This window comes from Apium graveolens, chromosome 10, assembly GCF_009905375.1.
Source record: "Apium graveolens cultivar Ventura chromosome 10, ASM990537v1, whole genome shotgun sequence".
In the NCBI taxonomy this organism is placed as follows: Eukaryota; Viridiplantae; Streptophyta; class Magnoliopsida; order Apiales; family Apiaceae; genus Apium; species Apium graveolens.
This window is the reverse complement of record NC_133656.1, coordinates 135,273,662-135,345,750: the sequence shown is the minus strand read 5'-3', so window position 1 is coordinate 135,345,750 and position 72,089 is coordinate 135,273,662. Positions and strand designations below refer to the sequence as shown.

The 72,089-nt window shown below is 34.5% G+C and overlaps 4 protein-coding genes across 11 annotated transcripts; 3 read left to right on the top strand and 1 right to left on the bottom strand.

Annotated features, from left to right (window-relative positions):
* Positions 1-30,588: 30,588 nt before the first annotated feature.
* Positions 30,589-38,632, bottom strand: LOC141689804 (uncharacterized). Of its 8 annotated transcripts, none has more exons than XM_074494198.1 (9): positions 38,172-38,632; positions 37,997-38,098; positions 37,767-37,909; positions 36,956-37,181; positions 36,794-36,868; positions 35,018-36,036; positions 34,778-34,925; positions 33,424-34,446; positions 32,381-33,321 (listed from the first exon to the last, which is right to left on the bottom strand). In XM_074494198.1, exons 6-8 carry the CDS (start codon positions 35,427-35,429, stop codon positions 34,164-34,166), a joined length of 843 nt encoding a protein of 280 aa, XP_074350299.1. In that variant the 5' UTR covers positions 35,430-36,036; positions 36,794-36,868; positions 36,956-37,181; positions 37,767-37,909; positions 37,997-38,098; positions 38,172-38,632; the 3' UTR covers positions 32,381-33,321; positions 33,424-34,163. The 8 variants fall into 8 exon arrangements, with proteins under 8 accessions (XP_074350304.1, XP_074350299.1, XP_074350305.1 ...); XM_074494204.1 differs by having other exon boundaries at positions 33,424-33,859; XM_074494201.1 differs by having other exon boundaries at positions 37,997-38,036.
* Positions 38,633-38,771: 139 nt separating this feature from the next.
* Positions 38,772-43,896, top strand: LOC141689803 (guanine nucleotide-binding protein-like NSN1). Its single transcript, XM_074494197.1, has 9 exons — positions 38,772-38,934; positions 39,066-39,310; positions 39,837-39,942; positions 40,042-40,215; positions 40,689-40,918; positions 41,190-41,454; positions 42,228-42,407; positions 42,516-42,727; positions 43,343-43,896. Exons 1-9 carry the CDS (start codon positions 38,916-38,918, stop codon positions 43,745-43,747), a joined length of 1,836 nt encoding a protein of 611 aa, XP_074350298.1. The 5' UTR covers positions 38,772-38,915; the 3' UTR covers positions 43,748-43,896.
* Positions 43,897-47,228: 3,332 nt separating this feature from the next.
* Positions 47,229-53,019, top strand: LOC141693142 (vesicle-associated membrane protein 722). Its single transcript, XM_074498154.1, has 5 exons — positions 47,229-47,544; positions 49,199-49,340; positions 49,424-49,544; positions 49,643-49,705; positions 52,540-53,019. Exons 1-5 carry the CDS (start codon positions 47,355-47,357, stop codon positions 52,687-52,689), a joined length of 666 nt encoding a protein of 221 aa, XP_074354255.1. The 5' UTR covers positions 47,229-47,354; the 3' UTR covers positions 52,690-53,019.
* Positions 53,020-59,579: 6,560 nt separating this feature from the next.
* Positions 59,580-60,455, top strand: LOC141691033 (uncharacterized). Its single transcript, XM_074495780.1, has 2 exons — positions 59,580-60,014; positions 60,060-60,455. Exons 1-2 carry the CDS (start codon positions 59,580-59,582, stop codon positions 60,453-60,455), a joined length of 831 nt encoding a protein of 276 aa, XP_074351881.1.
* The last annotated feature ends 11,634 nt before the right edge of the window (positions 60,456-72,089 follow it).

Sequence of the window (72,089 nt, the reverse complement as noted above, 5' to 3'; positions counted from 1 at the left end):
CTAAGATTTTGGTAGTCTGGGATTCGCTAACCTAACGCTTGCTACATAGATATTATTGCATAAGTTTTTTGGGACCTCATTCATTGCACGTTCAAATAAGCATCTTTGTTATATTTTCAATAATAGCATGAATCCTTGTATAACTCTAGTAGAAAGGAGGTTTTGTGAGTCATTATGCGTTTAACGTCCATTCTATTTATAAGCTTGTGATTGTTTTGATGAAAGATAAGTTATGGTTATTGATCTAGTGTTGAAAGTATATCTATTAAGCATCCCACAAACGCACGTTTCTAGTTGTGAGTTGGTTTGTGGGATTTATTCGAACTATGTTTTAAGTCGTTGCATTCTTAAAGACATTGGCTTAGTCATTTGGTTATGGTTATTCTGAGGGGATCGTTGTATTGTAGGATCGCTGCATTTTCACGTAGTTGCATTCATGTATTTGTTTTGTTTTTAGTGTTGAGTCTGTTTATGCTTGAGGACAAGCATCGATTTAAGTTTGGGGGTGTGATAAGTGGATTTTATATCTACTTGCAACGCTTCATTATCGGCTTAAGTTGGTGTTTTAGACTCAAGTATGTGGTATTATTTTATGCGTTTTTGTGTAATTACATTGCAGGGTATCAGTCGTATAAGGAAAGGGCTTTACAAGGATTTTATGCTGATAAGAGATCAGATTTTTAAGTCTAGGGCATTCTCAAGTTGTAGAGAATCTCATTATCTTCGCGTGGACTGTTGAATCATCAAATTCTGACGAGCGGAACTCAAATTACAGTCAAAACAAGAAAATACAGAAGTCTAAGTTCAGAGGCACGGCGTGCCCGCGCAGGAAGCGGGGTGGTCACGCCAGTTTGTCAGAATGTGTGCACGCCCGCGCGGGAAGCTGGGTGGCCGTGCAGGGTTCCTGGCCCAGAATCCTGATTTGAGTCTGTTTTGGTGATTTCGCGAGCCCAGGTCGTCCAGAAGCCTATATATATCAATAAAAGGTCATTTTTTAATAACAAAGGTACCAAGGGAGAGCAATATGAAGATCTAGAGAGCACAAGACGGCTACGGAGAAGAAAACGTTTGTATTCTTCAATATAGTTGATACTTTGATGCTTATTTTTTATTTGTCTTTGAAGGCTAGTACTCTTATATTGTTTATAATCATGTTTTCATTGGAACCCATAGTAACGATGAGTTTGATTATGAACTAATCGTTGTCATGAGGTTCTCACGGATTTATTTATGGATTTCAATAGTTAATTATTTTATCATCTTTAGTGTGTGGTGATTTATGATTTCCTATTTTGGTTGTGCTTATTTGTCTTTGATGCGTAGCTAACATCTAAGATTGTTTGTTAATCTCTATTGAAGTGACAGTGAATATAGAAAGGTTTAGAACTTGTCATGCTAGCATAGGTTTATGTATGAGTTGACATGCATAATTCGTGGGTAATTTTAACCATCTTATTCACCCTATGTAATCGTGATAGATAACTTATTCTTAAACCATTATATTTTCAATCTTTATAGACATATAGGGACTAAGCATAATTGGTGTAAATTCAACTTCTATCTTAATTGTGGATGTTTGATAGTAGGGTATACGTATAACGAAAGTTAGCGTATACTAGTTTCGTGTTATATGATTAGTTGTCATCACCATCACATGTCAAGGTTAAAGACATAAACTTTGAATGAAGTATTTAATGAAGTTAGAATCCCATGTTTATTCTCATATCAGTAATTCAATCGTAATTCTCTTAGTTAATGTTATTTAGTATAATCTCCTAGTTAAATCAAAACTCAATTTGTTATTTGTCTTAGCATTGAAAGATAACCATACATTGTTGCATAAGTGCATAATCTGGAATTAACCTAAATCAGTCCCTGTGGGAACGAACTTGACTTATATATTATACTACTTGTGATTGCGTACGCTTGCGTGTATTTTCGCGTTTGAATTACAGCGAATAGTCATTGATATAAATTTCCAATCTTTCATTAAAATTTAGTAATTATTAAAATTAGAATTATAAAAATAAAATAAATGGAGAACAAATTAAAAAGAAACATGAATGTATAAGATGCAATGATTTTTACAAAATGAAAAAATAGAATTAACACATTGAAAAGCAGTATTAAAAAATGTTGTTATAAATATTTATAAAAAGGTACTCATTCATATATCCTAACCCTATTCACACCAAATATTTAATATAAATAGATTTAATTATACCCAATAAAAACTTTAAAGATTTTGTTATAATTCATTTATTTTGTATATGAGCACTAATGGTCTCTTTCTATATTTCAAAAAAAAATAGGCTGAACAAATTCCTATTAGAAGTATTCTAATATGGTAATTGATTGAAAAAGAGAAATAATTTATACATTTATAAAGAATATGTAAGCTTTTTGAAAAGTGGAAAACATTGGTGACAAGGAGGTCCCTCAAAATCATGTTTTGTGAAGTTAAAGATCAGGTTGCAATATTGGGTTGGGATAAATTGCACGTGGCTCGTTCTTATAAAAATTATGTTCTTAACAATATTTTTGAAACAACAACTGAGGTGATCTGGGCTGGAACCCACCCAGCACACCCCACCCCTGAGTCCACCCATGTATACATGTATAACAATTAACACGTATAAAGGTAATATTCTCACCATTTTCATGAGTGTGGAACCTAACCATTACACGCGCCAATTGCAGTTTTTGTGAATTTGTTTTACCCTCTTCATAAAAAAATAAACATTTAGTGAAATATGCAGAGTAGAAGATACTTATCTTCAATGTTTCTAAGAGCAGATAGACAAGACAATATTTTTAAACATAACGATGTTTTGTTATTTTTTTACATTTAATTTTCTAATTGATTGCCCCTGCAAGTACTATTACAGCCATATATCCATTTTATTTTCTTTTACATTCTACAAATGATAACTCTATATATGTTTATACATATGTGGTATGACATTTTCATATAATAAACAATAAAAAGAGAGTAAATTATTATCAGTACCTTTTCTAAAGCATGGATAATCAATAAACTAATTAAGTGGTCATTTCCTCCTAATATTAATCATACAACTTTAGTGGGAGAATAATTACCTTACGTAGAAAAATTATATTTACTTTCAATTATTCAACAACATGGAGTTCTCCAAAATATTAAACTATATTTTGTTGAATATTTTAGGTAACATGTTGTTGAATATTTCTATTATCATTTTCTTATAATATGTTGTTAATTATTAGGTAACATGTTGTTGAATATTTCTATTACCATTTTCTTATACTATGTTGTTAAATATTTTGGAGAAAGAGAAAATGGTAATAGAAAGATATAAAAACCAAAGAGGAAAATGTATAAGAAAATGTGTAAATGCAGAAATCAATGGTGTGTGTTTGTATCTTTTTCTTTCTCGGATGGTTACCTAAAAATATTTCTTTGATTTGGAAGAACTCTAAGTTTATAGAAAGAAGGTTCTAAAGATCTCAAATGGGGTTGTTCATTACATAAATGTAGCACTGTCTCATTCTTACATAATCTTATAAACAGAAAAGATCTTATTTTTGTATGAATTCACAACAAATTAGTAATAGGCATGTATGTTTTGTATTGTATATATTAATGTGAATTTTTTTCAAAAGAAAAATGCTAAGAAATCAGGTAAAAATTTTCATAAATGTTCCCAAATAACTATGTGTCAATTGAATAATTGATAGGTAATCTTTATAGAATAATAGATCTCTCATCCAATAATACACGCCCACACAAAAATATATGCCCGTTTGGGAAATCTTAAAATAAGTAAATTATGACTTAAAATGCATAAGTTACTTATAAGTGATAAGTAGATGAAAACTTATAAGTTATATAAGTGTTTGGATAGTTTATTTATAAGTCAAAATATTTTTTTACTTAAATGAAATATAATAAATAATTTTTAAATACAATTATCTAAATTTGTGAATTTTAAATTCAAATAATATTTAAAAATATATATTTAAAACTAAAATTAATAAAAAAAATCAAAAATCAAAATAAGTTAGGAAAAAGTACGTCGTTACTAACATACAACTTATTAGCTTATAAGTTGTAAATCCAACTTATAAGTTGGGTCGACAAACACTCGTCGATAAGTACTTACGGGCTTATAAGCCAATAAGCTACTTATTTGGGTTACCCAAGCAGGCCCTATATGTCCGGTTCCTCTATCTCCTCATGTGTACCATAAGTTCACTCTTTTTTTGTTTGGTCACTTATTTGATAACAATCTCTCGTGTCAGTTGTTTGATCACGTAAAATATAAAAAAATAATAAAAAAAGGACATATTATAAGACACGGGAACACGAGAAGTGATAGAGGCTCCGGGACTTCAAAAGTTACAACCAAGTGTCATTTAAAAAAAATCGGGAAAAATTTCCGGATACATTACTCTTTTCAAAGTTCTTAGTATTTTTATATAAGCACTCTACTCAAAATTTTATGCAAACTCATTATCTTAATTATCTTTTATTTATAATATCAATAATAGATAAAATTCATGTAACCATTCCAAGCACGCAACTCTACCTCAACTATTTATAAAAAAACTCTTTCCCAATTAAATCCAAATATGAAATTTGGAAAAACAAACTCAAATCATTAATTTTTACAAATTTCATCAAAAATTTATCAAAACTGAAACTCAAATAAAATTTACATTATTAAACAACTGTAACCAAATTTGTCTTCACGAGGTCGGTCATACCTTTGTTATGTTAATTCAAAGAAGGTGGTACCTATTTTCTATTATATTAAAGCTTATAAACCAACAAACATGACATTATTATAGGACTTGACCGATAACCACATGATACAAAGATTAATATCGACAATTAGCCCCTCCAATTTTAAAACGGAAGGTTACAAAATACGAATATTTTCGCGACAACCTTTAACAAGTTCAAATGATTGTCGACCAGGATCAAATTGTATCTGAAGAACAAGGTGATGTAAAAAGTTTTTAAAAATAACTTTTTAAATATATTTGAAAATATCAAGTGACATAAATTTGATTTCCTACAAGGTCACTAATAATGAGGAACCCAATATATTCTCAAAAAATTATCAATTAAGCTTTTCAAATTCATCAAACCATTAATCGTACATCATTTATGAACATAATTAAATACATATGTTCAATTAATAGTATGAAAGTGTATATTATATGTAGTTGTACTTGTATGCAGTCTACATAAAAACATTGTACATATATATAAATGGATAAAAAATTAAAGAAAAGGGCTAGCACAGAAAATAAAGCATCATATTCTCTCTATCACACACACAGTAGAAGCAGCTAGCAGCAGAAGCAGCTAGCAGCTAATATACATATATATAACATATAAAAGGCATGATCCCTACACATGAGTCTCTGAGTCGTGCATACGTATTAATGTTACGTGTTTGTGTTTGAGAGTAAAGTTACATTTTCACTATTTTCTGAGTACAGTTGAGTCTCGATAGAGTGCAATATATATCTATGTATATGATTATTTTGTCAGCCGAGCTATAACTTCTCCCAAAGCATGCAAAAGTCTCTCATTAAAGTGATATTTATGCATACAATTCAACTTATTCACCAAATAGTAAATGCATTTTAAATATTTATGAAAAATAGGTGTGTAGGTTGATGGCAGGTGTTCAACAGTTTTCGTAAGATAATTGTGTTGTTAACTACTCTCTCTTTTTTTATTTGACATTTTGACTTTTGCATCCATTTTAATATACTTTAGCCGTGTAGTTAGAAATAATATTTATAAAATTTTCTTTTTGTAATTAAAAATAGACAATAAATAATTTTATTTACAAAAAAAATTAAAAAATTCTTCGGTGCATAGTACTTATTATGAAATCAGATTTTTATTATTATTTTAGAGAATACTATTAAATTAAATAATGAATTAATTATGATGTTTATTTTAAGCCTGCAACTAATTTGCAAAGATAGAAATAGACATGTAAACTATTCGAATTTGTTCGGACTGAGAACAAATTTGCTTATATCCATATCCATTTAATTTTATTGAATTCGGAATGGATTGGGTCACACCCGGGATATTCTAGAGATCGATTCATATTCGATCCATTTCATATAACAGATAAATGGATCACATTTCTGATATTCAATAATTCACTTGTATTTAAAATAATAATATTTTTCATCATTTTAAAAAACAAATAGTAACACTTGAGATTGCAAAATTAAGTAACAATTCAAAGTCCTACATCCTAAGCTCGAAAAGAATGCTAATTAAAAATTGGAGAAGAATTATACTAATATATTAAAATTAGGAGATAAATGTTTAAAATTTAGCAACGATAACACTAATAATAGCACATTCTACTACTTTACATCAATATTAAGACTTATAGTGAATGAATGAATACAGGAGCTTAAACTGTTTTAAAACCATCTTAGATCATGATTTAATTAGTAAAAGTTCAGAACAGATAATTAACATATTAACTTAATATGACTTTTCGTAACAAAAGTCTCCAAATATAGTGCTCTTAATTATTACATAGAACTTATATTATATATATATATATATTATATTTTAAATATATATAATAGTTACATATAATTAAATGAATCGGATCGAATAGGCCAAAATCCATATCTAATCCATTTTTTAATCAGATTGCTCTTATCGGATCATATTTTGAATCAAATATTTTCCAGCTCAATCGATATCCTTTTAAATCAATCCGGATTAGAATATATAGTTGTTCCATTTCATCGACTGACAGATAAAAATATCATTGCCATATCATATGTCCTGACTAGAGCCGGCCAAACGAGCAGTTTGGATCGGCCCGCTCGCTATTCGGCTCGCCGGAAATTCGTACAGTTCGCCTCGAGACGTGCCGAGTCACTATTCGGATCGAACCGTTACTTAAAACGAACCGACCACGAGTTAATAATCTGAAAACCGGAACCGGACTGTAACCGGACCGGCCCGGCCCGCTTTAACCGCCAACGACTTTGCAAGCACGAACCGGCACGGCTCGAACCGGCACGGCTCGGCCCGCGAGTCCTGGCCACGCTCCGCTGCAACGGTCCTTTGCAACGGTCACCTTGCTGCTCTGCTCTGCTCAACGAAACGGTCACCTTCTAACGGCTAAATTATTAACGGTCCTTAGCTCTATAAATTGTCTCCTCACTCTCAATCTCTCTTCACTCTTAAACTCTCTCTCGATCTCTCACTCTTAAACTCTCTTCACTCTCTCTCTCTTCAGTCTTCACTTAGTTGTTCGGCGATAAACAGTAATTCACAGAATCACAAACTCACAGTCACAGTCACAGACACAGTTTCACACACACTCAGTCACATATTTTCCGGCGAGGTTTCTTAATATCCGGCGAGGTTTCTTAATTTTTCGGCGAGTTTTCAGCCAACATTTAAAGTAAATGGAAGAAGAGAGGGGCACCCTGTCATCCCAAGGCTCGAGTCAAGCACATTCTATGCGACCCCCTCGACCTAATACAGAAGCCGGTAAAATTTATATATTATGTTTTTATTTTCGTAAATTTATAAATTTCTGTTTTTTAAATTATTAAAATCGATTAAATGTGTTATTTTGATCCTGTGTTTTATGATTTTTATGATTAAATATTAAAATCGATTAAAATATTAATTTTAAATTATTTGATTTTTTAAAATCGATTATTTGAACTTAGAATTATATGTTCGAATTTTCAGAATTTTGTATTTTTTTATTTATATTGAAAATTCAAATATGTTGCTAATCTATTTTTGTTAAAAATTTGCAGGGAGTTCTGGTACTACTTCGAGACATTCCTCGCACGTTTGGAATTATTTTTTGAGACAAGTAACACCGGAGGATCCCAACAAATTTAAATGCTTTTGTTTACTTTGTATTCAAAGCGGCCGAAATCAATCCCCGTTTTTTCACTCTAAAGGTGCCGGCACAGGTACACTTGATCGACACTTGAAAACGCATCACGGAATTTCGAAACAAAGTCACGAAAGTGGAGAAGCACGCGGAGAATCACCGCAACAGACACAAATTGGTGGTTTTGTGACATCGTCTCCCGGTGGAGGTATGCCTTTCCACTATAGTCGAGATAAAATGATCGAATATTTTGCTACTTATGTTACATTAGACGAGTTACCTTTTTCTCACGGTGAGAGTCCTAATTTAGAGCACATGATAAAAGAATCAATAAACCCGGCTTTTAAAAGAATTCCTAAGAACACGCTTAAACGTCACACACAAAAATAATATTATAGTCAACGTGCGCAATTGATTGAATTTTTTCGTGATTATGATGGCATGGTTTCTTTAACTAGTGATTGTTGGAGTTCGAGTTGCGGTGAGCCATATATTTGTGTTACCGTGCATTGGATTGATTCTGATTATTTTTTACAAAAACGAATAATTGCCTTTGATGTTATGGACGAGCAACACACGGGTTATAATATAAAGACAAGAATTGTCGAAACTATTAACGAATTTAATTTGCAACACAAGGTGTTTACTATTTCTTTGGATAATGCTTCGGCAAATGATAAAGCTATTTACTATATTGCACAAGATATTCCTACTACTTTAGACGGTATTTTTTTGCATGTTAGATGTTGTGCACACATTGTCAATTTATCGGCTCAAAAGGGTAATCAACAAATAACCGAATTTTTAGCACCTATTAGAAAAATAATTAAGTATTTACGTATCGCGCACACAATAAAGAGACAATATAAAAAATTGTGTAGGGAAAATGGATTAATACCCAAAAAGTGGGGAATTGATTGTCCCACGAGATGGAGTTCGACTTATAAATTACTATACGAGGCAATTAAATATAAGATAGTTATCACCGAGTTATATAATTCCGATCCAAGAAATCAAGTGGAGGATAGACTTATTACCGAAAATGATTGGGACTTGGCAAATAGGGTACGTGATTTGCTTGATTGTTATGCACGTGGTACTAAGATATTTTCTTACGTTTACGAGCCAAATGTACATCTTGTTATTATTGAGTGTATTAATATTATTACTACTTTAAAAGCATATGAAGAAGATAATTGTTTTGGTGCAATTATTGTTGATATGAAAAAAAATGGATAGAATATTTTTACCGAATTTCCTTTTATTTATGGTGTTGCATGTCTTATTGATCCCGGTGTTAGAAAAGAAGGTTTAGAAAATATGTTGGAATATTATTACTCGGTATTAGGAGTTTCATATAATCATGTGCTTTATGTGCAAAATTGTTTAGACTTGTTACACCGTCTTATAGATCTATATACTCCTAGAACTCAAAATATTATACCACCTAAGGTTAAGACTAGTCAGTCTAGTAGGTTTAATCCCACATTGCTTGGTATCCTAACTAAAAAACAAAAGTGTAGAATTTCCGAAAATGCATCTACACCTCAAACTTCATTTAGCATGGTTAGAGAGTTTTTTTCATATAACTATGAGTTCGATGAGGATTTTTCAATACTAACATGGTGGAAGAATCACGAGAACCAATTTCCGGTATTAGCTAAAATTGCAAGGGATATTTTAGTAGTTCCCGCCTCTACCATTGCTTCCGAGTCTGCTTTTAGTGCCGGTAGAAGAGTATTGGACGAGAAAAGATCAAGTCTTTCACCGGATGTGGTCAAGATATGTGTTTGCAAAAAGGATTGGGATCAAGCGGCAAAGAGACAACAAGGGATGAAAAAAGATGATTCGGACGGCGAAGATGATACTTGGATGACGATGGACACTTCATCGGAATTGGGTCTGTCAACGAACGATCCACAAGAAGAAGAAGAATTTGAATAGTTGATAATATTTGTTTGCCTTGTATTTTTAAAATTTGTTATATTGCGTATCTTATTTAAAATGTAAATACGGTTTGTTTCATTTTTTAGAGAGGAGTCCTCTCAAATCAATTGTAATATTTTTTTAATTAATAAAATTTACAGAGGTACCGTCCTCTTTTCCTTATAAACATGTTAGTTTTATAAATTCAAAAAAAAACACAATTTTGAAAAGAAAAATTGAAGTTACAAAAAAAACTGTTTCTTTCTTTTTGCACCACTTATTTGCTTTTTTAATAAAAACAAATTTGTTTTCATCATAATTCGTAGCCATCTAAATATTATCTAAATAAATATAAATATAAATTGATAAATATAAATATATATTTATCAATTTTTCAATTTCTGATTAGTATTCACAGACATGTACATTCGCCTGAATTCCTAATAAAAAATAAAAAAAAACAATTCAATTCGCCTTTCCACTTTCCACTATACACAAATAAAATGATTATATAATATCTGAATTCGCCTGAATTCGCCAAATTCGCCTGAATTCGCCAAACTCGCCTGAATTCGCCTGAACGAACGGCTCGCATTCGCCTAACTCGGCTCGCATTCGCCTAACTCGGCTCGCATTCGTATAACTCGCCTAACTCGCCTAATTCACGAGCCGATCCCGGGTTATCACTTTATCAAACCGGCACGACTCGGCTCGGCTCGTTCACTTCTACGTGTCGTTCACGAGTTACTGCCTAATTGATTCGGCTCGCTTGAAACTCGGCACGGCCCGGACGGCCCGACCGTCTGGCCACCTCTAGTCCTGACTACTTCCATTGCCTGAAGTGAATATAAAGTCAAAGGAGCAAACATATATATCGATATATCGAGAGAGCTTACACGTAATAGACAGATACACATGTTTGACTTGGACTTTATAGTACACTAAGAGAAACCTTACACGAACAATAGCAAACCCTAAACTAAACTTGCAAACTTGGCCATTAATGCATCTAATATTTTAATATTAAGCTTAACTTAGATATCACTAATAGGATAGACCACTTGGAGCATACTATAATCTAGATAGCTAGCTAGATAACATAAATATGTATTGATTACATATACATGCATGTATATATATACCATGCTAATGAATTAATAGAGAAGTGCAATTCATACATCGGTTTTTCTATGCGGGCACAGAATAAGCACAAAATTTTATAAATTTAACTCTCTCATCCTAATAATGGTGGACTCATGCATTGACAACAACTATAACAATTAAAATAAGTCAAATTTAAAGATTTTAGTGATTAATATGTGCTCATAGATACACACTGAACATACTGTAATTATTTTGATGTTTATCATTGTATTCCTAACGTTTTTACCACGAGAACAAGTGCAATCCCCTCAGTAAATACAGCTTATAATTTATATCTCGGGGAAGTACGTAGTATAAATTGGCATGTACGGTAGATTGGTAGTATATATGTATATATAACAATGACAAATTCACCCGGCGAGCAAGAGTGATCTATTGTCAACAAAAAGCTTTATGGTATATAACTTTTTTTTGTATAGATTTAATAAATGCAACGCGGTGGTTAGTTTTAACAATTTGAAACTCTACTTAAATTTTAGGCTTTCAGCCGGTGGATGAGAAGATAACGAAATTCAATAACGTGGACCCCTTGCTGCAATATATCAAATCAAATTTTTGAAAGAAAATACTAGGTTTGCTTTCGGTAGCATATTAAAACTACCTCTGACTTGCATGACCATGTATTAATCATACTTCCAACTTCCCCGTTGAAGATATTGTTTTATTAAAATATGGATATTTGAAAAAAAAATAGATGTTAAAGGAAGACCAGATCTTATATTATATTTTAACATATTCGCTTACTGAATAATTTAATTTTTGGGTCAAAAGTATATCACGACGCTGATATCATTGGAGCAATATTTTGTGTTCGTGAGTCGAATATAAACTTTGACATTATGCTTGACATACATTAAATAAAAAACTCAATTAAGACTTTAAACTGTAATACTTCAGAAGAAGGTTACTTCATCTTATATATCTTATATATATTATAATATATTCTAACAGCCTTTACAAAAAAGATAAGCATTACATAATAATAACATGATGAATGATCATCTTAAAAGAATCATAGTTGAACAATTGTTTAACGGTCTAACTTGTTTTAAATGGATTATATATATATTTAGAGAGAAATTAAGTCAATATTGCATTTGAGCACAGAATAAAAAAAATGTAAAGCTACCTTTTTTATATGGCACAATTTAAAAAAAATGGACACATATTGTTGCACTTACTCCATACATATATAGTCAAACTTTTGATACATGATATTAGTATATAATAATAAATGATTTGCAATGAGACCTAATTTACTACATTATCTGTAGATTGACTACAAGGGCCACATGCCATTCGGTGTAGTGTTATCTATTTAATTAATAGTCTATAAATTCGAGTTCATATACAACGTTATAAATTGCATACTGCAACTTCCAACAAGCATTGTTAAAGGCTAAAAAATCGTTTTTATAGGTGCCAAAAAATCTATTGCAACATTTTTGGGGGTTGCAATTTTAACCATCGGGAAAACATTTTATTACAACTCTGGCACATCCTATTACAATACCTGATTGCTACTGTAACGTCACTCGGGATGCAATAGGTGTTAAACCAGTGTTGCAATAGGTGTTTGACAATTAGTAAAGTATTGTAGGCCCCACTGATGGGTCCCATCGGCAACTGCCCACTGGCGGGTTCCACCGATAAAAATTTTATAATGAAAATTTGATAGGAACCTATTTAATTTATTTCCATATTTTCCAAAAATAAGAAACATGTTTGTTCAATTTCATCAATATCAAACAACCATTACATCAATAAAACATAGAAGAAACATTTATCTAACCAAAAATGCTCGTTACACACCTTGTTACTAGTACAAATGTGAGAACTACTACATTTAAAAATCATAAATATCCGACTACGAAGTGATGCATCAGTCATGTACTTGCAATCTGTTATTTTTTATATAAGAATCTTAACGAAAGTGTTGCATCTGATTCCTACCTCGGCGTGTACAAAAAATTTAGATCAAATTTTATAAAGTTAATATGAATATATTTGCTAGTAAATTCATATAGAATTAATAGTGATCCACTAAATCATTATGTAAGTTATCGTGCGGATCTCATCTCGCCTCCTCTTCTATTTCCTATCCAAGCTATAACACCGAGCATGTATTAAAATTTACTAATCAATCTATTGCACATTCTTATAGCTTGATCCTGTGATAATAAATATTCCCATAAATCAAAGTGTCATGTTAAGTTTTAGAAATTTCAATTTATTAATATATTGTATATCACTACACTAATATTATTAACTTCTAAAAATAAATATAATATATATTTCAATTATTATTTCATTTCTATGTAAATAATTATTAATTGGTTAAATTAAAAAAATTATTTATATATATATGTCATCTTGGTAACACATTATAACTATATAGCAACATAAAAAAAAGGGGTTGCGATTAGAACTGAAAATGTTTTGTGTCGTGTACAAACGTTATGCGTACTTTTGTGTTTTTGTGTACCAAATCTTAAACTCGAACCTGACCCGAATTTGGATTCGCATATCAATTTGGTGACACTAACCCGGAACTAATATATTCGTGTTTACCCATTTTAGTACACTAAAGTACACGAATTATATACGAAAAAAATTAATTTTAAAAAATATAATAAATAATTAAATGGTCTTTAATAGAGAACAACAAAGTTCCTAATAAAAAAGTAAGAAACAAGTGAAAATGTTCTTGTGTACAACAAACTACAAATTGTTCAATATTCAAAAAGAAATTAAAAACATAGAGTCAACAACTTGATATTGCTTATGTTTTTTTGCATCCACAGACCATGAATCTAAAACTAAATTGTATAGATTTAATTTACCATTAAAATGTCTTTAAAAAATTAATAAATTTAGTTTATCGATAATAAATGTCATAAAAATCATGAATGTCCACGTGTAAAAGTGAAATAGTAAAGTGCTCACAAAGTTAAGGAATAATAAAATATAATTTAGTATTTACAATTATATATATATATATTACTTAAAATTGGTAAATTCACATTTGATATGTAGTATATATATGTATATTATATATTTTAAAAAAATTAACTTTTTATTTATTCTGTGTACTTTCCTTCTGTGTCGTGTACCTAGATCGAAAACCCAAACCCGACACTAATTATATTCGTGTTTTTTCGTGTTCGTGTACTTTCGTGTTCGTGTACCAATTTGTCGAACCTAAACACTAATTATTCGTGTCGTTTCGTACCGTGTTCACGTGTCGTATACCAGTATTGTCAGGTCTAGTTGTGATAGACATTTGTTTAGAATGCTACTATTACACTTTTCTTTGCAACCCCAATATGAAGGGTTGCAGCATGCAATCTATGGCATAGTGATATGAATTCACAAGAAATGTTCATTTATTGTTAACATAAATGAGCATTTATTTTTTAACATCTTTGGTTCTTGATCCAATGGTACCTCTTTTATACTTATTATTAGGGGTAAACATCACATGTTCGAACCATAAACATCTGAACCAACCCGACTCTTTTTTGGGCCGAACAAGCCGAATTATTTAAAATTAAAATAGAAATGGGTGATTTTTTATAAACCCGATCAAGTTTGGTTGGGTCAGGATTTGACATATTATAACCCTTATCAACCTAACTGAGCCTGACTTTAAATATAATTATATATCTAATACATTCCATAAATTTAAAGTCCATACATTTCACATCACTTATAAAAATATAATTTAAAGAAATTGTATACATAAATGATGTTGAATCTGCTTGTATGGTACTTCACCTAATTTAATATACTTCAGCTCAGGCTTTTGCTTAATGTGAGTTATGTGCATAGTTATTTTTGAACTGTTTCTCGCCTACATGGACTTCTTTGATAATCATGGGATGGTCTTGTTAAAATCATCAATTTATAGTAGTTTAAATGCTTATTCCTCTACTGAGCTAAGACCCGGAGTTCTTGTTACCGTGATATTGGCTTCGTACACTAAATATGTTCTCCGAATTGACATCTTAATCTTAATAGTTCTCGTGACCGATATTTAATATTTTATATTTAAGATAATGAAACCGACCCAAACCGATATGATCTCCAACCCGCTATTTAATTTGCAAGGTTCTGTTGCATATATATATTTCTAATTAACAGGTTAAATTTTAACAACTTGAATTAATTGGACTGGATCGATTTATTACCTCTAAACCTACCGACCCCACCCGTGTTTACCCCTACTTATTATTAAATATTGAGCGTTTACTTATATAAAGACAAGACGAATGTAAGTGTTTGGATACGATCAATAATCAAAAGTATGTGATCATGATTATATTATCAAGAGTAAAATGTCATTTCAGCACAGTTAGTAAACTGACTAATATGTCCATAAATTACATACAGATTTCTTGAATTATACATAATTTATAATTGTACAATGATTAATTGACAATAGCCTGTTATACTTATGTACACACGTATATTTATCCATTAACACTACATTTAATTAGCGTGAGGCAGTTTCGGCCCTGGACCAGTGCTACCAGTGTTATAATTTTTTTCATAAAATTACATATTGGAAACTATGTAATTAATCCATCCCCAAAGTTGTCTTACAATTTATAATTTCACTTTTCAGAGAATCAAAAGTAATTTAATCCCTTTGTTTAGTTATTTTGTTTGTTATCTTGTGAAAAAAATGTGGTCTTGTGGTAATTTCTTGTTAGTTGTTTCTATATTCTTTAACCCCAATTATGGCTTGATTAGTAATTAAGCATACTAGCATATATTTATTTCCAATGTATACTGCTGCCGTTCATTTTTTTTAAAATTTGGACTGTAAGACTGTACATGTAAGTCTGTAACTGATGTCATTCCATTTTTTGTGTATTATCTCAAAATTACAGTCTTGTGGTAATTTCTTGCTTTCATTTCTATGGTTATTTGAAACCAAAGCTGGGAAACATGATTTTGACATGTTGAATTTTATAGTTTTTAATTTATCCTTGCCACTTTTTGTGTTTAAAAAATATACTATTTTACTTTATTATAATGGTGAATTTTTGTTTTGTATTTATATTACAAATTATCAATAAAAGAGCCCGGAAAAAAAAATTGCACTAGGCCAACAATTACTCAGGGTCGGCCCTGGTGGTAGGGATACCTTTATGTTTACAGATGTTCTTGATTCTTGAAATTGGAGTTGTAATAATTATTTGAAATATATAAATGAGAATCATTTATATATGCGTATGTCCTTGATCATTTATCATTGGCCCTTATCTTTTTAATAAATTTGCCCTTTTCACATGGAATCCCATTTTTTCATGTTTCAATTTTAACGTTTCTTTTCTTTCAATATATGTGACATGATATTTAGACAAATATATATCAAAGTGAGCGACTCACAAATGTATGGTCTAAAATAATGCATATTTATTTTTTTTAGAAAATATACAGAACCATTAATAAATAAATTAGGGAAAAAATGATACATTCTTGTTGTGCAAGACATGTATGTATATAACAAGAATAAGTCATATTGACAACCTGAGGTTAAGTTGTATGATAATCAAATTGTATTTTGTAATTGTACTTCTTGAGTCTGTAAAAGTGTTAAGTAGATAAGACTGGAGGATTTTTCTATGAACAACTATTAAGCTAAGGAATAAACTCTAGAAGACGATCAAATTCTGATTATGCCTCAGAGAAAAGTGTAACAGCTTGGATTTGAATAATGTTATTCAAGGAAAAATGATCTAAGTTAAATATCGACAAGTCACATATCAAGGATCATCGAGAAGTATATCGAGAAGTCCAAAATGACTTATTGAAAAGTCCCAACAGATATCGAAAAGTCAATATAGAGAACTGGAGATATCGACAAGTCAAAAAGTCTATATAGAGAACTGGAGATATCGATAAGTCATTTTTTCATGTAGAGATCTAGAGATATCGACAAGCCAAATCTTCATGTAGAGAACTGAAGATACCGATAAGTTATTCTACATGTAGGGAACTGGAGACCTCGACAAGTCATCAACACATGTAGAGAACTCAAGAAATCGATAAGTCATTTTACTTATCGATATGTGACATCCGTACAGATTAAAAAGAGATCTCGACAAACAACTCCATAATTAGGAATGCAGACAACTTGAAGATTCAAGATTATCAGTCAACAAATAATTGTATCACTGAATTGCAAAGACTACAAAAGCAGCTTGAAGAATACAAGATCAAGGGCCAAGATTCACCGGACAAAGGATGGTCATAGACTTAATAGATTCTGCACAGATTTGCTAACACGGGAAATGGAAATTGACAAAGTAGGTTTAGAAACCGTGTTAGCACATTTTAGTGCAAGTTTTGTAAACCCGTGTGGTTGGTCTATAAAGCATGCACGGGTCTCTTGTTTAAAAAAAGATCTAGGAAAAATCTTGTATTATCTCTCATAATTGTAGCTGAGTTCTTATCTTTAAGAACACGGATTTGTAGCAAAACAAATTTGATTAATACAATCAAGTGAGTTTTTGATAATTTGCATGTGTGTTAATAGTTAAATATTTTATCACTACAAGTTCATATATTTGCTTTGTTCCAAACATCCAAACACTTTTCACAGTTAATTAAAAATCAAGAAAACACATTCACCCCCTGTGTTGCACTTAATATCTAACAATTTTTTTAGACATCATTCAAAATTTTAACCTTATTTAAATGAAATATAGGGAAAATTGTTACGACCGGTATTTGATTACTCGTAGTTGAGCTGTATTTAAATATTTGGATGTAAAGTGATAAGACTTGCATGAATATGTGTCAATTAGATGTTTATGTGACCAAATGTAGAAAAATATTATAAATCGATAAGCGAAGTGTTTTATCTGGAATTTTTGTGTGTGGTTTTCAAATATTATGAGTTGATGAGAATTATTTTTCAAAAATATATTTTCTTTAAAATAGTTGTCGAAGTTTAATCGCTTGTTTATATTTAGAATTTAGAATATTCTCCTAGTAATAAAATTACATGGATATTTAAAAATTGGAGAAAATTGGATTTCATTGCTAGTTGTTGTGGCTAGGTGTCAAATGGCTAGTAGCCGGCTCATTTTATATAAGTAGTCTAGGGTTAAATGAGATGGAGCAAAACACACTCATTCAGAAATTGGAAAATCAAAGAAAAAAAAGAGAAAAAAATAATGTGTTATGCATAAGTTATTAAGTTCTTAGGGGACTTTATGCCTAGTGACCTAAGGTTTTTTATAGTCTGGGATCCACTAATCTAACGCTCGTTATATGGGTATTATTGTATAAGCCTTTTGGGGACCTCATTCATTGCACAGTCAAATAAGCATATTTGTGTTATTTTTGTGTTAAAAATAAAAGCGTGAATCCATGTAAAACTCTGATATAAGAATAGAAGTGTTATAAGTTATTTTGAGTCTAGCTTTTATTCCATTTATAACCTTGTGATTGTTTTGATGAGTAGTGAGTCATAATTATTCATCTAGTTACAATAGTATATCTGTAAGCATTTGCAAACACGCACGTTTCTGGCTTGTAGGTTGATTTGTAGGGATTGATTGATCTTTATGTGAATAACTGCATTTGTTGAGATGTTGCTAGTTGATTGGTTTAGTTATTCTATGGGGATTGTTGCATTCATGTAGTTGCATTCATGCATCTGTATTTCTTGTTCTTTGAGTCTGTTTATGCTTGAGGACAAGCATCGGTTCAAGTTTGGGGGTATGTTGAGTGGCATTTATGACACTTTATAACGCTCCGTAAAGTTTTGAATTGGTGTTTTGTACTCATGTTAGTGTTTTTAACGTATTTTTGTAGTATTTTTGCATTTCAGGCATTTATCAGGAATACAGGTACATTGGCATGGTTTGGACGCTAATTTGGTGTCAGGATTGTGTCTAGAAAAAAAGCTCGTGAAAAGACCAGCTCAAATCAACAAGAAAAGAAAGAAGTCGGAATTTTCTCCAAACAAACGGCGCGCCTGAGCTGTGATAGCGCGCGACCGCGCCAGGAAGGCAGAATGTCAGCGCGCCTGCGCTGGTCAAGCGCGCAGTCGCGCCAGGTCGGGAATTAGAATCTTGTTTCTCATGGAATTTTGATCAGATGGATTCTACTCTGCATGGGCTGCTATATAAACATAACTTATTCTCGTTTTTCATAAGGAGACGTACCAGAGCTTAAGGAGAAGGTGTAAGAAGACCGTAGAGCATAATTCAACCAAAGCGAAGAAGATCCAGTTTAATCTTGTGATTCATTATTTTAAGTTGTAACTTTAGATGCTAGTTTTCTTATTCGTGAACCTATACTCTTATTTCGTACTTGGTTTTATTTAGTATAAAGACTAGGTTATTATACCATATTTTCATCGGAAACCACGTTAATGATGAGTCTGATTATGGGCTAATCGTTATCGTGGGGTTCTAATGGATTTATTTATGGATTTCTTTAGTTAATTTGTTTTGATGCCTTAATGTGTGGTGATTGTATGATAACCTAGTATTGGTTGGGCTTAATCGTCTTATGAGCGCCGCAAACTTATAAGATAGTGTGTTAATCTTTAATGAAGCGAAAGTAAATTTAAGGGTTTAGAACTTGCCATGCTAGCATGGGTTCATATATGTGATATGCATGATTCGTAGGTAATTTTAACCATCTTACTTGCCCTATGTAATCACGATAGATAACTTGTACATTACACTGTTATGTTGTTAAATTCTATAGACATATAGGGTCTCAATATAATTGCTGTCTATTCAGCTTCTAACTCTTTTGTGGATGTCTGGTAGTATGGTATTCGTATAATGAAAGTTGGCGTTTATCAGTTTCGTGTTATCTGATTAGTGTCATCACCATTACATGCTAAGGTCAAGAATGAAAAGGCAATTAAATGAAGTATTTAATGAAGTTAAAATCCCATGTTTGTGTCATATATTATTCAAATCTCTTTAATCTCCTAGTTTGTGTTCTTTAGTATAAATCTTAGTATAAACAACCTCAATTGTTTATTTGTCTTAATATTGGATAATAACTACACTAGTGTTGCATAAATACATTGATTGAAATTAACCAAAAGTAATCCCTATGGAAACGAACTAGAATTTATTCAATATTACATACGATCGCGTATACTTCCGTGAATTTTAGTGCGTGCTTAGCGACTAACATTTTTTCAGAATTGAAAAATTCCAAGCTAAAATTTTTGAATTTTGAAAAAAAAAATACAAAGATTTCTGAAATATTTATAACTCATATTCCAGTTAATTTCCAATTAAATCAAATTAATTTAGATTTATCAGAAATCAATCTGCTGCAAAATATTAGCTGAGTTCTTGCCTTTAAGATGAAGAATTTAGCATTCCAATTTCACCTACAAGTCTAGTGAAAGTTGCTTCATCCAAAGGTTTAGTAAAAATGTCAGCTAACTATTTTTCTGTTGGAATAAAAATAAGCTCAATGGTACTATTTGCAGCATGTTCTCTAATAAATCGGTACCTTACATCAATGTGCTTTGTTCTAGAATGATTAACTGGATTAGCAAAAATAGATATAGCACTAGTATTGTTACACATAATTAGAATTTTGTGTAACACTAGGCCATAATCCATTAGCTAATTTATAATCCACAGCACTTGAGCACAACAACTTTCAGCAGCTATGTATTCAGCCTCAGCTGTGGAAGTTGGCACGGATTGTTGTTTCTTGCTACACCCGGATACAAGTCTTTGTCCAAGAAACTAACGACTTTTACTAGTGCTCTTTTTGTCAACCCTGCATCCAACAAAATCTGCATATGTGTATCCAACAGCTACAAAACCTATTCCCTTAGGATACCATAATCCCGAGTTTGGAGTCCCCTTTAAGTATCTGAAAATTCTCTTCATAGCCATCAAGTGTGATTCTTTTGGATTGGCTTAAAAACTTGCACACAGACATGTTGTAAACATAATATCTGATGTACTAGAAGTTAAATATAACAAAGATCCAATCATTCCTCTGTAACCTGAAATGTCTACACTTTTTCCTTTCTTATCTTCATCCAACTTAGTATCTATAGACATAGGTGTTGATTCAGTGAACAATCAACCATGCCAAACTTCTTTAATAGATCTTTAACATACTTGGTTTAGCTGATGAAGGATCCATCACTTCTTTGACTGAGTTGAAGTCCAAGAAAGTAACTTAATTGTCCCATCATACTCATTTTATATTAACTCTGCATGAGTTTTGAGAATCTTTGACAACTTTTCATTAGTAGAGCCAAAAATATTATCATCCACATAGATCTGAACTAGGATCATATCACCACCATGTTGCTTGTAAAAAAAGTCATTTCAATAGTTCCTCTAGTGAATCCATGTTTAAGCAAAAATTCTGATAGTGTGTCATACCATTCTCTAGGTGCTTGCTTTAATCCATATAGAGCCTTGAGTAGTTTGTACACAAAGTTTGGAAATTTTGGATCTTCAAAGCTAGGTGGTTGTTGCACATAAACTTCTTCTTCTAACTCACCATTAAGGAATGCACTCTTTACATCCATTTGATACACCTTAAAATTTGAGTGTGCAGCAAATGCAAGAAAGATCCTTATTGCTTCAAGTCTTGCAACTGGAGAAAAAGTTTCATCATAATCAATTCCTTCCTCCTGTGAATAGCCTTTTGCAACCAACCTTACTTTGTTTCTAGTGACAATCCCATTTTCATCCAATTTGTTCCTGAACACTCATTTTGTTCCAATTATACTTCTGTTCTTTGGTGTAGGAACCAACTCCCAAACTTTGTTACTTTCAAACTGATTTAGCTCATTTTGCATAACAGATATACAATCAGGATCGAGTAGAGCTTCCTCAGATTTCTTAGGCTCAATTTATGAAAGAAAGCATATATGTAGACATTCATTAGCAGTTGCACTTCTAGTCCTCACTCCAGCATTTAGATCACCAATAATTGCTTCTCTTGTGTGACTCTTATCCAATTTCTTGTGTGAGTTTGTTGACTTGAATTTTCTACATTTTCTTCATCATTGGCATGACTTGCAGAACTTTCTCCTCTTTCTCCCCCTGAGTTTGTGCTATCAAATTCAGGTGTTTGAAATGAGCTTCCATTCTCATGATTCACTTGTTCAGTTATCTCTTCATCTACTCTGTTGACTTTAGCTTCATCTTCAGAATCACTATCAATGTTGAGATTTTTAAATTTAAGGGCCTCAGCTTCATTTTCATCAAGGCATTCCAAGCCTGGACACTTATCATCATCAAAAGTCACATATGTGTTTTCCATGATTTTCTTTTGTTCAAGCACATAGACTTTGTAGGTAGTTCTCTCCAATGAATATCCTAGAAAAATTGCTTCAAAAACCTAAGAGTTAAATTTTCCCATATATTCAGAGTTGTCTTTCAAAACATAACACTTGCTTCCACACACATGAAGATGCTTCACAGCAGGATTTCTTTTAGATAAGATTGAGTAGGGTGATTTGCCAAGATTCTTGTTAATGAGATATCTATTTTGAGTATAGCATGCAGTGTTGACAGCTTCTTCCCAAAAACGTATTGACAATTTGGCATCCTGCAACATTGTTCTAGCGGCCTCTATCAGTGTTCTATTCTTTCTCTCAACTACCCCATTTTGCTGAGGTGTTCTAGCAGCTGAGAATTCTTGGACAATGCCCTTGTCTTTGCAGAATTCAATTAAGGTTGCATTTCTAAATTATGTGTCATTGCCACTCCTCAATCTCTTCACACTATTCTGATCTTCATCCCGCTTATCAATCTTCTTGATGTGTTCAATTATAATGTGTGGAGTCTCATCCTTAGAATGCATAAATTCTACCCATGTGTACCCTGAGTAGTCATCGACCATCACAAGTGCATATTTCTTCCTTGAAATTGACAAGACGTTAGCTGGTCCAAATAAGTCCATGTGAATAAGTTGCAAATGTGCACTTATGAAATTCACATTTTTACTCTTGTTACTTGACTTTTTCATTTTGCCTTTTTGACAAGCCTTATAAACTTCATTTTGAGCAAACTCTAGATTTGGCATGTCTCTCACTAACTCCTTTTTCACCGGGGTGTTGATTGCCTTATAATTCAGGTGAGAGAGCTTTTTGTGCCACAGATTACTTTGATCAACAGATGCCTTGGTGTAAAAGTAACAAATTCCTTCCATATTTACTGAGTGTATATCTGCAACAAAAAAGGCTTCCCTTTATTACTCCTTTCAGAACAACTTCACTAGTCTTCTTGTTAACAGGATTTACAGAATTAAAATGAGTTGATTCAGATAGAATGGTGTTCATTGATTGATTTGCATGTTCTCTTTTTGTTGCAGACCCAATGTTGACTTCTTTGAGGTCTACTCTCAGCTGGTGGCAACTTGTCATAACTTTCATATTGCAAGGGATGCAATCAAATTTATCACAGAAGGAATAGGGATCTTCAGTTTTTGCTTCATTATATTTGCATGCTCCCAATCTTGACTCACTAACAGCCTTTCTACAAAGGTGAGTTAGATGATTTGTAGAGCCACATTTCTGACACTGTTTCCTAGGAGCATCTGCAACAAATGTAAAGTTATTGCTTTTGTTTATCCCAATCTTCCTATTTCTATTTTTCTTCTTCTTTTCTGCATTATCAGTCTTAACCTTCTTGATTAGCTTCTTAGGAGTTTGATCCACTGTGAGCTTCTTCTCAGTTTTAAGAGTTTGAGTTATTTCTGTGCTTTATCACCAACTCCTCTTCACTAAAATTGACTTCACATGCCTTGAACAAAGGTGAATCAACCTTTCTCGGCATAGCTGAGACATTTTCATTTACAGTTGCTTTTCCCTTGTCGCCTTCATTCTTTTTGTTGTTTTTTAAGGCATCCTAGTCAAGACCAATAGTTATGTTAGCACATGGCTTATTCTTCTCATAGTACTGACCAACTAATTGAGAAGCTTTTGTGAAAGACTTCAACTTCACTTCATTATTCTCTATCTTTTCCCTCAATACAGCTTCTATCTCACTAGCACACTTTAGCTTGTTCTTTAGATAGTCATTTTCTTGCTTGACAGTTTCAAGCTCAACAAGTTGCAGTTCCAAAATTTTCTTCTCAACCTCAAGCTTCTCATTAGCTTTTGACAGCCTACTAACCTCCTCAGTAGTTTCCACCATGCTAGTGTGGATGTAGAAAATCTCTATGCTCATCTTTTCAACAATCTCTTTATATTGACTTGTATTTAAATCAATAGTAGTAAGAGTTGGTACCTCTGTTTTTGATGAGGATGACTCTCCTTGCTCCAATGCTATGAGTGCATAATTTCCAACCTCCTCATCTTCATCATTATCAAAATCATCCCAACTATTTCCTTCTGTAATGTAAGCTTTACCTTGTAGCTTCTTCAAGAGAGCTTCATACTTTGCCTCCAACTCAAGATAGGATTTATCTTTCTTCACCTTTTTAGGCTTCCTGCATTCAATAGCAAAATGGCCCAATTTATTACAATTGAAGCACCTGATTTTTGATATGTCAACAGATCTGGTCTTGTAGCCACTTTTGCCACTAGGAGTATACTGCCCTTTTCCTTTCAGATGTTGTCCTTGTTAAATATATGTCCTTTACTCTTGAACAAATTTGGTTTTTTCACTCTAATATTAGAGAATTTCCTAGCTAGATAAGCCATGGATTGATCTAACTCATCCAGTTCATCCAATATATAGAACTCAACTTCTTCAAGTTCCAGAATGACTTGCTTCATTGGTTCCTTGTTCTTTTGTTCAAGGCTTGAGATGGCTGGTGTCTGGATTTCTAATTCATCATCAGATGAATTGTTGTCATTAAAAATTAATGCACTTATTCCATCAACAATGTGCCCTTGACCAGTCTTTAAGGATTTTCTTTGAATCATTTCTAGTTCATATATTTTCAAAATCCCATATAACACCTATAGTGTCATCCTGCTTAAGTCTCTTCTTTCTCTTATGGCTGATATTTTCTATTCAAGATGGTCCGGACGGGTGAGCAAAAATTTCAAGTTAACCTCCTCAGCTTCATAGTATTGTCATGAAGCTACAAGTCATTAATCAGCTTATTGAATCTTTCTTTCAAACACATCAGTAATATTCTCCTTTGGTTTTGCCATAAAACCCTCATACTGAGACACCTATATTCTTTTTTGGTTTGACCTAACTTCCTCTGTACCTTCACATAGTGTCTCAATCTTCTCCCAGATTTGTTTGGTTGTGTCACAGTTGACAATATTGTTGTACATAACATTGTCAAGTGACTCTATCCGAATTAGTTGTAGCCCAGTGTCAAGAGAGGCTTTTGATTTCTCAATTTCTGTGTATTTTGAAGGATCTTTAGGACCATAATGAGATGGGATAACCATATCTCCATCTATAGATTCTTCAATACTTTCCATAGGAGTGAAAGGTCCATTCTTCAGAATCTGGATGTACAAGAGATAGTCCATCCTTAGAAACAACATCATCTTCTTCTTCCATAATATATAGTTAGTCTTATCAAAAGATGGTATCTTTATACTGCTTATCTTTTGTGTATTCATTCTTCCAAGATTTTGATTTGTTTACTTTCAAATTTTGCTCTGATACCACTTGTTAGATATTGAATACAACACAGAGGGTGAATATGTTATAGATATTTTAGCCTTTTTCAAACTATTTTGGATGGTGAACAAAGCAGATTAATTTGTAGAGATATTGTGTTTAACAGAATTAACAAAGCATGTACAACAAACACAATATTTTCAAAACTCAAAGTGTTTTGTATTAAAATTAAGTATGTTTTGCTACAAATTTCTAGGTTCTTTTATAAGTAAAGAACTCAGCTTATATCTTGTGAGAGTTATTAGAAAATCTAGACATGTTTGTTACTTTTAAAAGCAAAGGACCAGTGTTTACTTTATAGATTAATAAACACAGGTTTACAGAGCATGCAATAAGATGTACTAAACCCTACTTTAAATTATCTCTAAAGCTTTCCATTTATGGCTTAGTGAATCTTTGAAAATCGTGTAGGTCTGTGACTTTCCTTTGTCAGTTAATCTTGTCCCTTGATCTTGCACTCTTCAAGATGCTTTTGTATACTTTTCAATCTAAGTGATTAGATTGTTTGTTGATTGATAATCTTGAATATTTAACTTGTCTGCATTCTGTACTTGAGGTTCATATCGAGATCTCCAGTTTGTTTTATAGACAACTGACATCTCGATAAGTATAATGCCTTATCGAGATCTCTTAGTTCTCTATAAGTGGCTTTGACTTGTCGAGGCCTCTGAGTTCTCTATAAGTGAATTTGTCATGTTGAGGTCTCTGAGTTCTCAATAAGTGTCTTTGACTTGTCGAGATCTCTGAGTTCTCTATAAGTGAACTTGACTTGTCGAGGTCTCTAAATCTCTGCATGTAGAAATGGGTTGTCGATATTTCTGAGATCTCTATATTCATTCTGACTTGTCGATATCTCTGAGATCTCTAATAAGAAATTGACTTGTCGATATCTCCAATCCTCATATCTTCATTTTGACTTGTTGATATCTCTGAGTTCTCCATATGCAGAAATAACTTGTCGATATCTCTAATCTTCATATCTTCATTTGACTTTTCGACATCTCTGAGACTTCTCTATAAGCTATTTTGGACTTCTCGATAAGTCCTCTTGGAGTTCTCGAATGACTTCTCTATATGACTTGATCTGTGACTTGTAGATATCTTTGACTTAAAACATTTTACCTAAAACAAATTTAATCAACTCCAAGCTTCTTTAACTTTTCTCTGAGGCATGATCTTGGTGATCTTCTTTCAGAGTTTATTCTTAGGCTTGAGACTCTTCACAGAAAAATACTCCAGTCTGATCTTTAAAATTTTTACAGACTCAAGTAATACAATACAAAATACATATTTAGACTATCATACAACTAAATTTTAGGATTGTCAATATGACTTAGTCTTGTTATAGTACAAACATGTCTTGCACAACACTATTGATGACCAAGGTATTCATTCTTAGTATTACAGTATGCATATATCTGATTTGTAAGTTCAAGTAGTCGTACTGGACTTGGATAATGTATAACTTTGCTTTTTAGTAGCGGAAGTTGCATCTATATTTGACGTTCAGATGGGGCACTAGATTTCTAAGTCACAACAGATCTTATTTTTTCATTCTTCAATTGCAAATGTAAATATGTCACTATCAATTAGTATTTTTCAAAAAATTTATGACATTCCCGATATTGTTTATAAATTAAGTGACCTACTAATATGTTCGAGATGCATTAAATGACTAGTATAAGATCTTCAGCAGGAAAACTCTTATTTCTAATGTTTATGATGAGAAGCATAGAGCAAAAGATAGAGCATTTCATGCATCAAAGCAACCACCCAAACAATAAGAAGAATAAAGTCCGATAAAGTTTTTATTGAAAGCAACTTTAAGGTCCAATTAGTTTGAAATTAGCAGGGAGAAGAATGACATTCAACTATATTCCTGCATTTTTATTAGTGTTTCCCACCTCAAAAGTTCAAAAGGTATTTGATAATTACAAATCCGAATTCTATTTTCTTCTTTTCTCATGGCCAGTTATTTAGTTCCTCTATGAAATAATATATATCCGCTTAATTTTTTTAAATTATGATCACATTAATCTCTAGCTTATGTCTAGAGACAGTTTTGAGACAAATAGAGTAATTCTAAATGCAGGTGACAACCATTCAAGGACCAATACGGAGGCGGTGACTAACAATGGTGTTGAGACAAATGGAGCACCTGAGAGAGGAAGAGTCCATGATCCGATTACTCAACTCTTAGATTAGCATGCTTTAATGCAATTTATTTATTTATTAGGGTTCAAGGAAGCCATGGAAGAGATCAAAAGTTGCAACCCAACTTATATCTAGGTAATGACTAAAAATTTACAACCTTTGTAATTGAGAACACCAGGATTTGCAAGGTTGTGGGTACTCATGAGTCTTTTATAGGTGGAAGAATAAAGTTGCTCATACTAAAAAATATCAATATTGTGTAGAATATTTGATAATAAATTTTGTTAAACGTTAAATTTAGTACTACTTTTTGTTTGAAAGTTAATATTTCAAGAATACATGTATAACTAAAACTATTTATTTATGTTGGCACTTATTAGACACTCAACTGATATTGTATATTTTATGTAAGTTCATTCATGTTAAGTATATGTATATATATTTTATCATTTTAGTTTTGCTCCATTTTTTTGATAAATTTAATGTGAATAAAAGTTCACAAAAAAATTGATTTTCATTAAAAGAAAAAAAGTTGGTCTTTTGTTGCTTTGAATTTTCTTTATTATATAAAAAATCGTCAATGATTTGAATTTATTTCCTTAGAACTAATTTTAAAATATTTTTATTTCCTACTACAATTAATTAATTATAATAAATTATCATAATACATGTAAGATGGGTCATGTTTAGCAAAAATTATATCATGAAGAATTATTAGGTTTTTCTTTTCTCTTTAATTCGTACCGAATAAATATTTTGTAACTAATAGGTATTTTTTTGATATGAATCAGAAAACTCAGTTTTTTGTAACTAATATGGAGTAGTTTTTTAAAAATAGTACATGCACTTCAACTCTTCTTACAATTTTATCACAAAAATATGTTTAGGATAAAAAAAATTTATCGTCCAGTCTCATACTAACTCAATCAAATATCGTTATTTAGAACAAAAAAACTAACTCCATACATACATAGATAATCAAATTTAATACTCTCGACTAACTTTCAATTAATTCAAAATTGGTCAATATGTCAAGGTAATATTAATATAATAATATTATATTCTTCACCTCTATATTTTTCTAATACCATATAATATAAATTTGTTCAACATGCGGTATTGTTCTTTTTCTTCACCTTATGAATTATTTTTAATTAATATATATTTTTTTAATTTATTATGTATGTTATTAATACAAAATTTTAAAATTTCGACAGTAAAACCAATAATTTAAAGATTACATTTTTTAAAAACAAAAAAAAATAATACTTTATTTTACGAAATTATGAACTTTACTTAACTATTAAAAACACGCTTCATACTGATTTTTAAAACTATTTCCACATATTAAATTCTAAAAAAATTATTATCTCATAACTTTTGTAGTGGACTTTATTTTTCACTAACAAAAAAAATTGATTATTTTTAAAAAAATCTCGCACGCACCTTGCGTTGCGGGTAAAAAATCCTAGTACGTACATTACTCTTTAAACTATCGATGTCAAAATTTTGTTATGTTTTGATATTTTACTTAAATTTAGTTTATGAAAATTACAATTTATTTAATGATATTTATGACAATATGAAAAATGGAAGATGAATAAATTATGATAACAATGTTGGATAGTTTTATTACGACAAAACTAAAAAAGTGAACAAAACTTTGAAACTAATTGAATTACTAATTAAAATTTAAACGTTAAGCCAAATGTCGAAATATGAACAAAACTATCAAGTTTGCACCAAGGCAGCACCACCAACAAATATAACAACTTTGTGGGTACACGTATATGTACATCCTTTTATAAGCATAAACGAAATCTTTTCACCACCTTCACACACACACTTTCGCACATCCCTCTCTCCCATTCCCCTTGATAAATACGGAGCAAAAGTACCCTTATTTTTATTCTTCTTCTTCTTCATTCTACCCTAAAGGTGCTTTCTCTCTCTTATTTTTTTTACTATGTGTGTTTTATGTATGTTCTAAGTTGTGGTTGTGCTTTCTATCACCGATTCAGTGTGCAGCTTAAATCGATGTATGATGTTTCCACCTCGTTTAATTATAGCTTACTTGATTTGAGATTTTAATATATGTGCGTTTAATGTGTGTAAGGTTCTGAGTATTTTTTAATCAGTATAGCTATTATTTCTTTCTAAGAAAAAACGGGTAATCTTATCGATCTCATGTGTTTTATGTTGTTCACACAAACACATTTTCTCTCAGTATATGCTTTTTTATTGTATTTACGTGTGTGTGTGTGTATCTTTATGTGTTTGTTAACATGTTTCATTATTGAGCTCTTAAGATCGGTGATTCGGTTTATCTTGTTATACGTTGGTGGTTAATTGTTTGCATGACATAATCTGAATCTCAAAATATCCCTATCTCCAAATCTGGTGTGTAATTTGGACACCTTCTCGTATCCTTCGACAACACCGATAACATCTAATTTCGAGATGGAGATTAATTTCCGAAATCACATGACATAACTTATTCCAGATCATTAAAATTGAAAGTACCTATTGCAAAAACATGATTCTCTTTCTCTCCTAGCTTTTATGCTTCAGCGTCTATATCACCTAGATCAAAAAATTCAAATTTGTGCAGGGATAATTTCCTCATCTAGGCAAGGTTCAAATTTAGTTGCATTTGAAAATCTAATGCGAGTTCATTTGAAACCGGCCTTAGGGTACCAACAACATCCCTCACTGTGAAGTACTGAACTATATATATACGTCCTTCCACAACATCCTTGCCAATAACTTTCCAAAGATCAGCATAAGAAAAAGCATTAATATGTGCATTCTACATTTGGAAAATTGTGTGTAGTCAAAATTAATAGTTATTGGAAACTTGAAAAATGATGAGAATTTGTTTATGAAATTACTTACATCATCGTCTAATATAATCAAATTTTCTCCTTTATTGGTATTACTTTCGGGTGACACTTTAGACCACATGCGTGTTACACGTACTTTAATCCTGCAGCCAGTTCTTGCTTTATCAAGACTGTTAATACGGTCAAACGATTGTACAACCATCTCTTCAGTAATCTGCAAGTTAAACTTTTAAAACATATTAATATTAATATATCAGTATACATATAACATAGTTTGCCAATAACTAAGTACATAAATTTTTATTAATAGGCATACTGACATTAAGATAATAATATACTATTATAAAGGTTCTCATACCTAGTAGAATATGGTGAAGATGAAGATAATAAAGAACATGTATTCAAAGTTGATATGTTGACATTTATTTACTGCGTGCAAGTTTAAAATGTGAAGTAAACCACCTATTAAGGTACTTCATTATAGGATTTTAAAGTTTTTAACAACTAACATATTTGATAAGATCCCTTGATTTATGGAGTTATCTATAGCATGGGATAGTGTGTGGAGATATGGTTAAGAAAAGATAAGCATAAATAATATTTTGAGATACATATCAAGTAACACGGTCTAGATGATCAGTTATATTTATAATAAAATCTGTGATTTTATTTGATTAGCATAAATCAACATATTCTGATAATGAGGTTGTTTTAGTTTCTAAAATCACTACAAACTCAGGCTACTTCTGTTTTACTAATATATTCTGATAATGTGTTTGATTAAGAAGTATAAATAAAAAACTAATACGTCAACTTTGCTGCTGCACATATATATTTAACATGTTAACATATATATATATTTAAGTACAGTACACATGCTTAACTTAGAGATATAATATATATGCTTAAAACAAAGATGCAAATATTAAAAATATCTTTAAAAAAAAACTGAACAACCATAAAAATTTAACTCTATAGTTCTAAATCCAATTGATAATAAGAAGTATGATCTGCAAATACATATAAGAATGATAATAAAGACTACTGAAATATGTGTAGCTACAGAGATGTTTCACAAATCCGAAAGATTGTAAAAAAACCTCTTCATAAACCACATTGGATGTGATATTTGTGATTTTTCCAGTATCATCTTCTATCAAAATATGAAGACCTTCCGGAGAAGTTACTCTTGAAATTGCAACGTATAGCTGTCTATGGCAAAAAACTAGTATTGGAAGATATAATCCAACATTATCCATGCTTTGTCCTTGACTCTTATTTACGGTCATGGAAAAACAGAGTTGAATTGGGAACTGTGTTCTTTTAAATTCAAACGGCCATTTTGTATCAGTTGGGACCATGTCAATCCGTGGAATCAAATGTTTTGTATTAACTTAAGAACCACAAAGAATCTGGCATTCAATGCTATTTTTTTGCAACCTGTAACAATCATCCTAGTGTCATTGCATAAAGCCATAATTTGATTCAAATTTCTCATTAACATTACAACAACTCCAACCTTAATTCTCAACTCATGTTTGGGAAGACATGGCATGTTAATGGAATTAAGATATTCAACATGGAAGGCATCATCAAAGTCATTGTCTTGACCACCATTATCGTCAATAGAGTCTTGACTAAGATATGTATGAACATTACCAGGTATCTTGTCTAGGATTTCTGCATTTATGTCATCAACCACAACATTTGTTGGCGTCAAAATTGCTCTAGCTTTCAAGTAGTCCTTTGAGTTCATATTATTCACAAAATTCGGATATATGTTGTCAATAAGAGTATTGATGGGGTTCTTATTAGAACTTTTAACAATAAAATTATCCGGGACAATAAACTCAGTGTCTTCAACATTACTATGAGACTGAACAGCTTCAACTATACCGTCTCCAACATCAAGTTGCCATTTTCTGAACTCTGAAATAATTTTATTTCTACCAGGTGGGTTACCTGAATGTAACCTCATATTGTGTTTGAGCAAAAAGACTTTACAAAATTCTCACATCCTAGATTTATTCAAAGATGCATTGACGGTATCAGCTCTACTACCTTTTGGAATAACGGGTAGTATTTGGCGAAAGTCACTGCCAAAAACAATTGTAATGCCTCCGAATGGTTTTCTTGCATTTTCCAAATTAACACCAACCATTATATCTCGCAGACTTCGATCTACAGCCTCAAAAGCATGACGATGTTGCATAGGTGCTTCACCCCATATGATAAGACTTGTTTGGTGCATTAACTCAGCAATATATGTACCATGCTTAATTCCAACAATTGAATTTTGGTCTAGCTTTAATGGTATATAAAATCTAGAATGTGCAGTTCTTCCTCCCGGAAGCAAGGTAGCTGCAATTCCAGACCCGGAGATAGGAAGTACAATTTTTCTCTCTGATCAGAGACGACAATATAGGGTATTCCACAGGAATGTTTTACAGCAGCCACCAATGCCACAAACAAAGAATATGCCACCCTTTTTGTTCTGTACATCATCAATTACTGCATCATATACCTTCTTATGTTCTATATTTAGACTTTTATACTGATTTTCATGTTAGAGCTTCATCTCTTCTTTGTTATATCTGGTTTCCTCAAGAATAAGACGATTGACAGAAGTGCCAAAATAGTTTTCTTCCAGAAATGGCATCATAGGATAGTCTCACAGACTTTTTCCAACATCATTTAATAATTTCTTGATCTCTGTAAGAGAAATAAGTGTAAACATAGTAATCAGCCATCATATACAAAAAACTAATTTATTTGTAGAATAGAAAATTTGAAAGTTATAAGCTGGAAATATACCTGCCAAAACATAATTTTTAATGTCATGTTCAGAAAGTGTTAAATGAATATTTTCAGTAAGTTTTCTTTTGTTGTAAACAACATCATCTTCCAGACTCTACAAATATGTATCCCATAGTGCAAATGAATCAGAAACCGAGCAATAGACCAAAATATTAACAAACATGGCACCCAGCTGGAAAGGTATAGAAGAATGTGAATTTTCAGCTAGTGCATCGTGCCATTGTTTATCATTATGTAACAATCCAAGAGCACCACATGCTTCTTTAAATGTATCATAAATGATACCATCCATCATGTGTAACTCAATGAAGGATACAACGCCTTTCCGTCTTAGCAAAAGCATACGAAGATATAGTAAATCACCACTCATGGCATGAACCTCTGCTAGCCTTCCAAAAATATCACCTCTCTGTCTAAGCTTCCATTTACCTGACTGAGCTACCCAAGAGAAATGAGTAGGAAACCCAGCATATGTAAAATTGTGAGAATGAGGTAATTCCTTATTAGCTATGAAAGCCTCCAATTTACTATTCTTTGTAGAAGCTTTTTCACAAACTTTTTCAAAATCAGATGTACATTAAAAATTGACAAATTTTTCACCAGGCAGGTATATGGGCAAACGATCAACACTTGGCCACCGACTATGAATGTCAAAACCAAAAATCCTCCATGAAGCTCCGGATGCACAAACATAGCGACCATCCAGAAAATTATTTACCTCATTCAAACTTTTATTCTTATTTTTTGAATCTCCAGTATGTGAACTTGAACCTTTTTTTTAATAACATAGTAGCAGTGTCATGTCCTTTCAAACAATATTTCAAAAGGTACTTCAAAGACGTGGAACTATTGCAGATTTCCAAATTGATGTGACTATGAAACCTTATTAAAAGATCTCGGTTATAAGGGATAACATACTGATTATCAAGGCTAACACCTTTTTTCTTGATAAAATTTTCGGTCCTCCGTCTCCTATATACCGGAAATCCGCTATCATCAAAGAAAGTATGTTCATTATATCTGTAATAGTCCATAGTTTATAAATTAGTTATAGATAAAATATTAATGCAGATTAATTAGGCCTTATTAATCTAATATATAAGGTATTTAGAGGAATGCAAAAAATTACTAATTTATGGGTAATTATGATCAAAGCCAATATGTTCATTATATCTATAACACCCATAATTTGTAAATTAATTATAGATAAAAAAGTAATGCAAATTAATTAGTCCTTATTAATCTATTATGTAAGGTATTTAGAAGTATATGTAATAAAATTACTAATTCATAGGTAAAAATGATCTAAAGGGTGGTGTTGTACTTTGAAATGGCTTAATAACAAAATTACCTTTTTGGAAAATGACGATGACACTTGCCTCTGACCATACACGGAGAGTATGTACAATCTTTACCGCATGATTCGTGAATCATATAATTCTTTACGGCATCAACAACGTATTGTTGCCATAATCGTCCAGCCTGGTGAAGAGAGAAACCTGCATACCATTAATGATTTAAAATAATGAGTTATAGGATCAAACAGATGAAATGAAAATTATAATTGGTATTATTATGTAAAAAAATTTACCATCTGAAGTGTGTATCATTATTTTATAACAATAGTACTTCCTCAAAGAAACGGATTTTCTTTGATTTAAATCAGGATCAAGGTCCTTGTCTTCTATTTCCTCATAATCACGACTTTTATTGTCTCTCAACGATATTTTGACATGATATCCTTCATTGCCCAAATGAAATAGCAATAGATACTGTAATAACATGAAATGAGGATCCGTCTCGTAAATTCTTTTCAACCCTTCTTGTTTAGAGTGGATGACAGTATCTCTGAATCCACCAGTATCAGTATCATCACTAACAATAAACGCTACTACCTCAGTAGATGAAGTAATGTGATTTAGCCTCCCAGAAGATGAATTATATGATATTAGAACTAACATAAACTCATCAGTTTCATGACGCTCAAACCGATCCCTAGCCATACAGTATGTTTTAACTAACTAATTATTCTTGTTTAACATGGCCAATAACGATTCCACAATATCGGGATCAATGTTGTCAGTAGAACCACCCATCGCACTGATTTTGTTTTCAACTTCATTTTCTATGTCGTATATGTATAGCTGACAAAATTTAGGATTTGATCCTTCTGGTGGGACTAAACTGCCCAATAGATGAAGATTCTGGCCTTCTAATTTATGAAAAAATGGACCTCTCCCTCGGTTGATTTTTTTGTCAACCTTACCCCCCAGTAGACGTAAAAGAGAACATGCAATTGTACACTCTACTATTTTGTTGAAAGTGCTTTGATTTCTCACCTCCACTTAACAAAGAAGCGAGTGGTTTTAAAAATGGAGGTTCTTTTTCAAGATGTACCTGACCATTCCTGCAACAGAGTGAGAATGTAGGCTCTTGACATGTACATGATTTGTTTTTACGTTCCTCATTCCACATAACAGCACCACGCTTTCCACGTTTCTGGTTGGAGGACCAATATTCATGTATCCGCTTAATAAATTAGGATGATAGCTCATTTCATCATCAAGCTCAACTTCATATTCATCAGGATTAGTCTAATCTCTCTATTTTCTGGAATATAATTGAATGTGTTACCACTTAAAAAATCAATATGCGGCCAGAAAAATACAATGAAAATGTTAAAAAGAGTTATTTTTTAAAGATACCTTTGTCTCCTAATTTATTTGGTATATTGTGAGTTTGTTGAGCATTATCTAATTCATATATCAAATTCCTTATTCCAATAAAGGATTGAGTAACCTCTTTCCCTTTCATTTTGCTTCTATGAGTATCCTTTTCAATACCGGACTCAATAACTAAAGTAGATTGTTGAGGTTCATTCAACTGTCCATGCTCATAAAACTGATTACTGTTGGATGACAGACTTGATAAATTAACATGGCGGTTCTTTTTAGGAATGTAGACAATTGGTAACTGAAATTGTGTGACTATACTTGAATCGATAACCTCATCTCTTCTATTCTTGTTTATCGTATGTTGTTTATTTATGCCTGCATGTTTTGTTATCTCACCATAAATATTAAAAAATGCACATTTGTCACATAAACGAAAATAATTGTTTCACACAGGTCTCTTCACTGTTTAGCCTGAGGTATCTAAACCCTTTATATAATAGTGATCTATAAATTATAAAATGGATGGTAACCTACACTGGTGCTATTTTTTGATGTGTTATTATTGACCTCCTCAAAGTTTGGTGCCTCACTTTTTCCTCTAACTACACATTTTAATTTCTTCGTCAGTGATATGATTCATATAGCATATAGTCGGTGTAAAAAAATTAAATAAAAAAGGAAATTGATAGTACCATGACGATTGGATGACATCACAGACGCGGAGAACTTTTTATCAACATTGGGACCACGTGTTTTACACTTCATTGCTACACATAATTGATATGATCATTAGACGCCCTAATATATTTTCGATAGAAATATCAATAAAGTATCATGTAAAACTAATAAACTACCTGGCTTGTCTATATTGCTGGTATTCTCAAATATTCCACTTGAGTTTAAAGGAGTTTTCCCAGTTGAAGTTAAAACATTTGAGTTCTGGTTCCCATTTGAGTTTTGGTTTTGATTTGAGCTCTGGTTCTCAGCAAGCGTATTACAGGATGTACTTAATGATGGACCACTAACATGACGTGTTATTTGTTGAAAAAATGTATTAGCGTTCTGGCCACATATCCTACGCTTCAAATTACAAACATTTTTAGAAAGCGAAGTTAGCACGTATAATACGCTTCAAATATACTATATTCCAGATATAATTTTGTTGTTATATTGGAAGATATTGTCAAACTAAAGTTTATAAATACCTGTTAGTGAAATCCTGGGAGTGGAGTTCACTGTTAAATGGCCTAACGGGTTTAAGGTCGAACCATTACTACCTTGATTTCCAGAATTAGTTAAATTTGGAAGCATTTGCAAAGGACTCCTATATATGTTCTGTGAATCTTTCATATTTAACATTCATACGTTAGTAATGGATCAAATTAATCATTTTGCAGAAAAGTATATTTTTAATTGAAAGCGTATAATATATAGTGCATACTAATGATTTTGTACAATAAAGGGTATATGTATAAATGTATCTCTTTTACAATAACTCGTTGATGCAATATTGATGGTATTTGATGCCATTCTTGTATATGCTACACCCGGAGATGCAAAATCGATTGGAAATAAGAATGTACAATCACATTAGCCAAGTCGGGATATAGTACATTTCCACAACTCATTAAGAACTCAAATCGGGCAAATAAAAGAGTGAAGTACCATTGCTTAAAGGAGTGGCTGAGATGCTTTGTCTCTGAGCGACATCTGTGAGTTTGAAAATAATTGACTTTGTCTCTGAGCGACAACTGTGAGTTTGAAAACAATTGACTCTCCATCATGGGTACGATTTATACGCTTTGAACCTGCTCGGCAAATTGACAAAATCGTCTATAAAACAATTTTCAAACCAGAACCGGGAATCTGGTAAACGTATCATGGATTAAACATACCAATAGCGGAATAAGATGTTTCTTGGTTGATAGCCATATTCTGAGATAAGAGATTTGGAGAAACATTCTCGTCATTTTCATTACGAATCGAACGCTTTAAACCTATAAACATGTTGATATTTTAATTTCATGATAACAAATAAAGAAAAAATAAACTTTTATAGTCCTCACAGACCTATTAGCGAAGACCTTGCAGGAGGCTTTTGCGACGGTGAATTCATATTGGATCAAAGGCCGAAAACAAATATGCTCTGCTTCATATATGAGTATTAATGTGTTATTAGATGGAGAAGTTTAGATGGAGAAGTCTAGCAAGATCTATCAATATTGGACACAAAATGATTTCGGGCTGTGCAATTTCAAAAAAATTCAAATTGTCAGTTAGTTGCTAAAATAAAGGGATGATAGGAAGCGATATGGGTGAAAACATGTATGAGCAAAGATGGGTTATTAGATGGATAATTCATATGTAAAGTAAAAACATACCGATTATAGTTTAAAAATGGCAATATGGGTAAAAGAAGTTTAGCCATCGGGTAAAATGCAATATAGGTAACACCATTCATTCAGAATATATTGATTGCCTATTTTTACCATCTACTATAACTTTTTCTATCCATCTACATCCAGCTATTCAGATTTCTTGTGCAAGCTTATAGCGGTTTGAACATTGTAATTAGGGATGAATAATAAGAAAATGGACCTAAAACAATTGTTCAATAAAAGAAGGCCGGGTCTGTGGTGTCAATTTGTGATGGGCTTTCAAATAAAAAATCTACCATTACCGGCCCATTATCCCGCTCCGCTCCAACTCTTTCGGATCCACGCCTACATCTTCAAAACCCTAAACCCTTTCTCTCTCTCTCTCTCTCTCTCTCTGTATCTCTCTCGCGTTGATTATCACCAGCAGCAGCTCAACATGGTGAAGAGAAGCAAAAGTAAGCACTCTATACTCACGACTTCATTTACATATATTCTAACATACCCTGTTTTATATACACACATGTTTCTTGAATTTTCTTGATTATTTATGTTTTATTAATGAATTAATGAATGTGAATATATACAGAGAGTAAGAGCAAAAGGGTGTCATTGAAACAGAAATACAAGGTGATTAGAAAAGTGAAAGAGCATCATAAAAAGAAAGCTAAAGATGCTAAGAAAAAGGGGCTTAATAAGAGGCCTAAAGTAGAGAAAGACCCTGGTATTCCAAATGACTGGCCTTTTAAGGAGCAGGAGCTCAAAGCTCTCGAGGCTCGACGGGCTCTTGCGCTTGAGGTTTTGGAGCAAAAGAAAGCTGCCCGGAAAGAAAGGGTATGGTAATTTTGTTGTTTTGTGGGATTTTATTGTGAAGTTGGAAGCTTTGTGGTGTTTGAAGTGGTTAAGTTAATTTCTTGATTTTGCGTATGTTGGTTATAAAGTTTTCGGTTTTATGTTGATGTGTTTAAGTGAATGTTCTTGATGTTTTGTGTATTGTTAGGTGAGGAAGTTGATTGTAAAGTTTTAAGCTTTATGTTATTTAAGGTGGTTTAAATGAATGTTCGTGAAAGTGTTTGTGGTTTTGCTAGTTGAAAAATGTGTGCTGGATTGGTTGTGTGAGTAATGTGTAGTAGTTCTTTTCGTTTGGGGTAGCGAAAGTTGGGATATGATGTTTGCATATTTGTGTACTTGTTTGATAATTCATGTTAATAATCAATTATAGAATGATATGTAGTCCCGGGAAATAGTATGTTTAGCTTTTCGATATCTTGAGTAAGATGTTACAGTTACATCTTTTAATAAATAATGACACTTTATTCTATAGTAATACGTTTGTTGATATGATCTGTGTAAATTTCAGGCTAGAAAGAGGAAATTGGGGCTGCCAGAAGATGATGATGTGGATGCTTCAAAAGAGCAGAATGCTGGTGAGGAGAAGGTTGTTAAACCTGTTGTTGTAATTCGAGGTAAGTTGATGTATTTTGCATTGGGATTTTTCCTTTAGGGTTAATATGATTTTTGCCACTTGTTATGTGTTTTGTGCTCTAAGACCTGGCTTTATGTAGACACTCCGGAGAAAGCTTTCTACAGGGAATTGGCCAAAGTCATTGAAGCATCTGATGTTATTTTGGAAGTTCTAGATGCGCGTGATCCTCTGGGCACACGCTGTGCAGATATAGAGAAGATGGTTCTGAAAGCAGGGACTCCGAAGCAGCTTGTGTTGCTTCTTAATAAAATAGGTATATGTCATTTTCTTTTGTAACCATCTTTTGCATTATGATTGTTTGCTTACACACCTTCAAAGAAACTTTTGATGATCAAGTATGGGAATGTTGCTAATTATTTTGGAGTTGGGATCAGGCTTAGACTTCCCTGTTTTACTAGAAAGTGCTTATATAAGGGATGTGCAAATAGTAAGATTAACCCTTAAACTTGAAGTTGGTAGTGTAGACGTGGTTACAGAATATAAATTCTTATGTCAAATGCGAGGATGTAGTGTGTTCATGTTGTCATCCACAAGCTGGGCGCCCTGTGGAATTGATTATCTTACAGTTTAAATTATTGTGATTATACAAATATTTAAATCTTTAAATTTTAACTTTAGTAAACACTTGCGACATACGTATCATTACATCAGCCTAGTTTAACTTTTAAACTTATCAGATTCTTCAGATCTTTGGTATTCAAGTATTTCATATTCTTCCTATTCCAGATCTTGTCCCCAGGGACTCTGTAGAAAAGTGGCTCAAGTTTTTTAGGGAGGAACTACCAGCTGTTGCGTTTAAATGCAGCACGCAACATCAAAAGTCAAATCTAGGGAAGAAATATGCTGCAAAGGGGGTCAAAAAGACTCCAAAACCATGCAGTCTTCTAGAAGCTGGTGACTGCCTTGGAGGCCAAACACTTATAAAACTACTGAAAAAATATTCAAAAAGCCGTGAGGTACATTGCTAGCACTGATTACCTTTTGCTCTTCTTTTACATGCTGATTACTTAGAGAGGTAACCCTGCAACATATGTTTTTCTGTTTTCGGAATTGTCATGCTTATAAATTGTATGTTGTTAAAGTAACTTTCTTTTTCTGCATGTAATATTCCCCGTCATCCCACGGAATGATTTTTGAACTGGAAAAGCATGTTTGTGTTTACAATTTGACTATGCTGAAGTGTTGTACTATCTTTTAATCGATCCTTATAGCATGCTATTGGTGCAGATTACAAATACAATTAGTGTTGGTGTTGTAGGCCTTCCTAATGTTGGGAAGAGTAGTCTTATTAACAGCTTAAAAAGATGTCACGTTGTAGATGTGAGCGCTACTCCAGGATTGACAAAATCTATGCAAGAAGTTGAGTTAGACAAAAATGTTAAATTATTGGATTGCCCAGGGGTCGTTATGGTTAAATCTGCGGAGAATGAAGCATCCATTGCTCTTAGAAATTGTATAAGAATTGACAAAGTTGACGATCCAATCACTCCAGGTAATATTATGTACCTTCCCCAATATCTAATTTTATACGCGTAATCATTGACTAATCAATATGTTAATTGTTAACCCCTGTAAAGACAAATAGCTCATTAAATATTTCTACACTGAATTTTTGTAGGCCATGCATTGTTAACTTTGATTATTTGATGCTCAAATGCTTTAGATTGAAGATATCTTGTGGATAAGCCACCAATAAAGATAATGTGCTACGTGTTATTGTGACCTCTCTCACTTGTAATTGTCTTAACATCTCTGTCACACTTTTTTTTCATCAAAGGGAAGAGGGGAGGGGGTCTGAGATTACTTTTATTTTAGTGCTTATGTGTCTGAGTTGCTAAGTTGGTGATATATAGTCAAGTACGTTCAATGTGGTTTTGTGTGATTCAAGGCTCAATTGCTAATCAGTTTTTAGAAAATATTTCTTTGATGTGAGTTTATATTATAGCATTATGTGAAATAGTCAATTTGCTTATGCATCAAAGTATCAAACGAGATATGGTATGAACATTAGTCAAATACCATCTGGATATGATAATCCAAATCTATAATCTTTCAACAAACTGTTACTGACGTTCAATACTCTGGAGATGAAGTACTTAGGCATTTAGGTCGCAATCTTTTTATTTTTAGATCGTTGTTCTTTTTACTTTTCTCCTTATGCTTTATTTGTGCCCTCAGACACCTGTTCCTTGACATCCTGTATTGTTGCAGATTTTGGGCAATGTTTGTACTAAATATTTTTTCCTAAATTATCAAACTGCGCAGTGAAGGAAATTTTCAAGATATGCCCTGCCAAAACCTTGGTAATGCTATACAAAATCCCCAGTTTTGACTCCGTGGATGACTTTCTTCACAACGTAGCAACTGCTAGGGGTAAGCTCAAAAAGGGAGGGATTGTGGATGTTGATGCTGCTGCCAGAATTGTTTTGCATGATTGGAATGAGGGTATGCTTTTATTATTAAACTTTCATAGCATGGTATAGATTTGAATTTAAAAGGATAACAGATTAAATTACATGAGTTGACAAGTATGCTTCCCCTTTTTTCTTACAGGTAGAATTCCATACTATACTATGCCCCCAATTAGGGATAGAGAAAAGCCTATGCAAGCGAAGATAATATCAGATCTTTGGAAGAAGTTCAATGTAGATGAAGTATATGCTACAGAGTCCTCCTTTATTGAAAACCTTAAATCTGCAGAAGATTTTCAACTGGTTGAAGTGCCGGGAAATGGACCTCTTACATTTGATGAGAAGCTCTTTGAGGTTTGTATAGGAGTATCATCATTTTTTTGTTTTTTCACAAGTCACGACCATAGGTGGTGGAAAAGAAGTATCTTTATCTTCTTTTCTAAATTGTTTATTACTCCCTCCGTCCCAATTTATATGTCATGTTTGACTTTTTGTCGTCAAATTGACCCAACTTTGACCGTAAATTAAACATCAATCTTTCATTGTTTTAAAAAACTGAAAAATACATATTAAAGTAGATTGCATGTACTTTCTAATGATACAATTTTTATAATTTTTTTTTATTATATACTATATGAATTTTTTGGTTAAAATTGGGTCAATTTGATCACAAAAAGTCAAACAGGACAGATAAATTGGGACGGAGGGAGTATCTTTTATAGAAAATGTGGGGGGCTGTTGATCATTATGTATACTTTGTATACTATTCTCAACCATCTTTTATACGTTTGACCAGTATCGTGCATCTATCATTTTATATAAGAATATGCCGGTTCTCCCTGTAGAGTCGGAAGTAGTTGAATTATCTATCATGCTGGAGTTTGCAGCCATCTGACATCTTGTAGAATTTTATCTTAGAGTCTTAGTGTATATACAACCTCTGGGTGATAAGCATCTTCTGTGCTGCAGGATGAATTGCAGTTGCAATCAGTGCCTGCAAATATAGGCACAGCTCCTGGTCAAAATAATGATAGTGATGACAATGAGCCTATGGATGAAGATGAAGAAGTTGAGAAGAACACAGAAACTACCGGTGGGCAACAGAATACTAAGTCGCATGATTCAGAGGGTGCACTTAACACCAAAGTAAGGAAAGCAACCAAGAAGAGAGGGAAAAAAGCCAAAAAATCTTCTTCCGCAGAAGACCTGGAAGGTGATTATGATTTTAAGGTGGATTACTTCAAGAAAGATTCTGCAAAGGATGAGGCCAGTGATGAGGAGGATGTCCCGGAAAACACTCCTAGTAATGACAAGGACAACTCAGCTAACACGTCCAGTGGGAGCAAACCAGAGACTCCAATTGAGCTCGACTAATAAGGTGGTAAGTCAGCTGTCCAACTTGTAATGTGTTCTAGAACTGGGGTATGTTGCATTGTATTTTTTGATAGTTATAACTGATGAGCAGAGCAGAGCATCTGTACCTCGAACTATAATTTTATTAAAAACTTCAATTTTTTTGTTTATTTGAGATGGTCATTGAAAAACTTGGGTTTAAATTGGTTATTATGAACCTCATCTTGCAAGTCAATTCAGTATTCAGCGTGCACAACTGCACATCATGAGATCAATACAAGTAACAGGAAAGCTATTTTCTCTTGCTGCTGAATGCGATTAAAAAGAACTCTTTTACTGGAAGACTGGTTTATATGTACAGTTCTGCATCAAAAACTTGACTGACGGTTGGTAGTTCCATTACATTACTGGTATTTCCGGTCTAAGCCAGTAGTGATAGTTGCTAAACAAATTTTGAACTTGTGTCAAATCTAAATTTCTTCAGAGAGATGTAGGTGGCAAGATTGTCTCATTTGGGCCTTTTCCATTGTCCACCAAGAATGCCATTTTTAGTCCACATGTGGTGTGTACTTGAACTGTGGCATTGTAAGGCAGTCTATATAGTTTTGTGTCGCTTGTGGTTCCTAAATTTGCTGGCCCGGTGCCTGTGTATTGTAAGGAAAAGGTGGATTTTCTGGAAAATCAGTTGTGAAAACTTCTTTAGTCTTGAAGTAATGTGCTTGAAGAAGGGTTGTAGTAGGCATGGCATTGTTGTATATGACATTATTAACAACGTTGACGAGGAGAGTAGGGCCTGGAAACCGGTTGTTCGCTATCACAATTGGCTTGCTAGAACATTGCCGGTTGGTGTTCCTCATCACCACCTTAAAATGCATTTCATAAATATAAAGCTGTTTTTAAAATTGAAGTGTGTGTGCATGTGTGTAAGCTTTGTTGCTGTGAAGAATAACTCATCAGCTCAACCTTTTTTACCAAATGCCGTTGCTGCAATGGAAGTTGGGTTGGGTGATGTAAAAAAATATTATTCTTAACTAAAAAGCAAGATTATCAAGGGTTGATTAGTTTCCAATTATTCTAGATCATGCATTTGTCACAATAAGTACTAACAGCAGATATATTGTCAGTGTCATAAAATGGATAAAATCCCAGCTTAACTAAGTGTGTCATCATATCTGACTTTGTTTTATTAGTTATTATGATTTCTGATGGTGTTTACAAATCAAGTTGTATTATAACTATCTGATTACCAATTCTATATCTCCAGGATTAGCCTACCCCTTGTTTAAATTTTTTAAGAGGAAGCACTTAAGCAACTAGTGCCGAATAAGAATTATGTTTGCACGGCCAAATTATTAAGTGATCATTTAGGATTGGACTTGTGTAATGAACTTTCGATTTCATATAGTTTATGTTACGTTTAATAGGGATGTCAATGATTATGAAATTAACAGCTGAGCTTAAAACACATTACATCATCATCTTTATCTTTTTAGCGTGAACAACAAATTTTAGCTAATGATCTTAATTTTTGTTTCTCAATGGCATAACCTGTTAGTTAAATTTTTAGATAAGTTAAAATAATTCTCCAAATTTTTTGATTGAGAATCCATTATCTAAAATTGCCACATTAGTTTTTCCCAATTAAACATGTTAAATATTCTCTTTATAGATCTAATGGTATAAAATTATACACATGATTTTGAAATTTTAAAACTAATACTTTATTATTATTTTTAAAAAATAGCTAACCATTATAAATAATATCATTAGAGCAAAATATCTTTTTTATCATCTACATTTTAGCTAACTATTATTTTATATTATTTTATCTAATTAAAATTCCTAACCCCGATGCTCTTATACAATGTTTAAAGTGAGATTTTTTTTATCTACAGTTAAACCAAACTAAATGGGGTGTAACTAAATTTTTTTGGTCTGATTTAGCCAAAAAAAGTAAAATATATTCTTGGTCTGATTAATATGTTGACATTTGACTAGACATATCCTTTCGTATAGGACCTAGGAATGAGAACAATATACAAATTATGACTTTTGCTGCTAGACTAATTCTTATCAAAATGAAACATACAAGTAAAATTAATATTACATCTAAAACTAGATCAAATAATAAGCGTTAAAATAATAATCTCGTTAGAATAATATTTTTTTCCGACCCAACATAATATTCACAGTATATTTTTTATTACCGATAAAATAATAAACTTACTAAAGTAATATTTTTTCTCGATTTCAACTCTATTATTTTAAAGAGATTTAACTGTATTAATTTACGATATTTATTTTGTAATAAAGAATGTACTAAAAATTTAATTTGAAAAAATGATTTCTAGATCTTTATGGACACAAGCAAACACCTAAAGAATGATCCATATTTAAGTTGAGTATTTAAACAAAAAGGGGGGTAAAGGTGAAAATTGTTCATCAAGGTTTGATGAAAATACAACTCTTTTTGATATGAAATTTAAAACTTCAAAAATAATAGAGCAATATTGTAACTTGTAAGATGCAAATTAAGTATTCAACCAAAAAGCGATAAAGGTAAACATTATTCATGAAGTTTTGATCATTTGAAGGCAGTACAACTACAAGGCTGTGTTATGTGAAATTCAAAAATTCAAAGTTAGGGAGCAAAATCACAAGATACCTTAAAAATGAGACCAGGTGGTGGGTAGGCCATCACATGTGTCTGCTTTTCTTTCATGGCCACCCACATGCTCCACATGAACAATTGCACAAATTTATCTACTTTGCACAATCCATGTACTCCTCAAATAAACAAATTTTATTCAGTGTATGCGTACATTCATGTTCATGTTATTACGAGAAGAAATCATTTGTTTCACATTTAAAATATATGAAAATAAAAATTACGAAAAATATTAAAATCTTTATTATCTTTTTATATTTTAAATACTTTACAAAAATTTTCTAAATATGTTTTCAAAATCTTCTCTAAATATAAAATAATAATTATCATATTTTAATTTATGAACGAATATGCACTTTCATCACTCTCATTATGTAAAAAAGTTACTTCATCCGTTCCTTTTAAAAAACAAATTTATCCCAAATTACTTGTCTATTTCTTATTTCAATACAAATTTAAGTGTAATTTTACAAAACTATGTCTATATTTATTGTTCTCAAAATTTGACTTTTTAAAACTTAACTCAATTTTCATTTTTCAATACATTAAATAAGGGTATTTGATAAAAAACCTTATTCAACTAATATTTTTCTTAATATACGTACTTTTTTCAAAAAGAACATGTAATATGAGACGCAGTATCAAAATTTCTTTAAAATGTACTCAGTCTAAAACCATATCACAATTCCTAAAAGTTGAACATTCCAATCCAAGGATTGATTCAAATAATAACTTTTTATTTTCAACTCAACGACTCAACCTGTTATTTTGATTTTTGAAAAATTATTCGTAATTAAAATTTAGTCAAAACAATAAATATTGAATTTCTATCAGCTTTCCTCTTTCAAATTACTCCCTTTACCTCCATTAACACGCTTCCCTTTCTCTCTCTCTCTGCACCAACACATATTTCCCACCTATACACACAAACTTTGTATCTCTACAAACCTAGGGTTTACAATGGCGCAACAATCGCTAATCTACAGTTTCGTAGCACGAGGCACCGTGATTCTATCGGAATACACAGAGTTCACCGGAAACTTCACCAGCATCGCTTCGCAGTGTCTCCAGAAGCTTCCTTCTACTAATAACAAGTTCACTTACAACTGTGATGGTCATACTTTCAATTATCTCGTCGATAACGGCTTCAGTAAGCTCTTTAATCTCCGTTTTATTTGTGTGATTTAATCAATCTAGATTTGTGCGTATATGCGTGTATGTGTTGTGTTTGATTGATCTGATCTGTTTTTCCTTGTTACATTTTTTGTTATATGCTTTGATTTTGTTGTTTTTAGCTGATTAGCTACTTAAGTATTCGTTTGATTTTGTGATCTCTCTCTCTCTCTCTCCCTCTCCCCTATCTCTCTGTGTTTTGTGATTGTTTGATTTGATCTGTTTCTGCTTGTTAAGGTTTCCTATTTTTAGTTTTGTTGTTTTTGTGATTGATTCACTAGGTTAGGCCTTTGTTTGATTTTGTGATCTGTTTGTGTTTGCGAGTTGTATTGTTTGGTTTGATCTGTTTCTGCTTGTTACGTATTGTTTTATTTTATTTGAATATATTGTTTTAAAGATTAATTGCAGTCCTCTTATCGTCATTGATGCATTATTTTTTATTCGGTTGTATGTTGTTGAAGATTAGTTACTTAATAGTTGAAATGATTCATAGATATGTGTTAGTATATATGTGTGTCTGTATTTTGCTTATATGAGTTGATCTTCTTATGCTTGTTACATTTTGTTATATACTCCTGTTTTGCTGTTTTTTGCTTGTTTAGCTAAGTTTGTTATTTGTTTGATTTTGTGTTATTTACTGTTTTGGTATTTGAATGATTGCAGTTTTGTTATTGGTATGATTGACAATTTGATTTTCATACAGTTATTTTTTTGTTTAGTAGTATGTTGTTAAACTTTGATACATCTAAATATTATACCGATATGCAAGGTAGATGAGAAATGATCTATCGTGTTGCTTTGAGAAGTGATCTTTTGGAATGGAGAGACTCATTTTGTAATTAGCTGGAATGTGCTAGTATTAGTTTTCTCCTCTATGTGAAATTTTCAACTGTGTTTTACTTGCAGATAAATTGTTAGTTGGAATGTTTTGTTACACTTTTGTTCTGTCAAAATAAAGCATATATCAGATGTTGCAATGGCTGCTGTTGAACAGCTGTGTTTGGGAATCTGATGTGTATGCGTATACCTAACTTTCTATGGTTGGTGTACTATAAACTTAGCCTCAATATGTCCACTATCCATTTTCCCATTAATCTATTGTGACTGGATGCTAAGTCTTTTGGTAGTGTTACATTGAATTAGATTAAATATGATGCAACTTGGTGTGGTTTATCACCTTAGTTAATGCTATGTTCTTGGCTTTTAAGCTACATAATTGATGTGGACACTTTCAAATTTTGTCTTATTTTACTGCCTTTTGTTTTGAAGAAGTAAGGCTTTTCAGAAATTGCTTGTTCTGTTCCTGCTCTGATGATCACTGTTAAGTTTACTTTATCTACAATATATTTGTTTTGTGAACTCCATATAATACTGGTTTACAAAAAGTTTCTTATTTTGTTTGGAAATATACCTGGGCATCAGATCTACATACGATAAAGAATAATCAATGCGAAAAAGTCCAGTTCATAAAATAAAGTTGATCACTCTCATCTTTTTGTTAAAAAGTATAATTAGATACTCTTAATGTTGTTTCAAGGTTTTCCTGCTTTGAACATCTACGGATTTTTTAGGGTTATTTACTTAATAGTTTTTTAACCAATTGTACCAACCCAATCTGTTCTATGATGCAGCATACTGTGTTGTTGCTGTTGAATCTGCTGGTCGACAATTGCCTATTGCTTACCTTGAACGAATCAAGGAAGAATTTACCAAGAGATATGCTGGCGGTAAAGCTGCAACAGCTGTTGCAAATAGTCTCAACAAAGAATTTGGGTAATTAACTCTGCTTTCTGAATGTTTATCTTTCTCTTTTTACAAGTAGTTGTCTATTACATATTGTCACTTTATGAATATAGGCCTCAGCAGAAACAGCAGATGCAGTATTGTGTGGATCATCCAGAGGAGATCAGTAAGCTTGCAAAGGTGAAGGCCCAAGTTTCAGAGGTCAAAGGAGTAATGATGGAAAATATTGAAAAGGTAAGCCATTACGGTTAGTTGGTCATATATCTCATAAACGCCCAAGTCATATAAGTAAAGGTCATCAAGATTATTTACAAGGGGCTTTGACCTTGTAGGTTCTTGATCGTGGAGAGAAGATTGAGCTTTTGGTGGACAAAACAGAGAACCTTCGCTCTCAGGTAAGTGATTAGATATTCTTTGTTTTCTTTAGAAGGGTAGAGTATAAATTATATCTTTGCATGTGCTTTTGATGATTTTTATCAGAGAAACTGTTTAATTTATCTGCTGTACACATGACCTATAAAGTTGTGTTTACACTGTTAAATATAACTAGCATCTATTCGTTTATGCAGTATTTTTAAATAATATTTATGTGTCATTATATTATTTCGAACGTAAATATTATATTTTATTCTTTGACAAATTATGTAAATATGAAAATGTAATATTTGCAACCTAATAGCATTAATAATAATAATAATAATAAGTACTATGTTTTTAAAAAAAATTATGGATCAAAAATACATTTGAACTGGTTTTTCTATTATCAAATTCGTTAGGATATAAGGTCATTATCATATTATCTATATGTTCAAAATTACAATCGAAATAGATACTGAAACTTTTAGATTTTAAATATATTATACCACATTAAAAGTATCTGAAATTTATTGTTTAAAATTATTAAATTATTTCATATAATATAACATGATTTTGATGAAAACATGTTCTTGATATGTAAATTACGATATCCTAAATCGTGATTAGATGAAGGTGATTAGATGAAGATGTGTGACATGTGTTATTTTATATTTATTTCTTTTTTCTTAGGGTAGATTTTGCGTCATAGGTAAGTGATACATGAGGGGGCATATCATCAACATAGTCTTTTTTAGCATATGTTGCACACACTTTGTATAAATAGAAGTTGGAACATATGTTGTATGTAAAAAAACTCATACCTAATTTTATTATAAAAGTATAATTGAACTACTAACCTTATAATTGTACCCAATTTTTTTTTTGATACCTTTAATGTGGTTTACCCTTTTAATTTTCATATCAACTATATAGTACTTCAATGTCTTAGATTTTATTGTTAATTTAAAATATTAGAAGATTATTACTTTGATACAGTATGTTATAAAATTGACTCGTTATAAAAATTTAATTTTTTATCATTAGTTTTCTGAGCTTGATGATTAAGACTTTTAATGATTTCCATGTAATGGTTATAAACCAAATCTCAAATAAATGATTTTCTACAATTTCAAATAGCAAAAAGAGAGTAGATATGAGTTAGGCCCTATGAAGTTCATAAAAACATGAAATATTTAGCTCAATTAGTTGTGTAGTTACTATTTTAACTTTGAGCAAACTAACATTTTTAAATATTTTTTCTACTCGTATTTCTTAGGGGTGAGCAATGTAGCATATCATGTTCAATTGTTAAAGATCAAATCAGATATTCGATATTCTGAATTATGAAAAAACTATTCTTGTTCAAGTTTTCTTTAATCAGATATTAGTGGTAACCATATCGCCAGAGATTATACGGTTCAGAATTAATTCTTATTTTTTAGTTTAATTTGTAAATGATTAATCAATTTAATTGTAGTTTGATTCATTTTATTTAATTGGTATGTTATATATTGATTGACGGCATATTATAAATGATAGTTTTAAGATTTTAATATAAGTAACTTATTTCTTTATTTTATTTTATTTTAACCAAGTAAAATTTATAACTCAATTCTTTTAGTAGGTCTTATAAACGCTTTTTATTATTATTTGGTTGACTTTTGATTAAGAATATAGAATTCCCCTAAATTCACCTTTATATCACATATTATAATATTTCAAATTCATATATCATCAATATTACATCATTTAGACATATTTGATGACACCAAATTTGATGGCTTTGTCAATATTTTTATATCTATAATTTTTATTAAAAAAGATTTAGTTACACGTTGAATTCTCAATTTACAAATTTAAAATAAAAAATAATCTAAATAAGAATATTCTTTCAGTTATCTTATTTAGTGTTCTCCAAAAATTTGTAATCTCTTTATAAATCACCTTTTATAATAAAAAATATTTAATATGATATAGTCCATGTTGAAAGTCCATCAATTTTTCCTTTCAAAGATCCTTACTGAAATTTTAATTTTTGTGCTTAATTAATTCGTCACATTCATGACTTAAAGTTTCTATAATATTGTATTGGTACTCGTTTAAACTATTAAGTTAGATTTGAATTCGTTCATTTTTATTATTCGAAATGAGTTATATCTGAATCATGGTTCGAGCCCGATTATTCAGATTCTTTTTCAATTTAAAATTCATTTACGTGAATTATTAATTTATAGGTATTAATCTACATTTAAACAATATATGAGACTTGCCTGAAATAATAACTTGATCTCGAATAAATAAGATATTAAAGAGAATATAAATACTAACAGTCTTAATGTACGTGGTTAATGTTTTTTAATAACAAAGTGAATGCTTGTGTAGCTCAAATAGTTTATGTGGTGTTTTTACATTGAAGAGATTTTGGGTAATATTTTTTATATATGAGGAGGAGCTAGGTTCGGAGTTAGACTCAGGTTCGGAGGTAGGTAATTTATTTACTCAGGAGGGAGGCTTGACATGTACTCGTTGTGCTATTATATAGATAAATGATTAGGGGTTTCCTATTATAGTAATGCAACTTCAGATGGCTTGTAAAGTAAAGAAAATTGATTTGATAGCAGGTAAACATGCACAATTCTTGCATTATACAAACCACATTAAAGGCGATAATATTAACATTCATTGGGATCTTTGATTCTGTCTAACACAATGGATCATACATTCATATAATGTTCAAGTCGATAGATATATGGAATCCTTGTGTATCATTTTCGGGACTTTCCTTTTACCAAATCTTGATTTTATATGTGATTAAAATAACAGTTTCCATGTAATTTGGTTGAGTAAATGCTTAGGCTTAAACTTGTTGCAGGCACAAGATTTTAGGACAGGAGGACAGCAGTTGAGGAGGAAGATGTGGTTGCAAAATATGAAGATAAAGCTGATAGTTCTTGGGATTATCATTGCTCTAATTCTTATCATAGTTCTCTCAGTTTGTGGTGGCTTCAGCTGTTCTAAGTAATTGGTCCTTACGTGCTTTGCCCATCACCCATTCAGTCAAACATGGTACAGTACATTCAGTATCTGGTTACTTATGTTCACCAATGGTGTTTTGGTGGCACAGTTTTTGTTCTTCGTGGCAACGTAGTCTATATTGCGACAGTTTGTACAATAATTTGTATTTGGATCTGTTTCTGTTCCTCTGGTTATATAGTAGGAATTTAGCTTTTGCCAGTGGTTGTCCCATGCATTGCTTCTCTTTCCGATTCTTTAATTCCTTGAGAAAGATTACATCTATATTGTTGTACTGTTTGATTGATAATCTATCTAATGACACTATTTAGCTGCTGAATCCATTAAATAGAAATAGGCTGGCTTTGATGCATGTGTTATTGTGTTGTTCCAAAGATGCTGTATGCGGATTGCGGGAACACTTGTTTAAGCAAAGCTAACAATTATTGGTTTTAAAAAGGATCAATTATCAAATATCACAATGCAAGTCTGCGACTTAAACGAGCTCTGAATGCATGTTCGTTGATTAAATTATGAGAAAGTTGAAGCATAAAGTGTCTCCACACTCCTATCATACAACATAAAGTAAAAAAAAAACAGATAGAGATTGAACTTTAAGGAGAGTTGTTGGGTTGCCTCAATTGTTATGCAGAAGCTGGTTTGCGAAATTGCGATACCTATACACAATAATGAAAAATATCACTATGTAAGATTTGCAAAAGACCTCTTTTCTATTAAAGTTCGCTTGCATAATTAACTTGATATAATACAAAACAAAGAAACCCATGAAAAGGTCGAGAGTTATAAAACGAAAATCAGAAATGCATAAACTTTTAATCAGGCCATTTTCAAGCATTCATTCAGTTCCAGCCAGGGACAGTAAATATGACAGTAGCATGCATTCTGCTTCATGTATTGGATACTAAAGTAAGATACAAACTTACCCTCGCAAATTCTTGTTTTAACTAGTTAGCTGTCAGGGTGATTGAAATCATTGAGACATTATGACTAGTCTTCAGCACACTACATTGTTCATAACTGAAAATGTTATAGAACAGGCCTTAAATTAATGAATTCATAGGACGAACATTTGAAAAAGATGGAATACTTACGGGCTGAAGACCCTCCTCAAAAGGCTCGTATACATCCACAATCTTGACTGAACTGATGACAGCATCGTGGTACAGTGTAGGAATTAGTCTGTTTCCAGAACACATGCAGTAAGCTAACTATGTACATGACAACTTATAGGAGGAGGAGCTTTACTCAGATGTGAAGAAGATAAGCCAGACTTTATAATCTCTGTGCAACCCCACCTTGTTTATTCGAATGAAAAGAAGTCCAAAACCATGGTGGTTTCTCCATAAGAATAAGTACCTCAATCCCCATAGCATGAATGTTGACAAATTACTGTTATATAACTCCATTCCAGACTTTACAATATAGTTATTTAACTAAATAGTATCAAGGCATGTTTTGGTTTATGTTACTAACCATTTCCTGAGAACACCAGCGTTGGGTCTCCATGCTGAGATTTTCAAGAGATGGATAGTAAGTTCAATGTTGAAGTCGAATCGTAGTGTGAGCTATATGAGCCAAAAACACTTCATTGAGTGTGTCTGTCGAGAAAGAAAAAACGGCATGTATTATAGGCTTCGAGTATTTATAACTTGTCTCTGATACCCGTATGTATATATATAATCAGGGTGAAAATGTAGCCGTCTTGCTACTTAGCCATTATGCCATACATGTGTATTATGCTATATGTGATAGTACATATAACTCCTGCAAGTTCTACTCCTAACTCCATATAGCTCCTGGACTCCTAACTCCATATAACTCCTGGAAGGACTAATCCTGAACTCTTAACTCGGTCTAGTCTCGCGTACTGCCAGTCCTGACTGGCCTAGTCCCGCAAGGCCAACCTTGAGAAATCCCAACACGTGAGCCACTAGCCCAAGCACATGACAGTGACAATTGTCACACATCAATCATGGGAATAATCAGGGCACGTGTCAGAGGATTCTCAGAACATTCCTCGACCAGTCCCGCGCTGACACGTGTAAAACATCCACTCCAACCAGGTGTCCTCCGCTTCCAGAACCGATGACTACGATTTAAAGGTACCAACCCCAAAACCCTATCCTTGGGCTATAAATAGCCCAAGAAGGTAAGATTTTGAGGTTAATCACTCTCTAACACTCATATACACACACAACCACCCTTCATTCATATCTATCTTCATCTTCCCCAAAAGCGAGTTCTTACTCTCACACCGGAGGCGCCGCGGGACCCAAACCACCCCTTCCGGTGTTGTTTTGTAGGAACCCCACCACAGCTACACCTCCACAGCGGCGAAGGATCCAGGCACGACGTCGAAAGATCAGCCCCGCCACCAGGAGTTATCATTTGGCACTAGAAGGAGGGGTCTCCATCCTTGGGTCTCGGTGCCCCTGGATTCACCTTCATCAACAAACTCTTGAAAGAGTCCATTTATTTAAGTTGTAAGAACCCAATCAACCAAACCCTTCCATGAATATGAATGTCGTTTATTTAAGCCACGTTTGTGTGTGCTTGTTATTTTAGGCCACGTTTGTGTGACCTCTGTTTTGTCGATTTAAGCCACGTTTGTGTGTGCTATTGTTAGTTTTGATCATTTTAGAACCCCAATTTTGCTCTAATTTGAGTATTGCATTTGTGTTCTAAAATCCCGCTACACTTATTCTACCACATTGCTGAGTAGTCCCAGAAGATTGTTTAAACTAGTCCCAGAAAGCTGTTTATTACTACTTGTTATTGTTTGGGATAGTTTTTACGATTTTCGTAAAGCAACCTTAGATCCATATTGTAAGTTGGAAATTTTTGTTAGTTATTTTTGGTATTTTTTAGAAATGGCAAGACCAGGAAAGCATACTTCTGGAAGACCATCTGCTAGCACTCAGGTCCAAGAGCCGGACCACTCCTAGGCCCTTGATCCAGGAGCCGACAGAGAGGCGTTCCAGGAGCAACCATTGCAACACACTCCCGTTGCGGAGAGAATTGTAAACACCCGGGACGCCAGAACCTTATTGAGCTGAACCAATACAAATACACAAATGTCCCGGTGGCCGAAGAGCACGTGGCCAACCTTACAAGTGATGAACTGTCGGAAGCAATCAGGCTCTACAGGCAGGAGCAAACCCGGTTCCAGGAAGAAGCCGAACTTGAGGAGGAACCAGAGGAGTTCGGGGACTCCCAGCAATCTAAGAGATCTGTCTTTGACCGAATTGGAGCTAAGGGAAAGAAAAGCAAAAAGGATCAAGGTAATAAGAAAGAAGCAGAAGCGGCTAAACAAAATAAGTTGGAAGAGATGCGGGAGCAAATCAGAAAAGAGGAAGAAGCAAAGCTCGAGCTAAAGATCCAAAAAAGAATGCAGTTAGAAGAAAAAAAGCTACTGGCCAAGTCTAGGAACAAGAGAACCCGGAGAGACCCAACTCCGGAGCTGATTTCTGATGATGAAGAAGAAGAGAAGCAGAAGGACCTAAAAGATATGATCTATGAATTGCGAAGAAAGATGGACAGATACTCAGGAGTAGAAATTGGAGAAACACTTACTCCTTTCAGCCACTCCTTGGAGGCTATTGGCAGCGGGACTTGAAACACTACAACTTTGACTCCTTTGACGGTCTAGGAGATCCGGAAGAACACCTGAACTATTTTGAGCAGATCGCGTAAATATATTACTATAATGACTTGATGAAATCAAGGTTCTTCACTTCAACTCTTAAGGGAGGGGCCCAGAGATGGTTCAGCAGGATCCCCTCCCGCAGCATCCATAGTTGGAAGGAGTTTCGCACTTCCTTCCTTCGGAGATTTCGAGCAAATAAAATGCACGAAATGTACATGTGTCACTTGGAGACAATCCGGCAGCATGACAATGAGTCTCTCTCTGCATATATGCGCTGGTTCCAGGAATCAATCAACAAAGTCTCGAGTTTGGATGAGCGGGAAGCTTTGAGCATTTTCAGGAGAAACTTGGACCCAGAGCACAATGAGAGATATATCGTAGAACTGATCAATAAGGAGCCATAAAGTCTGGCATCAGCTTACTCCATGGCTGCCAGACTCATGAAGGAAACCGATGTGCTCCAAGCAATGAGGATGACCCGAAATGGGGGGTCCAGGAGTAAGAACCCTGATGACCGACCGAAAGGGGGTTACCATCAGGTGAAGAAGTTCAAGCAAAACCAACAAAGCCAAGAAAGATAAATTACTCCGATTTTTTAGAGACTCGGTCCTAAGCAGGAGTCAAAGAGCGATCCAGGACCCATGAAGCAACCTCGGGAGCCAAAGCAGGAGTCGAACTGGACTCCTCTCAACATATCCCGAGAGGAAATCTTGAAGGAGATAAAAGACAAGCCTTTCTATTATCCTCCAAAGCCAATGCAAACTCCTCCGAAGAGCAGGCCTTACAATAGGTAGTGCGATTATCATGAGACCCATGGCCACAAGACCGAGAACTGCTTATCACTCAAGTACTTCATTGAGGACCAAGTGAAGAAAGGAAATATGAACAAGTACTTGGTTCGGGACAGCAACAACAGGGGGAAGCGCAGAAGAGAGGAAATAATGTAGTCAACGTAGTCCTAGGAGGCTCCCACTCCCCACCTCGGAGCCCGGACTTCGGCGAAGAAGTGCTTTCAATCCAATCACTCCCAGACCTGGTGATATCCTTCAGCAGTAAGGACTATGAAGGAGTCAACCCTCATCACAATGCAGCTTTAGTTGTCACTTTGGACATCTTTGATAATGAAGTAAGAAGAATGCTCAGAGATAATGGTTCCTTAGTAAATATTCTCTTCAAGCACACAGTGGATCGAATGCAGTTAGGGAGTGTCCGCTCAAATGATTGCCGGGAGGATCCACTCTATGGGTTCAGACACAACTTAGTCCCGATTCAAGGAACTTTATATCTACCAGTCATTTTTGGAACTACTCCTAACCAAGTGACTTATGTAATCAAGTTTTATGTCATCAACACTCCTTCGTCATACAATGAAATCATTGGCAGGTCAGCTCTAACCATGATGCAAGCGATAACTTCGATCTCCCATCTCAAAATCAAGTTCCCAACCCCGACAGGAGTCGGGGAAATAAAAGGAGATTATGGAGTTGATGAAACATGCTACAGCCAGGAGTTGGTCATGACAGAAACCCACCATGACAACAAAAGGAAGGCAACAGTCCTTCACAAGCAACAAAACATTAAGAAGCACCGACCCCGGCCAAGGGAAGAAACAACAAAAGAAGTACAACTCATTGAGTCAAGTCCGGAACAAGAAGCAAATATAACAAGTCCGGAAGGACCGGCAAGCAACCAAGTCATGGTAGTCGACAAGACAAATCAGGTCCTAGACCAAGCTAGTCCTACCATGCAAGCAACCAAAGAATCAGAACAAGCAAACTCCTATCTGAAGAAGAACTTTGAAGCCCGAATTCATCAAATGGTTTCAAATAAAGAACAAGTAAAAATCAAAGCGGCAGTAGAAACAGAAGAAGTCCAGGTTGATGAAAGCAGTCCTAGCAAAAAGGTGAAAGTTGAGTCAGGACTCGAAGAGTACTTCAAGAAAATATTAGTGTCCCTGCTCCGGGAGTATAAAGATGTTTTTTCCTGGAGTCCAAGAGACATGCCCGAACTACATGAGTCCATAACAATGCACAGCTTGGGTCAACCCCAACAGAAAACCAGTCAAACAGAAGAGAAGGAATTTCACCCCGGAGAGGCAAATAGCCATAGACGAAGAAGTGGAGAAGCTACTCAAAGCAGGAATCATCAAAGAAATCAAATATCCAGAGTGGCTAGCTAATGTTGTTATGGTGAAGAAGTCAAACGGTAAATGGAGAATGTGTGTGGACTACACCGATCTGAATGATGCATGCCTGAAGGACCCATGCCCTCTCCCAAATATTGATCAATTGATAGATGCCACCTCCGGACACATCATGCTAAGTTTTATGGACGCCTTCTCCAGATACAACCAGATCAAGATAAACCCAAAGGACATACCCAAGACAGCATTCATAACTCACAGAGCAATTTATGCTTATGTGATGCTGCCCTTCGGACTGACAAGCGTAAGATCAACTTACCAGAGAGCCATGAACAAGATATTCAAGTCCCAAATCGGGAGGAACTTGGAGTGCTATGTCGACGACATGATTTCCAAATCAACAACTATACCAGAACATGTGGAAGATCTGAAGGAGTGCTTTGACAACCTAAGGAAGAACCAACTCAAACTAAACCCAGAGAAATGTACCTTCGGAGTAGGAGCAGGCAAATTTCTAGGATTCATGATCAGATACAGAGGCATAGAAGCCAATCCGGAGAAAATAAAAGCAATCCAAGAGATGAGGGCTCCCAGGACCCAAAAAGATGTGCAGAAGCTAGCAGGATCCCTAGCAGCACTCAGGAGATTTGTCTCAAAGCTAGCAGAGAGGTGCTTACCATTCTTTGACTTACTCAAAGGAGCAAGCAACAAGAAAGAGGTAAACTGGAGTCCGGAGTGCCAAAAGGCATTTGAGGAAATTAAGTCCTACCTCTCTCAGCCACCACTCCTAACTAAAGCCCAGCCAGGAGAGCCTCTCTACTTATACTTGTCAGCAGGAGCACAAGCCGTAGAAGCTGCCCTAATCAGGGAATATAATGGAAAATAACAACCAGTCTACTATGTAAGCCAAGTTCTTAAAGATGCGGAAACTAGATACCCAAGGCTGAAGAAGTTTGCCTTTTCCTTAATCACAACTTCAAGAAAGCTCAGGCATTTCTTCCAAGGAAAAGAAATAAGAGTAGTAACAAATTAGCCGCTAAGGAAGATAATTCACAATCCAGATGTCTCGGGAAGGCTAGTCAATTGGGCTATGGAGTTAAGCCAGTTCAACTTAAGCTTTATTCCCAAGACTGCCATTAAAGCTCAAACACTTGCAGATTTCATAATCGAATGCAACTTCCAAGAAGAAGAACCGGAACCAATGAACATCGATCCAGAAATAAAAAAAGATACAAGTCCGGGAGCCTGGACCTTGAAAGTAGACGGTTCTTCAACAAGCGAAAGGTCGGGAGCCGGACTCATACTAAAAAGCCCTGAAGGATCCACCATTCAAACAGCTATATCTTTTGGATTCCCCGCAATAAATAATCAGAAGGAATATGAGGATTTGATTGCAGGACTAAAGCTTTCCAGTACTCTGAGGGTCCAGGACTTAAAAATCTACATCGACTCCCAGATAGTGGTCGAACAAATAAATGGAGAATACATAACAAAGGACCCTATTCTGGCCAAGTACCAAGCACTGGTTCAAAGTTACTTAGCCTGAATCCCCAAGAACCATTTCCTTCAGATAAGCCGAGAAGAAAATGAAGAAGCAGATATTCTATCCAAATTAGTCCGAAACTCATCAGATCTGGATGGCTCAGTTTACTTTGAAGAACTCTACAAACCTTCTATCGAATCCGGAGAAGTCTTGGAGAACGAAAGCAACCAAAACTGGATGACTCCCTTTATAAACTACTTGGAGAAATGGGAGCTCCCGGAGGATAGAGGAAAATCCCAAATATTGAAAGCAAAAGCAGCCAAGTTCTTCCTCGAAGAAGGACTACTCTACCGCAGGACCTTCTCATCCCCTATCCTAAAATGTGTTGGCCCAGAAGAAGCAAAGTACTGTTTGACGGAAGTGCATGAAAGAATATACGGAGATCACATGTCCGCAAAGTCCCTAGCTCATAAGATCATATGACAAGGCTACTACTGGCCGACCATCCACTAGGATGCAATAGAGTTTGTGAAGAAATGCAAAGAATGCCAACTCTTCAGCAATGTATCCCGGATCAGCCCAGTCCTACCTTCCTCAGTCCTGTCACCTATCCCCTTTTCTTGATGGGGTATTGACATCATGGGAGCCTTTCCCCGGGCCAAAGGAGATCTCAGGTACTTGTTAGTCTCAATTGATTACATGACAAAATGGGTTGAAGCAAAAGCAATGAGAACAATCAATCAGCAAGACTGCATAAAGTTTATGGACAATATTTTGATGAGGTTCGGGATACCACGAGTCCTAGTATCAGATAACGGACCCCAGTTCATTGGATCAGAATTCGAGTCCTACCTTCAGGAGCGCGGGATAAAGCACAAAAAGTCATCAATAGCATATCCCCAAGGAAACGGCCAAGTAGAAGTCACCAACAGAATCCTACTCCGAGGTATTGAAAAAAGACTCAAAGAGAGCAAAAGCAAATGGCCAGAAGAACTACCAAGCATACTATGGTCCTACAAGACAAGCCCCAGGACAAGCACCGGAGAAACTTCGTTCAAACTAGCTTATGGGACAGAAGCAATGCTTCCTATTGAAGTGGGATCTCCTTCTCACAGAGCAATAAACTTTGATGAAGAAGCAAACGAAGAAGGACTCAGAACAAACATGGAGCTAATTGATGAGGTCCGGGACCAAGCTGTAGAAAGGATGGAAAAATACAAGGAGAAAACAAGAGAGCACTTCAGTAAGAAGTCCAGAGTAAAAAACGTCCAAGTGTGAGACTTAGTCCTTCGAGACACAGAAGCATCAGATCCCACAAACACCGGAAAGCTAATGTCCAAATGGGAAGGACCATACAAGGTGAAAAAAGTCCTGAGGCCAGGAACCTACAAACTCCTGAACATGGATGGCTTAGAAGTCCCAAATACTTGGCATGGACTAAGGCTAAGAAAATTCTACCAATAGGAGAACAAACAAAGCAACCAAAATCTTGTAGCCAATATGGCAAGCAACCGATTTATTTTTCCTTATATTTTGTATCAATGATTAATGAAAAACATTTCCTCTTTACATTTATCAAAGCTAACCACTAGGCCAGACAAGCTATTAGTCAGGACTAGAGCAACCATTTTTTCTTAGAATTAATTTTCTAAATAAAAAAGCCACCACTAGTCCGGACAAGCTATTAGTCAGGACTAGAGCAACCATTTTTACTTAGAATTAATTTTCTAAAAAGCCAACACTAGACCGGACAAGCTATTAGTCAGGACTAGAGCAACCATTTTTACTTAGAATTAATTTTCTAAACAAAAAATCCACCACTAGTCCGGACAAGCTATTAGTCAGGACTAGAGCAACCATTTTTACTTAGAATTAATTTTCTAAACAAAAAAGCCACCACTAGTCCGGACAAGCTATTAGTCAGGACTAGAGCAACCATTTTTACTTGGAATTAATTTTCTAAAAAACCACCACTAGTCCGGACAAGCTATAAGTCAGGACTAGAGCCGCCATTTTTACTTAGAAACAATTTTCTAAGCAAAAAAGCCCCCACTAGTCTGGACAAGCCATTAGTCAGGACTAGAACAACCATTTTTACTTGAAAATAATTTTCTAAGTAAAGAAGCAACCACTAGCCCGGACAAGCAATGAGTCTGGACTAGAGCAAACATATCTACTTAGAATTATTCTTTGAGTACAAATAAGCAACCACTAGTCCGGACTAGCTATGAGTCTGGACTAGAACAAACAATAACTTAGAAAACATTTCTAAGGCAAGAATAAACTACAATAGCAAAGCATAATAAAAGCAAACCAAAGCAAATATTTAAAAGAAATCGGACTAAAATAGCCCGGAGCACAGTACGATTTTACAGCTACACATCAGAAATCAGTCTAAAAACACAAGTTCATACTTTAAATTCAAATAATCAAATATCTAGGAATCCGGAGCAGTTGGCGGAAGGAAACTAGGACAAGGACCATCAAAAGGCTCCGGTTCCCCGAGTCCAGCCTCAATATGCTGTTTTGTCTTGATGAATTCTTCAACAAAGCTCTCCAAGTCTGCCTCCAGATTAGTTTTAATATGCCTCTCGACAACCAGCCAACAACGATCAATCTCCGGAGCACCAGCATTGGCAATGGCCCTATCATACTCCTCGAATTTCTTGTACTCTTCAATGACTTCAAACTCCGGCCTAACAGAGGAAAGCTGCTTCTGGAGCTCAGCTAAGTCAGATTTCAAATCCGCAGCCTCCTTCTCAACATTCTCAGCCCATTGAGTCCGGATAGAGAAGTATCCTTGACTATAATTTGATCCCTTAAGTTCTTGATCTCAGCATCCTTATCAGCAATGGAAATCCGAGCATCATTCAAATCATTATACGCCAGAGAAGCAGATCCTGCCATATAACCGCCAAGCTACAAAAGAACAAACGTACTTCTTAGAAAATTATTCTAAGGTAAAGGAATAGAAGCAAAACAGGAACATAAAAACAATGTACCTGACCCTAGAGCCGGGAGAATTCCTTCATAGTTGCGTCGAATCTGGACTGGTTCATCTTCTTCTAGTCATCTTGAGTAGGGATCCCAGCCATGAAACGAACAACTTTACCATCAAGCTTCGGGCTACGATTCTCCGGACTCTCAACTTCCAGGCCTTTTCCCTTGTCCAGTCCGGACCCAGCACCAGCATCGAAATTTTGAGCTCGGGGAGGCTTCATCCCAACACTTCGGAACCTCTTATTCTTCTGGCCGGACTCAACATCCGAAACCTCGCCGAGAGGCTCAAGTTCCTCCAGGTTCGCGAATTGATCACCCATTTCCGGCTCAATATTCTGCTCCGGAGCCCGGTCATTCACATCATCCTCCGGCCTTGACACAACATTGCTCATAGACCCCTCATTCACAGAAGCATTACACCTGGACCCACCAACTGCAGCTTTCTTAGGCAATTTGAAAGCCTTAGCCAAACCCTTCAATGCATCACCGTACGCCGATGAAGACATGTCCGGATTATAATGCGATAAACCTGCCAGAAAATAAAGCAAAAAACACAAGTCAAAATACTAAATTTACAAAAACCAAACACTACAAAGCACTACAACAAAAGAAAACAGTCCGAACATAAAAACAAGTAACTTACACCCTATCCTATGCATAATTCTGTACATCATAAATGTGTCACGGGTCATTTGGAAACCCAACCATTCACAAAAAGCAAAAACCAGCCGGATGGCGTCTCCCCAGAGAACATCCCTACAGAAATGAGTCCGGACTCCCTTGGCAACAATATGGGGAAGGTAATGCAAGTCTAAACCCCTCAGCATAATTAACTCCCCATTCCAGTGCTTCAACGAGGACTGTTGAATGACAGCCCTATAAGAACCACCATAACCACACTCCGGAGTCCAGAACCTAAGCTCATGCAAAGGCATCTGGCTAGACCGGACTAGGCTGAAGATATAATGCCACAACTTGAAAGTGGGCTGAACTTTGAACTGGTTGCCGGAAGCAATAAACCAGGTCATCCATTTGATCCCATTCGGAGTTATCTGCATATGAGACAACTGGTATTCATACTTGCAGAGATGCTTCAAAAAAAGATGCCAGTATGGATTCCATCCGGAGCGTAGATGCTCCAACCACACCGGAACGAATCCATCAGCCGGTCTGCGATAAATCTGCTCACCTGGCTCCGGCCACCTCCACTCAATCCGGGGGTCCAACTGAAAAGTCGCCCGGACTGATGGGTCCTGCGCTGCATGATCTAAAACAGCGTACTCATCCTTCAGATCATAAGGCTCCTTGGCAATAATACTCCCTGCGAACTTTCTGTCGAATTCATCCTTATCATATGGCCCCGAACCAGCATTAGGCTGCCTCGCATACCCGGACCTAATACTTCTATAGTAGAAACTATTCTCTATTTCCTCACTTTTGGTGATCAAGTAACCTGAAGTGTGGACCCATAAACCCTCCGGAGTGCAAGGCACCTTTCTAGAGGATATTCAAACTACAGACAACTAAGTGATAGCTTCAGAATCAGAGGTGGACACCTTTTTCCCCATCTCAATGCGCTCTGGATCACTAGAAAAATCTAAATCTGAACCCGACGGCCCCGGATAGCAGGTGATAAAAGCCCTTGCACAAGCTTTAGTCTGGACCATATACCTAAAACAAGTGATAAAGGTTAGTCTAAATCCCTACAGTTTATTTATCTTCAAAGCTACATGGTCCGGACTACCCTATGTTCAATTTTATTTAAAGTTAAAAGAATCAGTCCGGAGGCCCATAGCTCAAAAGCCAATACAAACCCACAAACAATATAACCACAAGCAAAAGTCCGGACAATAAAACCCCATAACTAATACCTTAGTCCGGACTCAAAACATAAAAAACACAAGATAATCACCAAAACAAATAGAAGCCTATCAGTTCGGACTAAACAACCAAGTCTGGACTCAACCTAAAAACTCTGATTCCAGAAACAAGATTCACCAAAATCGAAACACCAAATTATGCCAAAAATATATATATACATACTCACAAACACATTCATAGCTATGAACACAAAAACCCTTCAAGACAAAACAATCGAAACCAAAGCAAGTGACACAATTTCGAAGCATTTGCAAAACAAATAAAAGAAAGATGAAGAAACTTAAAAGTTTAAAGAAAAAGGAGAGTTTGGGGACGACCGAGCAACGAACAGAAAGCCTCGAGTTCTCCCGTGAACAACCGCCGGAAAAAGATTCAGAGATAGAGCAAAAACGAGAAGAAAATTAGAGGAAAGTAAAAAAGAAAGGGATGAGTTAGGGGCGCCTTTTATAGGCACGGTGAAACCAAAAGCCTCTCGCCACGTGGCAAAATCAGGATCATCCATCAAAACTATAATTAATACAAATAATGATGAGGCACGTCTCTCCACAAGACTTACAACTGTTAAAATTCAAATCATTGGGGGGGGGGAACCCTAAAACCATTTTAACTTCCAGGTCCAGACTACTTACCTCAACGCAATCCAGATTGGGGTAAGAAAAGCTCAAATTCTTCTAAGAACAACAAACCTTAGTTCTGATTGGCCGAACTCAGCGCAATCCGGACTGGGGAGCAAGGAAAGCTCAAATTCTTCTAAAGATAACCAACTTTAGTCCTGATTGGCCGAACTCAACCCAATCCGGACTGGGGAGCAAGGAAAACTCAAATTCTTCTAAAAATAACAAACATTAGTCCTGATTGGCCGAACTCAGCGCAATCCGGACTTGGGAGTAAGGAAAGCTCAAATTCTTCTAAAGAAAACCAACCTTAGTCCTGATTGGTCGAACTCAACCCAATCCGGACTGAAGAGCAAGGAAAGCTCAAATTCTTCTAAGAACAACAAACCTTAGTCATGATTGGCCGAACTCACCCAATCCGGACTGGGGGCAAGGAAAGCTCAAATTCTTCTAAAGACCACCAACTTTAGTCTTGATTGGCTGAACTCAACGCAATCTGGACTGGGGGCAAGAAAAGCTCAAATTCTTCTAAGAACAACAAACCTTAGTCCTGATTGGCCGAACTCAGCGCAATCTAGACAGGGGAGCAAGGAAAGCTCAAATTCTTCTAAGAACAACCAACCTTAGACCTGATTGGCCGAACTCAGCCCAATCCGGACTGGGGGCAACGAAAGCTCAAATTCTTCTAAGAACAACCAACCTTAGTCCTGATTGGCCGAACTCAGCGCAATCCGGACTGCGGGGCAAGGAAAGCTCAAATTCTTCTAAAGATAACCAACCTTAGTCCTAATTGGCCGAACTCAACCCAATCCGGACTGGGGAGCAGGGAAAGCTCAAATTCTTCTAAAAATAACAAACTTTAGTCCTGATTGGCCGAACTCAACCAATCCGGACTAGGGGGCAAGGAAAGCTCAAATTCTTTTAAGAACAACCAACCTTAGTCCTGATTGGCCGAACTCAGCCCAATCTGGACTGGGGGCAAGGAAAACTCAAATTCTTCTAAGAACAACCAACCTTAGTCTTAATTCACCGAACTCAGCGCAATCCGGACTGTGGGGCAAGGAAAGCTCAAATTCTTCTAAAGGCAACCAACCTTGATCCTGATTGGCTGAACTCAACCCAATCCGGACTGAGTAGCAAGAAAAGCTCAAATTCTTCTAAGAACAACAAACCTTAGTCCTGATTGGCCGAACTCAACCAATCCGGAATGGGGGCAAGGAAAGCTCAAATTCTTCTAAGAATAACAAACCTTAGTCCTGGTTGGCCGAACTCAGCGCAATCCGGACTGGGGGGCAAGGAAAGCTCCAATCAAAAGTTCAAATTCATCAAACAAGCCCAAATTTACTCCCCCATCCAGAAAATCTGCATAAAGGAGTGGGGGGCATATGGTAGTACATATAGCTCCTGCAAGGTCTACTCCTGGACTCCTAACTCCATATTACTCCTGGAAGGACTAGTCCTGGACTCCTAACTCGGTCTAGTACCGCGCACTGCTAGTCCTGACTGGCCCAGTCCCGCAAGCCCAAACTTGAGAAATCCCAGCACGTGAGCCACTGGCCCAAGCACATGATAGGAACAACTGTCACACATCAATCATGGGAATAATCAGGGCACGTGTCAGAGGATCCTCAGAACATTCCTCGACCAGTCCCGCGCTGACATGTGTAAAGCATCCACTCCAACCAGGTGTCATCCGCTCCCAGAACCGATGGCTACGATTTAAAGGTACCAACCCCAAAACCCTATCCTTGGGCTATAAATATCCCAAGAAGGTAAGGTTTTGAGGTTAATCACTCTCTCAAACTCATATACACACACAACCATCCTTCATTCATATATATCTTCATCTTGCCCAAAAGCGAGTTCTTACTCTCACACCAGAGGCGCCGCGGGACCCAAACCCCCTTCCGATGTTGTTTTGTAGGAACCTCACCACAGCTACACCTCCACAGCGGTGAAGGATTCAGGCACAGCGTCGAAGGAGAAGCCCCGCCACCAGGATTTATCAATATAAATACAGGGTTATAAGGTAAACACTCTCCAATCTTAATCCTATACTTATACTTAATAAAACGAGCATGCTTCATGGATGAACAACCGGGATCAGAGTGTTGGGAACCACGGACTTAGGGTATTACTATGTTTTACGATAAAGATTACGAAAAGAGGATTATCTTGTTAATGGTTGATTCCACGCTCTTCTATTGTATTCCCAAATTCCCTTGAGCGAAGTGTGGCCTCCGTCTTCTCAAGTTATCCTCTCTTCTTGCTCCTTGGTGGCTACAATATATTTTCACACAATTCCAAGCAACAAGAGAATAAGAATATATATAGGCTACAATAGGGACCATGGATAATTAGGTTGGGCCTTCTAATTACATCTTGAGCCTAGCCCAATGTAATTAAATATTAATTCAATCCACTAAAGAATTAATATTTGCACTACCTTTCCTAATACCGTAATTTAATTAATTCGGTTCAAATATTATTTGCTTATTAAATTCCCCATGTTTAAAATATCATATGTCCATTAATTAAATAAATTACTGATAATTTATTTAATTAATATCTTTTATCCTTGATCATCCACTCAACCTTTATTTAATTATGCCAGAATAAATTCCACCTGCAGGGTTCCACATAATTAAATCTTTTTGAGCTTTCAAGGGGACATCATTAACCCGAATATAATCAGGACATGGATTCCTTCAATAAATAATATCCACCATGTATATAATTCCATCACCCAAAATATAATGATATAATTCAAAAGAATTATTTCATATATAAATCAAAGCATGTAAATAATATACACGTGTCAATTACTATTTCCGGATTAAGAACCTAAGCATTAATAATAACATAGAATCTTAGTTCTCCTTCTTAATCAGTATTAAGGGAACAATTCTAAATTTGATCCTATTCAATATACACAAAGTATACTAGTATTATTTATTAGTCAATATAAACTAATCTAAATAATACTACAGCCATACCAGTGGATTGTCCAACACCACCTGTGTTGTGAACCTTATTATATTATATAACCGTATTTAATAATCTAATATTCTGTATCCCATTTGATACTAGATTGTTCACAATATATAATATTAGACAACATGTAAACATTCAAATGATTCTCAAATAAACTGGCCAGAAATAAATGTACATACTTCAAATAAATATTTTCAGTATACACTAACAATCTCCCACTTATACTCAAAATATTCTATGTGTACATCAGTGTTTATTTAATCCACTATTACATAAAAATCTATGTGTCCATCCATCTGACTCCTATCGCTTCCACATGCTTGTCAAAAACCTTGGTTGGCAAGCTCTTTGTGAAAGGATCTGCTCGGTTGTCTTCTGATGATATGTGAGCCACAACTATATCCCCTCGCTTTACGATTCCTCGTATGAGATGATACTTACGTTCAATATGTTTAGCTGCTTTGTGGTCTCGCGGTTCCTTTGAATTTGCCACAGCACCAGTGTTATCACAATACACCGTCAAGCTCCTAGGCAAATTAGGTACCACATCTAAGTCCACAAGGAAGAACCTGAACCATACAGCCTCCTTGGCAGCCTCAGAGGCCGCCACGTACTCGGCCTCCATGGTGGAGTCTGCAATGCATTTCTGCTTTACACTCCTCCATATAACGGCTCCACCTCCCAAAGTAAAAACATATCCCGAGGTTGATTTCCTTTTATCCCTATCTGATTGGAAATCTGAATTAGTATATCCCAAAGGAAATAGATCTGAGGCCTTCTAAATTAATATATACTCCTTAGTCCTTCTCAGGTACTTGAGTATAGTTTTTACTACACTCCAATGTTCCTGACCTGGGTTCGACTGATATCTACTAACCATGCCTACAGCAAAGCAGATGTCATGCCTCGTACATAACATAGCATACATTAAGCTTCCACATACTGAAGCATAAGGAACTGCTTTCATGCTCTCTATATCCTTAGGTGTCGAAGGACACTGCTTCTTAGATAGAGCAACTCCATGCTTAAAAGGTAAAAAACCTTTCTTGGAGTTCTGCATGTTAAAACGAGCTAATACTTCATCAATGTAGGGCTCTTAAAGCCAACATCCTTTTCTTGCGATCCCTTATAACTTTGATCCCAAGGATGTATGCCGCTTCACCTAAGTCCTTCATGTCAAATTGTTTGAACAACCATGCCTTTACTGATGACAACATCTCAACATTGTTTCCAATGAGTAAAATATCATCTACATATAGTACTAGAAAAACCACTGCATTACCTTCACTTCTCTTATACACGCACGATTCGCTTGGACTTTGATCAAATCCATATGACTGGACTGCCTGATCAAAACGAATATTCCAGTCTCTAGAAGCTTGTTTAAGTCCATAAATAGACCTCTTAAGCTTACATACCAGATGCTCTTGGCCTTCCTTAATGAATCCTTTTGGTTGCTGCATATAGATGGTTTCTTCAAGACTTCCATTAAGAAAAGCTGTCTTGACATCCATTTGCCAAATCTCATAATCGAGATGAGCTGCTATAGATAAAAGAATACGGATTGACTTAAGCATGACTACCGGTGAAAAGGTTTCCTCATAATCGATACCTTCTTTCTGAGTATACCCTTTCGCAACAAGTCTTGCTTTCCAGGCTTTCACCTTTTTATCTAATCCCCTATTTTTCTTGTAGATCCACTTACATCCAATAGGTTTTATACCTTTGGGTGGTTCCACGAGCTCCCAGACCTGATTAGAATACATTGATTCTATCTCAGATTCCATCGCCTTTTGCCAAAGATCTGCATCTTTGTCTTGTACTGCCTCTTCGTATGTACGGGGATCATTATCATGTTCACCAGGGACCAAGTCTGAAGACTCTCCCAAAAACATGAATCTATCAGGCTGTTGAACAACCCTCCCACTACGACGAGGCACTGGTGCGGTATTAGTGACAGGTTGTACATTATGTTGTGGTTGTTCTACTTGTACTACAGCTTTATGGGTATTATTTGTCCCTCCCACTAGTTCCTCTAAAACGACACTACTCATGGGTTTGTGATTCATTATATAGTCCTCCTCCAAGAATCTTGCATTGGTGCTAACAATGACATCCCGATTCTTCGGACTATAAAATAAATATCCTTTCGTTCCCATGGGGTAGCCTACAAATAACCTTACTTCTGTACGAGATTCTAACTTAGTCGCGTTCTTGTTCAGCACATGTGCTGGACAACCCCATATTCGAATATGTCTTAGACTCGGTTTATCCCCGGTCCACAATTCTAAGGGGGTTTTAGGAACCGACTTAGAAGGTACTAAGTTCAGAAGATAAGCTGCTGTCCCTAAGGCATATCCCCAAAACGACTTGGGTAAATCCGAATAACTCATCATCGATCTAACACTCTCTAAAAGAGTCCGGTTCCTTCTTTCTGCTACACCGTTCTGCTGGGGTGTGCCTGGTGCAGTTAACTGGGATTCTATCCCATTTTCTGATAAATATTCCCTAAATTCTCCAAGCAATTATTCGCCACCACGATCTGATCGTAGTGACTTGATACTTTTATTAAGTCGCTTCTCTGTTTTAGCTTTGTACTCTTTGAACTTATCAAAGCACTCAGACTTACGGTGTAACAAATAAACGTACCCATATCTAGAATAATCATCAATGAAAGTGACGAAATATTCATAACCACCTCTTGCTTGGATATTCATGGGTCCACATAAATCAGAGTGAACCAATTCTAACAGTTGTTTGGATCTATTCCCTTTTGCCTTGAAAGGCCTATTAGTCATTTTACCTTCCAAGCAGGATTCACAAACTGGAAATGGCTCCACTACCAATGAGCTTAAAGGCCCGTCTACTACCAGTCTTTGAATCCTCCTCAAGTTAATATGACATAATCTCAAGTGCCAAAGATATGTTTGGTTCAAACTAGAAGGTTCCTTTCTTTTAGTAGAGTTAGAAGATGTGTTGTTCGATTCCCTAAATTGCAGTTGCAGTGCAGGTTGACTAGGATTAATTATATACAAATTATCTTGCAATGTACCAGAACATATAATTCATTTATTCATCATAATAGAAACATTACGATCCAAACAAACATTATAACCATCCAAAGCAAGTTTAGAAACCGAAATTAAATTCCTTCTAAAAGAAGGTACATAAAGACAATTGTTCAAAACCAAAATCCTATCAGAACCAAAAGATAAATGAATAACTCCTACTGCAACTACTGCTACTTTCGTAGCATCTCCCATGAACACGTATATCTCACCATCTCTAAGCATTCTGGATAGTTGGAACCCCTGCATAGAATTACAAACATGATCAGTGGCTCCTGTATCTACACACCAAGTGCTCGTAGATATAGCCGCTATAAATGTTTCTGTAACTAGAGAAAGAGACATACCAGTATTGTTTATCTTCTTAGGAAGAGGACAATCCTGTTTCGAGTGACCTGACTGTTTGCATCTGAAGCACTTTCCCTTAGGCTTTTTCACACCACCCTGAACTCCCACTGCCTTCACAGCTTTCTGTGTCTGAGCCTTTTTCTTCTTCTTAATACCTTTCGGCTTAGAGGAAGAACCTTTCTCAGCCACATTCACTTGAACACTCTGCCGAA

Excerpts from the sequence above, each read along its gene's own strand:
- LOC141689804 (XM_074494198.1), bottom strand. The coding sequence starts at position 35,429 with ATGGCTAGGGATCGGTTTGAGCGTCATGAAACTGATGAGTTTATGTTA. Across the intron at positions 34,926-35,017 it reads AATGATACACACTTCAGATG|GTTTCTCTCTTCACCAGGCT; the intron begins GTAAATTTTTTT and ends AATGGTATGCAG. Across the intron at positions 34,447-34,777 it reads CATCGTCATTTTCCAAAAAG|ATATAATGAACATACTTTCT; the intron begins GTAATTTTGTTA and ends GGACTATTACAG.
- LOC141689803 (XM_074494197.1), top strand. Across the intron at positions 40,919-41,189 it reads AATATTCAAAAAGCCGTGAG|ATTACAAATACAATTAGTGT; the intron begins GTACATTGCTAG and ends CTATTGGTGCAG. Across the intron at positions 41,455-42,227 it reads TGACGATCCAATCACTCCAG|TGAAGGAAATTTTCAAGATA; the intron begins GTAATATTATGT and ends CAAACTGCGCAG.
- LOC141693142 (XM_074498154.1), top strand. The coding sequence starts at position 47,355 with ATGGCGCAACAATCGCTAATCTACAGTTTCGTAGCACGAGGCACCGTG. Across the intron at positions 49,341-49,423 it reads AGTCTCAACAAAGAATTTGG|GCCTCAGCAGAAACAGCAGA; the intron begins GTAATTAACTCT and ends TTATGAATATAG. Across the intron at positions 49,706-52,539 it reads CAGAGAACCTTCGCTCTCAG|GCACAAGATTTTAGGACAGG; the intron begins GTAAGTGATTAG and ends AACTTGTTGCAG.
- LOC141691033 (XM_074495780.1), top strand. The coding sequence starts at position 59,580 with ATGGAGTTAAGCCAGTTCAACTTAAGCTTTATTCCCAAGACTGCCATT. Across the intron at positions 60,015-60,059 it reads TGGCCAAGTACCAAGCACTG|ATAAGCCGAGAAGAAAATGA; the intron begins GTTCAAAGTTAC and ends CATTTCCTTCAG.